Source organism: Notamacropus eugenii, chromosome 2 (assembly GCF_028372415.1).
Source record: "Notamacropus eugenii isolate mMacEug1 chromosome 2, mMacEug1.pri_v2, whole genome shotgun sequence".
Lineage (NCBI taxonomy): Eukaryota > Metazoa > Chordata > Mammalia > Diprotodontia > Macropodidae > Notamacropus > Notamacropus eugenii.
In genome coordinates this window covers 472,906,628-472,978,716 of record NC_092873.1, presented here as the reverse complement: position 1 = coordinate 472,978,716, position 72,089 = coordinate 472,906,628, and the positions used below count along the sequence as shown (strand labels likewise).

The following is a 72,089-nucleotide window of genomic DNA, read 5'->3' as shown; positions in this document are numbered from 1 at the left end:
TTTAGATCCTATAAGGTTGCTTGCAGATTTGCTAAGGGTAGAAGATTAATCTAATAGGAAAAAGATTGAAAATACTTGCAACTAGGCAAATCATATGAAAAACAACTTCAAGTGTTTTCAGTTTCAAGTGGAAATGAGAATTGTCAATGTCTGAAGATGTTTGTGACTAATTAATTGAGAAACCAAAAATTTTCTATAAGTTTCCAACATAATTGATGAGTTTTTAATGCAAATGACATGATATAATAGGACTATATTGAATTCTGCATAAAAAAAAATCAACCAATTTCAAAACAAAGCATAGTTCTATAAGCAATAACTTAAAAATGTAGTCTTTCATACAATTTTAGCATACCATATACTTGACAAGATAGTGGACTAGACATTTTCTCCAGTCCTCATAAACTCTCAAAACTCCTCAAAATAAAATTTATGAAAAAGAAGTAAAGCAATTGCAACTGTCCCCACAGGTCAAGGCATAAAGAATTCAAACAAGGTAATAACCTGATGAATTAGCAAGAAAGAAGACTAATCCCTACTCTCTGATGTCCCCACTCAGCATACCCTCCCCTACCAATCCCCAAGCATAGGGCAGTACAATTTGACCAATTGGTACTTTAGGATCCACTCAGCAATTTCCACCATGCTGAGGTAACCGACTGCATCTCCTTGGAGAAAAGGGGAAGGCGTAAGAAAGCAAAAATATTCTATCCCTAGAGTAGTAACCTACTCCAGCAACAGCACTTATCTAAAGAACTAAAGAAAAGAGGTTACAGGAGTAAGGTACCAGCATAATGGGACTATACCAGACCTAAAGGAAAGAGACTGATATATACCTGGAGCCAGTTCTGTTCCCCAAGCAGTCATTTGAGAAAGGGACTGAGACCTTGGAAGAGTGAATTCCTCTATGTGGACAGCTTTGCAGTCTAGCCCTCAGGCAACCTCCATGAAAAGGGAAGGAACCAAAAAGTAAACAATAGGAGGATTTGGGAGGGAGAAGAAATACCAAAGAAATAAGGAGGAAGAAAAGCCCATTAATAACTATGAGCACAAGCAGATAGATCAAAAGGGATAATATTAGAACAACAGAGAATGGGGCCTTTAGGACATCTAACACACTACCCCGCCTCCAGCGGAATCATTGGGGGTTTTGTGTGAAACTAAAATACAGAATAAGAGAATGCATAAAAGGCAAGAGGGGAGGTAAAAGTTAGAGGGAAATGTATGATGTACCCCAATCAATGATTAAAAATGAAAGGAAAATATTTAGTTTCTCAAGAAGAAGAGGGGCTATGGGGGAATTGGTGAGGTGGCACAGGAGGGGATGGAAACAGAGGTAAAAAAAAAAAAAACAGATAAAATTTCAATTCATTGGCCAGAAGGCATTTCCCCCCACCATGGGGGGAAATGTTGTATAGGGGAGCAGGAATTTTATAATACATATAATTTTCAGGAATTTGGTGTTCAAAAGACCTCTACCTCTGTGAGAGAGTTGTACCTCCCTGGACAGCTAACTGCCTCAGAAGAAGAAGCAGAATGTAAGCTCCTGGGGGCAAGCAGCATCTGGAAGTACAGGAGGTCAGGGAACTAAAGAAGTGTCATAACAAATGGAAAAGACTATTATTGTAGAATGATCATGATAAAGGAGTTAGAAATAGAATGCATAATCAGAGACATAGTGAAATTCCTACCATGGAACAGTATTTCTCTCCTTTCTGTCTCCTGCAGGAATTCATACTTCTAAGAGCGAGGCACAATTAAAAAAAAAAAAAAGAGGAGGAAAAAGGACATGAGATTTACAAGACAATAACATAGAAGTTCTTTAGAAAACAAAATTCAAAATAGGAAGTTTAGAAGTCTTAATTCCATAAGGAACATAAGGCCTGGAGAAGAAACAAATGAGCATAAGGACCATGAATCCAAGAATAAAAGTTTAGGATGTGTGTGGGTCAGAGATCACCTACTCAAATGAAAATCAAAGACTTTTCAAGGTAGAAGCAAAGCAGCAAGATTTTATTACAATCTCTCGAGAAAGGGCATCTCCTCTCTGTTAAGTAATCAGGAGAGTGAGATGCTTGCAGAAGGCAAGAACAAAGATGATATAGTCCTAATGGAAATCCCCTCACCCTCCCTGATGGCCATTACTCCCATTGGCTGGGACACAGGCTCACAATCTAAATGCGGCAATTTATCTTAGAAATAAGGAGCAAGGAAGTAGTAAAACAACCAATGTAAAGCTACCACCATGCTCATAACCTTATTTGGCATGTAGTATGCTGAAGTGGCACTCCAAGGGAGGGGTTAAGTTTCAAGTGCCTTCAAGGTCACATAATTTCTGGGAGAAAGAAATTTAGGCCTAACTACCTACTAGAAGCCTATTGTCCAGTACTGAGAAGTCTTCACTGACTCTTTTTCATTCAATCCCTCCTCTTATTTTATCCTTCTGAAGACTTCTCACACCACTGTTGGTACATATCCGCTGCAATTTTATCTTCTTCATCTAGTCCATCAGGACTGGGTCTTTCTTGATCTGTTGGCACCCAGCCCTGCTTCTTAAGTACCATCAGTCACACTGATCCCTCAACTTTCTCTTCTAATCTGATCATTTTGGACAGGGCATCCCGAGCAACTCTAGTCATTAACCATATCATACCGAGGAGGCAGACAGGGAGTAGGATGACTCCACTGATTGCTATTAGCAGGAATCAAAGTATTTGCTTCCACCAACTCCCTTTTTTTTCTGTTTCCACACCTAAATCTAGTCAATAAATGCCTCCTTACATTCTTTCCCCTATGAATTCTTCCCTTCATCTATTCCCCCTTTATATAAATATTGGAAGGAAGCAAAGTTGACCGATGCATTGACAAATTACAAGGGGGCAGTCCCCTTTTTATAATTACAGAGGTAGATCAATGAATTATCCATTCAGAGGTCCCATCCCATATAGCAGTCTGGGGAAGAACATCATCTGATGCAGTTTTCTGGTCTGGATGCTCCTTCAGGTTGTCTTCAGCACAGCATCTCTGCACCTTCTTCCCTTTATCTTCTCGTAGAAATCCATATGTCTACTATCCTACAAAATTGACCTTAATATCATTTTAGATGACCATTCCTAAGCTTTATACATTTATCACTCTTACAAAATCAAAATTGGAACTTTGACCAATTGTCATGTTTAAGAAATTCACATTAGAATCCTGTATTTACATTTTACATTAGTTCACCATTCATTTCCCCCATCAGGAAGATGAGACTTTACTAAGGAGTCAATAACAGGCTCCAGTACTTACATAAATACAATAAATAATCATTTTTAACACAGTACATATCACATCATAAAACAATTCCAACTTCTGGTCATGTGATGCTTCTTTTAAAGCATTTACAATACAAACCACAAACCATTTTTCTTTTAATATTAACCAACTAAGACAAAATAATAACTATGTATGCTAACCTCACAAGCCTTACTAACCTGATGGTCTCCATACTATTACTAAGAATTAGAGGACCCTAACTTATTGTTGTTAGTCTAAAGTCCTAAGCCTAATAGCTTAATTTTAGACTTAACCTCAGATGTTCCCCTACCAACAATCTATTATTTAATAGATCTGGTATTAAGCTTACAAAACTTTTGATTATATAGGAAATTACCATAAAGAGTAGGGACATTTCAGGGAAACACCATCTCCCTAACTTCATGTCAATTCTAGGTAGGGGTAGGTTGTCAACTGGCATTCAGCCAGGCTTAAAGTCTGCCAGGTATCAGTGGGGAAATTGAGTCAGGAGAGTCCCACCTCAGTCCAGGCTGAACAGCCACTCTCCCTACCTTCCCATGAGATCACCTTTTTGCAGATCATACCAGCATCTCACAGGCTTACTGGCATCATGGATCAGTGGCTCAGACCACCTTTCTTGCTATCCATACCTGAAGTTAGACTCAGAAGAATAGTCAGTTAATAGTCCCATAAAATCTTACAATAGCAAGCTTGAAGAATTAGTTTCAGATATGACTATAATATCACGTTGGCCAAGGAACATCTTTTGAAGCAAGGCTTATGTGGCTTACATGCCTTTCTATACATGTTCTAGTTCCTGATTAAATAACAATCATGTTACTGCTCCAATAGATTTACCTCTGTTTCCCAAACTACTCTGTCCCTTTCTAACCCTGCTCAATCTAAAAGAATGAGCTACACATATGATAAGTTCAAACACTAATTTCAACTCATGTTTATGAAATAAATTCAAATCAAAACAAACATTTAACTTTTCCATCAATGCCAAATATTAACAAACTCTACCTGCCTCTAAGAAACTTGGAGTGAAATTCTTTTCCCCAAACTGAAGATGTCTCTGATTTAGTCTCAGTAATTAATTCAGTCAATTGTTTTAATACTAATTGCCTTTACATCATTTTGTAACATGTAAAGACCACATTCCAAATTGAGACCTTTGTCCATTATCCCAAAAGAGTTTTAGTCCCATTTGTCTAAAGGCCTTGGAAAACCTCATCTTGAACTCTGTGGTTTTCCCATGTGAACTGGCTCTCTTAAGGCCCACTCTATCACTATGCACAAATCTCTGTTCTACTTCCCACTCTTAATCCTATCAATCCAAATCTCCAGGTTACTGGCCACTCCCATCAAGACCATGCCTGGAACCCCTAGACCACCTGGGGCCACTCTGGACTCATTCCTCAGTCCCTCTGTAGGTAAGATACAATTACAGTTAACTTTAAACATCACATTTATACTTTGGTTTCATCTCCACCGTATAGCCAGACTCAGGAATAGTCAAGTGGGAAACTTTAAAAGAAGTGTTCCTTTTCAAAGGAACACAATGGGAGGGAGACTGAGCCAGAAGGACCCCATCCCAGGCTGAGGACACAATTGTCTCCTGAGGCTTGTACTTTAGATAGTAGGTCTCACTAATCAAAAATTTTACCAGGACTCACATCTTAAATTTTCAATTTGTCCTAAAAACCAATCACTAGAGATTATTTATCACCTAAACAAATTTCTGGTTTAGGAACTCCATATACAGCTTACACTTTACATAGAGATTATAACTTTAACAAAGTGAAGGACCACATCACTTGGGTGATTGTTTTAGACTCTTCAGATCTTAGGGGCCCCTGGGTAGGACTGGGGCCACTCCTTTCCTTCACAAATAGGAAATAGTTAACATCTCTCCTCTGAGTGTCTCCAGTTCAGATTAGATCTTAAGAAGTCTTTCTGTAACGACTGGACTTCCAAAGAAAAGGGGGATGGGGCCAGGATGCTTTTTTAAAATTTACCACAGAGCTACCTGGACCTATAAAATTCTTGGTCTCCCTTATCTTGTCCCTTATCTTCCAACCCCCCATAAAACCTGAAGTTGTTATAACAAATTAGCTTACAAATAGAAACTTGGTAGGTAGGCCTTTCAAAAATCATACAAAAGATTTTATAAATCATTTCTTAATGCAACAAATATTTTCCTCTCTTAAGAATGGTTTACAATTTATCACAACCCTCTTGACCCTAATTGACAAAAATTACAAGATCTAAAACCAAAGCCTTTTCACATCTGGCCATAAGGTTCCTTTTACATACTTTTGTAAGTACACTTGATTCATAGCAAAAACAAATTTTAGTTAAAACTTTCTTCTTAACAGCAGAAATAAACTTTTACCATACCTAATACATCCTTACATGGAACAGGCTTGAAAATCATACTCATATATAAAAAAATATATATGTATTTCTTTTTCCCTAAAGATTCTCATTTTCTCAACAGGAATTCTACAACACAAACTCTTACACAGAATTCATAACAGATTTTTTTTTAAGCAATACATCATTAATTTAACAATGCAATTTCTAATATAACAACATTTAGACTTACTTAAAAATTTAAAACTATTTACGTCTACTTAAAAACTTTAAATAAGCCATTGCCCATTCAGCTGAATGTATCTCCACATCTCTTGCCACCACGTGGGCACACTATCACCTGATTAGATAGATTCAGCTCAAATTTGATTGAGCTATTAATTATATTAAATCAAGTAAGTGATTTTTCTTTCTCTCTTCTTGAAATGCTTCCTCACACCCTCACTACTTACCAAAACCATCTGAAACTGCCCCATCCAGAACTATTCAGACCTTCATATCTGCTTTTCCTATTTGCAATCAAAACCCTTTTTCATCTTTCCAAGTCTCTCAATCCCATTACTCAGATTATCCAGTTCCTCCCCATCTTAACTATAACTGTCTGTACTGGATTCTCATTCTAGTTTAAACAAAGCAAAAGTTAACTCTACCATTATACAGCAAACATCAGCATTTTCACTGCTTATTTATAACCAAATATAAGTTTCAAATTATCAAATTTCTATCACATCCTTTTTAAAACCCATATATATACATATATATATATATAAAACAAACTCCAAATTTCATGTAATAATTACATTAGATTAATGTTGCATCTAACATATACCCATCCTTATACCCTTTACAATCATAAATGCCAAATAACAATATCTTTTTTCTGCTTAATCCTGATAGGAAGAGCATTCTCAGATGCTGCTTGTTATTCCTTCAAGACAGATTTTAACTTGAAATCATGTCAAACCTGAGTTTGTAATAATGATAAACATTTTAGCCCTCCTCTTTTTTTTTTTTTCACTCTACTTCCTTAAAGACCTGAAAAGTCATCTTCCAGCTCCCCTCTGCTGAGCGCATGGTCTAGGCATGCACATGGATGCTGCTGACTCATCTATATCCTTCTGCCTTGGGAATTTCAGGCTCTAGAAAGAGTTGAAATTCCACCTGCTCTCCTTAGGTTAGCACAAAATCCAGACAGGTACCTGAGGAACCTCCATTCTCACCCTCCTTATCTTCAACCTTCAGAATCTGCAGAGAGTTAATGCTTCCAAAAGAAATCACTGAAATTCCAAAGTAAACTTGCGATTTTAAACATACTGTCTAGTATCAGATACGTTGACTCAATTCAAACCTAAAGAACAGATTTTAGCTTTGAGATCTCATCAAATCAAAACTCAGCTTTTTCCTGCAGACTGTCTGAGGTTCATTTTTGCTTATCTTTCTTTTTTTACATTCAAAAACAAAAACCATGGTCAGGTGTTAAGCAGGATCCCTGCCCAAACCAAACAACAACACTTAATCATTTATCTTTCCCTTTATATTTTGGTAATTCATCCCAATTCTCAAGTTTGTTTTCCAAAGGACTATCCTTTGGAGTGTCACATAATTTCCTGGTACCAGTAGTCCAGGATTGATCCTTTCCTATAATGGCTATAATTTCAAAACTACTTTAACCCAGGGGCATCACCCTCCCCTCTCAATCAGAGACTGAACTAATTAACCTAATCTGTCCATCAAGAGAGGTCGCCCTACCTTTATCAGTCACCCAGGTGCTCACCAACCTCTAAGGTTCCCTGGTTTTACCTTCCTGGGTCTTACATGCATAACTTATGTGACTGAATTAGGTTGATTTTCTGTCCTTACTAATATGCCCCAGGGCTTCACCACTTCCTCTTGTTTTGCTTCTCCAAGTTTCTCTCTTCAGGGATCTTACCTGCTAGCGGAGCAGTCCTACCTTTTCGAGTCCCAAGGACTGTCAGAAAAAACTCTGGTGGGCACCTGCTCATGGACTCAGAAAAGGAGGGTCTTCCAACAAGTGGGTGGGTCCCAGAAAGCCCCCAAAACTATGTGGGTCAAAGACCACCAACCCAAATGAAAATCAGAGACTTTTCAAGGTAGAAGCAAAGCAGCAAGATTTTATTATGATCTCCCGAGAAAGGACATCTCCTCTCTGATAAGTAATCAGGAGAGTGAAGCACTTGCAGAAGGCAAGAACAAAGATTATATAGTCCTAAAATATTATATCACCCTCCCTGATGGCCATTACTCCTATTGGCTGGGACACAGGGTCACAATCCAAATGCAACAATTTTCCTTAGAAATAAGGAGCAAGGAAGTAGTAAAACAACCAATGTAAAGCTACCACCATGCTCATAACCTTATTCGGCATGTAGTATGCTAAAGTGGCACTCTAAGTGGGGGGAGTTAAGTTTCAAGTTTCTTCAACGTCACATAATTTCCTCTTCAAAATCACCTACTAGAAGCCTATTGTCAAGTACTGAGAAATCTTCACTGACTCTTTTTCACTCAGATGTAAAGAAAGGGAAGAAAATTAATAAAGATAATAAGATAAAGGAATTTTGGGGGGGAGGGGGGAAGCACAAAAGAGAAAAAACTAGACTAAAAACACTAAATAACTAAAAAATAAGCTCTAGGGAAAGACAAGTTAGATCTCAAGTAACTACTCAAGTGAGAGAAAAATGGGAATAATCACATACTAGATAAAAAGGAAGAAAAAGAAAAAGAAAAAAATCATGTGTTAAATAAAATTCCAAAACTACAGGAAAGGGGACATAAAGCCATAGAGAAGTCTATAAAATAATATCTTTAGCGTACTTCTTGATTTAAAAAATACCTGCCCTCCAAGTGAAATAAAAGAGAGACTTGTTAATCACTTGAATGGTCTAAAGAAGCAATTCTCATTTTCTATTGGATATTTTGAAATATGAGTGGTAACTCATTTGTCACATATAAATTTCAGATCAAAGTATCATAGATTTAGAACTGGAAGGAACTTTAGTGATCCCTCCTATCCTCTGTTACCTAGTTTCTTTATAACTCAGCCCAAATATATCTCAATTTCTTCAACTTTTTATTGATGGAATTGTCAGGGATTGGACAATCCCCTCAATATAAGTATGAAGAAACTGAGATACATTTGAGCTTACTTCATTTGGCAGTCCATCACTCAGTAAACATTTATTAAGCTTCCACTGTGCCTGAAGCAATGTGTAACCGCTACAAAGAATAACAAAAACTCTTGAATTCTGTAGATTTGTTTTTCTACAATAAGTTGAAATAAATATTTGAACCTGAAAAAAATGTATTATGTTTTGACTACTAGTGAATAAAAAGAGTTCCTTAACTTGACAAAGTGATACAAATTTTACAGCTTCTTGCATCAACTTTATTTTTGGGAAATAAGGTTTTTTCTCTAATCAATCTTTTCAAGGCAAACTACCAGTGCAAATTAATAGTTGAAAAAGAACTATGAGAAGTAATTTGACCAATAACGCCACTTTTTAAGAAACTGCAATGAAAAATAAACCAACTCATCACATTCATATCAATGTTTTTACTGTTTCATTTCATAAATACAAAACTATAAATTAGCTGTAGCTTGTTATTTTGTGGCATGTTAAAATTTTGTTTGCATATTGTTATTAAAAGATGTAATAAATTTTGTCTACAAGTGTTGAACACAGCATACATATTCAGACCTTTTGGATGTATTGGTCAGTTATACTGATTTGTTCTTTTTCTTTTTTGTCCTTAAAAAATAATATTTGATATATGGGATAGCTCTCTAGAAAGGGGGAAGGACACTGGGGAAAAAACTATAGTGATATTAAATATATACATATATACAACAATAAATATTATTTTTAAATTTTGTAATAATTGTTTTTACTAAAATGTGAATTAAGGGAATTATTTTATTAAAAGCAATGGGCAAGCTTTTTTTATTTTTAAGGGAGGTAAGGTATCACTACATAAAGTTTGGGAGCCTCTTTTTAGAGAGATTCACCCAGTGATTAAGAGAATGGTTGAGACACATCTAGATTACATCAAATGCTTGCACACATACAAAAAAGTTCTCACTACCTTTGGGGTAGAGTGCTCTATCTGGACCAGATATATCAAGGTACAAGGTGCATTATCATTTCTTACAAGAGATAGGGCAGGATGCTTCAAGGCACACAAACAGGGCATGCACCATGGGAGAAGGGTACATTCAGTCATGAAAAAGAATGTCACAAACAAATCACAGAGACCTTCCTGGCCCCTGCTGACTGCTCTCTAAGCTGCTATGATAATAGCACTTGACACCAGGCATTCTGGGACCAAGAGCATGCCATTTTTGAGGTCCACGTGGTGGTGCTAAAGAGCTACATTATATTTTCCCAAAGAAAACAATGGAAAGACAAAATGATACATGGTGCACCCAGATGGGTGTACTTTATCATGTGAGGACATTAGTTGAATCCCAGTAAAATAAAATTTGATGGAGATAATTGTTAATCTTACACTTAGTTTCAACAGAGACATTTTTCACATACAAAATGGTTTGAGAGGTATGGCCAGACAGCAGAAAATGATTAGCAGATTTTTACCAGTGGAATATTTGAAATACAGAGATGGCCTCAGTGTCAGAAAAAAAAAAAGAAAAAAAAACTAGGATTCAACCCCTTGCTTTGAAATATAATGGCAAATTATATAATCCCTCAGGTTCAGGCCAAAATTTTTAAAAGGTCTATATGAATAAATGGTAGGATTAGGCAGCCAAAAGTCTTATGGAAGTTAACAGCAACAACAACTAGATTTCTATAGAACTTTAAGGTTTGCAAAACATTTTACAATTTAATTTCATTTAATACGCATGACAAGCCCTGAAGGTATTACATTCCTCCATTTTACAGGCAGAAGTTAAGTGACTTGCCCAAGGTCACACAGCTAGTGAGCATCTAAGGCTTCATTTGTATTCAGATCTTCCAGGATCCATGGCCAGTGCTCTATTTACTCTGCTACTAATATAGTATCCAAAATAAAGGAAATTATGATAGTGCAGGTATAATCCATTGTAGTCCCATCAGCCCCTCCATCATGCATGTTTTCCATGTGGAAGACACTGAGGAGATAGATGGCTTCCAAGAGTCTTGATAATATGAAATGGAAGTGCTTTAGAAAGACTATGGAATTTGAGTGGACATTCTGTAATGAGTTCCCATCAGCTAACTATGTGGTGAATGCTATGCTCTTGGAATGGTTTCACCTTGGTAGCTTGGATTTTTCCTAAAGTCATGGGGCAGAAGATTGATTGTCACATTCTTGACAGAAACAATGCAGCTATGTTGGTTTGTTTCTCACTTGAATAAGAAGGGGAAGACAAAGACTGATGAAAGAATTGTACTTGCCACCGACAGGACAAGTGATCAATCCCTGCTCCAGTCTTGTGGCCAAGATAGAAGCTGATAGAATCCCGTGGTCTAGCTGGTTATACGGATGAGAGATGTTTCAGGTACTCATCCTCCAATCAACAACCAGGTCATTTATGATCAGTGGTGTGCTGGAGCCAGCTCAAACCAGGTCCTAACAAGTAGCTGTCAAATTTTCAGTGTGAGCATTTATGCCTCATAAATTGGTAAATGCTACAAAGCCAAGTTTTGTTTATTGTTTTGTTGATTGATAGAGAAACTGTTGATATTGCATATTAAACTTGAGTGTGTTGTGCATATACATACATACATATACGCATATGTGTGTACATATGCACATATGTGTATGTACATATATATGCCTGTGTGTATACATGTGTGTACATGCATGTATGTATAGGAGAGACAGTTGTTAAGCACTTACCAGAATTCCCCTCACTAGGACTCACAATTCACTCCAACATTGAGCAGATTATTTTACCCAGGTTGATGATCGCAGGAGGATCTTCGGTCCTGGTGACCAGTATGAAATAGCCAAGGATGACAGGGCAAATAACCTATCCATTGGACCTTCCTGGTAGAATTTTGGGCCAGGCTCATAGAGGCTATGACCAAGATGGTGAAGGTCCTCATTATCATGTCCCAGGAGAATCAGCTGAAGAAAATAGCAGTGTTTATTCTTGAAAAGAAAAACAGTTGAGAAATATAATATCTATCTTCAAGTATTTGAAAAGTTATCATGAAGAAGCAGATTAAGGAAGTGTATCACTGTTCAATCATTTTTCAATTGCATGCAGCCCTTGGTGACCCTGCTTGGGGTTTTCTTGGCAAAGATACTGGAGTGGTTTGCATTTCCTTCTCCAGCTCATTTTACAGATGAGGAAACTGAGGCAAACAGGGTTAAGTGATTTGTCCAGGATCACACAGTTAGTGTTTGAGGCCAGATTTGAACTCAGGAAGATGTGTCTTACTGATTCCAGGTCTAGGGCTCTGTCCACTGTAGCCCCTAACAGCTCCATAAGCATATAATTACCAGATCTCAAACTGTATTATAAAGCCTTAATCATCAAAACAATTTAATACTAAATAACCAAAAAAAAAAAAGAACTGTTGATTAGTAAAACAAACTAAATAAGCAAGAACCAAGAATTGAAAACAACAGCCTGGTGTCTGATTAATCCAAGAACATATAAACTACATGGGAAAAGACTGGTTATTTCAGAACTACTTAGAAAACCAGAAAGTAGTTTGAAATTTTATTTAGATCAATTTCTTATGCCCCATTCCACAATAAGTTCAAAATGCATAAATAACATTTTAAAAAAGAAAGAACAAAAGGACATAATATTCATACTTTGGCTAAGTGGGGTAATTCTTAAGCAAATGAAGGATAGAGGTGAACGTAAAAGGCAAAGTAGAAAATCTCAATATGCTTCATATGTCTCTCCACATACCTCAAGATCAAAGACAAGTAGGAAGAACTAATATATGATAAAATGTTCCTAACAGCACTTTCTTTGTAGTAGTAAAAGACTATAAACAATATAAGTGAACATTAACTAAGGAAAGATGAGTAAATGGTGGTATATGAATGTCATAAACTGCTTTACAGTAAGAAATCATAAACATGAGTAACTTGTAGAAACATGAGAAAGCAATCCTATGACATATGAACTAAAACAAGAGGAAGTAAGTAGAAATTAACGTGAAATTTTCCAGCATGAAGAACATTGGTCTGATTCTCACCAAGGTAGAAACTGGTTGATGGCTTGAAAATGATGGGAATCTCAGAATTGGAGATGTGAGATTGGAGGTCAACTGAGAAGTTAGCAGTAGATAAATAGATATGAGAATCACCAGCATGGAGATGATAATTAGATGGATGAGATCTGATGAGATGTACAAGTGAAGTAATATAGAAGGAGAAGAGATGAGGTCCTAGGACAGAGCCCTCTGGACCATTCATATAGTAGGTATGATCTGGATGAAGATCCCACAAAAGAGACTAAGAAAAAGCTGTCAGGTCTGAAGAGAACCACAAGAGAAAAGTGTCCCAAAAGAGAGAGACAAGCATATCAAAGAGAAGATGGTGGTCAACAGTGTCAAAGGCTGCAGAGAGATCAAGAAGGATGAGAATTAAGAAAAAGTTATTCGATTTGTCCATTAAGAAATAATTGGTTGGTTTGGAGAAAGCAATTTTGGTTGAATGATGAGGTTGGAAATCAGATTATATAAAGAACAGAAAGACTGGAGAGGAAGTGGAGGCATCTATTGTAGGTAGCCTTCTCCTACAAAAGACAGAGGAGATATAGGGTGATATAGTGGGGGTGGAAGGATCAAGTCAGGGTTTTTTGAGGATGGGGGAGACATAATCACGTTTGTAGGTGTAGAGAAGCATCCAGTAAACAGGGAGAGATTGAACATAAGTGAGAGGATAGGGGTCATAGAAAGGGTAATCTTCCAGAGGAAAATGAGATAGAAGGGTTCACTTGTGCAAGGGTTTGCTTTGGCAAGGATTAGGGCACTTTTTTGTGTTATTAGGCTTGCCTCTGCCTTACATGAAGCATTCCAATAGGAATTTTGCCCAGAAAAAAAATTACTCCAATAGCTTCTTATAGCAAGAAGAACATTCCAAATTGAGGTCCAAACTGGTCCCTTCCTAGGATAAGCAAGTTATACTAAAAAGAAATTAAACAAGATCAGAAAAGCCCCAAAGCACTGTGAGGCTCAAAAAAAGAAAGTAAGTAAGCACTTGCACTGATTATTCTGAGTTTCTAGGACATCAAGAAAACCTGATCCTATAAGGATCCTTAAGAATATCCATAAAGATCTCAGACAGCAGGTTGTCCAGGCTCATGCCACAATAAGTTATATCAACTCAAGTAAAATAAGAAAAAAATAATAAGTGTTCACAGATAAGCCCCCACTGCGTACTCTAGGTGAGTAGTTCTAGGCACACGGTTTTTTTAGAGATGCAACATCCATGCTGTTCATACTTGCTTCCATATTTAAAATGGACATAGTGATATAACACATTAATACTTGAACCCTCAGTCATATAAAGTTATTTCAAAGCAACAGTGTGACATATAAAGAAGACATACCAGAAAATTGATTATCTAATTATAGTCTAAAAGAAAACAAAAACACTATTTTATCCAGCGGGTCCATGCAAAAATGCTTATGGTACCCCATATTGAGATATGTCCTCAATAAGCCCCCTTGATGGCTACCTCCTCTTGGGCTAGCTGTCCCCTAATTTACACTCATAGAGTGGTTCCCCCTGGGGGTGGTTCTGAAGTTTCAAAATATTCTGTGCATCTCTGTTCCTAAAACTGAAGTCATGAGAATTCCCCAATATATTAGCCTTTGATAGTCAACCAGTCAACACAATTACCTCAAAGGAAAAGCATTTAATGAAATGGTATAAAATGAACAATAATAGTAAAACATTTCTCCCCTCCCTGCCCTATGTACCTGGGACAAATTCTCCCACAAATACACATACACATTGGTGGGAAAGGTGGAGGAAAATATTTCTTAGTATATAGTTTTCCAGACAGAAGCCTCTCTGACCAAGGTAGAGACATTGTCAATAATACAAAAGGATACATGAAGGTAGCTCAGTGGATTAAGTACCAGGCCTGAAATCAGGAAAACTCATCTTCATGAGTTCAAATCTGGCCTCAACCACTTACTAGCTGTGTGACTCTAGGCAAGCTGTTTAACTTTGCCTCAGTTTCCTCATCTGCCAAATAAGCTGGAGAAGGACATGGCAAATCCCTCCAGTATCTTTGTCAAGAGAACCTTACAATGGGGTCACTAAGAATCAGACACAGCTCAAACAACTCAACAATAAAAAAGATACATTCATCTGGTAAGGTTTGAAAAAGTCAAATACCATACATTAACACTCTCAGGCAGACCCACAGCTTGACTGTTTTAACAATCGAGAATATGCTGGGAAGATCAAAATAGAAATCTCAACGGTGTCAACATGTGGTATTTCTATTTCATGATTATAATATCACCAAGAATGATTCCATAGGCTTTACTCCTACGTTTTCTTTTTTCTCACTGTTCTTCATTTCTACTTGTCTTGCACCGTCCTGTATTTATCACAGTTTCTGTTGAACAGTTTTTTGTTGTTGTTTTTAAGTATATGGGAGGAGTTTGGGCTAGCATATCCCCTCCTACTCCTCAGAACTCCCCAGTCCCAGAAGAGATCATTCTGCGTTCTGTGACTTTAGGAGAGAGAAAGGGGGACTTTTGTTCTGTTTTTTTTTTTTTCTCCTTATCCATGGGACCTGATATTTTCAACTTTGGAAGAACTAAAAAAGGAATAAAATGTGGAGGGGGGGGGGGGGGGGTGTTGTAAATTCTCTTCTTGTGACAGTTTTTTTGAACAGTTCCCAAAGTAGCCTGAAAGAGATCATGAGTAAGTCTCGAGTCTGCTTTTACACCTAATGAAGTTCTAAGACCAGCTTTGAACAGATAGTAAAAACCATTCTAAAATTGGTACCCAAAGGTAACAATGAGTGTAGGTTTTCTCCATGATAGTGAGGGAGATACTACATGTCACTACTTAAGTGTATAGGGATATAAATCTGTGGAATAGCAAAATATTTTGTAAGCAGATTTCTACAGTGTTCCCCTCAAAATGATATATTTAGTTCTGGGTAAGAACTATGTTTGCCTATATACTTTGAAGTTAAAAGGGGAGATGACAAAATAGAGAAATTGATAACCAGTGTGTGTCCTGGTTGAGACATAAGCTGAAGAAAGTTTATCCTCTAGGACTGGCCCCAGCTCAGAAAAACTCCAATAGAAATAAATGGAAGGACTATAGCCAAGGCCAAAGTCAAGATCTACATAAGAGAAATAATGGTGTGCCTTATATTCAACTATGGTATATTTTGTTATGCGTTTCACTACACCATGCAGAAGGATGTTTCCTTACTGTGAATGTACTGCCGATGTGTATACTGGTGTGTAATACATGTAATGCCGTATATATCTCTAATATATATCTCTAATATATATCACTGCTATATGTTGTTACATGTGACGTGCATTTGGTTGCTAGCTGAAATTGTTATATGTTCTATGTGTCATGTAATTGTATACCATAAACGTCATGTGTAAGGTATATGGTATCTTATACTGAACTATTAACAGCACCATCTGTGCTAACTATGCTAACTAGATCAGTATGGTTTGCATGCCCACAGACATCTTGGTATTCCTCAAGTGATTCATAGGGAAACAAAATTTTTCATTGAGAAGAGAATATAAGGAAATGAATAATTCACCCAGATTTTGAGAAGAATATATTTTGTACCTTGTAAAGGTTATGAGAATTTGGGAAGTTCATTTGCATATTAAAGGAAAGTGACTGAGAAGCCAGCAGAGACTGTATAAATTTTTGGTACACACTTTTAAATCATTATTTTGCTGCAAACAAACTATATATATCTTCTACTTCTTCAAAAAATGTATAGTTTTCCTTTTGTTTTATCGAAGTGGGCTTATGCAATTATGCAAAGTGAAGCTTGTAATTTACTTCTTCAAAATCATCTCTTGATTCCTGCTATAAACTGAAACTGTGATACAACAAACGTTTCTTACTACTATTTGTCATTTAATGAATACAGCAAAATATTTTTGGCAAGTTTAGTGTATCATTTGCTATTTAGTTGAAATACTTTGCTACTTCTTCCAAACAACTTTACATAGAAGTATGTAAACAAAAGGAATTATGAACATCAGAGTTATTGGATGATTATTTCTGGATACTATTTGTCATTTTAGTGATAAAACATAAAATTTATTTTGCATGTTTAATGCATCATTTGCTATTTAGTTGAAGTATTTTATGTCTTTTTTCCAAATAACTTTATACAAGACTATTTATATTATTGCACAAGGAATTTACCTCAAAGCTATTTGGTGACTACGATATTGGGAAAATATCCATAACTCAGTCATCTGCAGAGATGAACATTTAGGATATGTACTGAATTGTCACCACAAGTTAGAGTGAGGTCTCTCATCAAAGGGACTCATTCTTTTACCAGGAAGAGCTGTCAAAAGGAAAATCCTTGCCTGAGAGTCCATAACTTTACAAGATAGCTTTAATGCCTAATCACCTACCTAGTAAATAATAGATCTCAAAGCTGAGACTTTGAGAAAACAGAATGGAGGGAATTTCTGCCAATGACACTTAAGAATTGTAACTGATTGCACAGTTGATTATAATTGAGTCATAAATTGGAGACAGTGCAGACTACGACAGCCCAGCAAAGACCCAGTCCAGGAAGATAATCAGGGTGACCTGTGTGGCAGCAACACCAAGCTCTGAAAAGAACAAGTCCAAGAACATCATGAGAGGTAGGAAGACTCTTATGTAGACGTGTGTTACCAGAGAATATGCCTCTCTACTATTGTCTTCTGTGTATGTGACCACTCTTCCAAATGACATTGTGTACGATTGTATAATGGTATGTCCCAGATTTATGGGAGAGATATTTGGTAGTTCCTGTTATTGCTTTGCCATTTGGTAAATGCTTTGCTGTAAAATAATACTGTCATGTGGCTATTAAACATAAATGTACTGCTAGAGGTTCATGAGCCGTAGTTTTAGAAGTATATTGAACTTCCAGTAGTTTCCCCTTTGGGAACTCAACATACTAGTGTCATTTGGAGGGAATCCTTGCAAGTTACATTACAAAGTTTGCATTACAAAGAAGTTCCTTAGGGTCATGCATTCCCAAATTAGAATATGACTCAGCAAGTAAAATAGCGTTTACTGTACTGTGTTCAGCAATTCAATTCAACAAAAGTTTATTAAGTACTAACTAGTGTAAGACACTGTGTTATGCCCTGTGTATTTAAAGGTAGACACAACATAAACGCTACTACTCTTAATAAGAGTAAATGACACATATACAAATAACTGAGTTACATGAACCACTTGATATGTGCAAAGGGAAGTATTAAGGAAAAGGTGGAACATTATGATAAAATAATAAAAAATGTGAGAGAATAAAACAAGTCTGCAGAAATATAGTCAGGAGACCTAAATAAGCTAGATCAACAGAAAAGCTTTCATGAATGCTGGAAGGAGAATGAGAAACAGAACTAAAAATGAGAGAGATCTTTTCAGCATTTCCATGACAAATTATTTTCATCATTGATAGCTTAAACACACAGAATAAAAATGTACTTTCATCTAGAGGGAACAAAGAACAACATGTTCCAGCCTTGCAGAGAAACCTTCAAACATTATGAGGCTTTAGAAACATGAGCTATTAATCAATTATTTTTTATAACTTGTGACCCATGCCTTCCCAATCCCAGGTATTATTGATTTATTATAAAGTTTAGGGACTAGACTTGCGATTTCGTCATAGAAAATGATAGGAGAGAGAGAGAGATGATAGATGGGTAGATGATAGATAGACAGATAGACAATTAAGCTTTCATTATGTGCTAGGCACTGTGCTAAGTTCTGGGGATACAAAAACAAGAAAACAGGACAATTCTTCTTCTCAATTAAATTAAATTAAATTAAAAGGAAGCTAGAACACAGAAGAATAGAGGAGAAATGCTTTCTACCAACCCAAGCTGGCACCTTTTCTGAAACTTAGACACTCATGGCATTGCCTTAGAGCACTGAGAGACTTGTCAGGAGCGCTAACAAGTTGTCAGCTTGCCAGTAGTTCTCAGAAAGAAGGTTCAGATCTATTTCTCCATGTTGTATAATGCTAACAGTAAATTCTAATAAAGTACTCTCATTTGATCTTCACAATTCTGTTAGTAAACAAAAGTAATTGTCCCCATTGCATAGTAGAAGAAACTGAGACTTAGAGAAGTTACATGATGCACTTAGGGTCACATACCTTTAAGTGTCAAAGCTAGGACTTCATTACAGGTCTACCAATTACAAATCTGATTTCTAAAAATATGTGGGTGCAGCACTATTTCATAACAGCTCAGTAGGTTTTCTTTAAGACAAAAGGTTTTGGTGGGCTCTGGATTTAGGGGAAAATATGATAAACTAAATGGTCAAGCAAATGACCAGTTCACTCCTAACACAGTTCCACCATTTGCTAGCTATAATTCTTTGGGCAAGTCACAACCTGCCCAGGAATTAGAATAGATCATGTGTTCCATCTCTTAAGATTTCAGGTTCACTTTAGTCCTTCTTAAGATGAAGTTTATAAAAGAATAACGCAAGATTTTAGTGCCCTGGGCTCTTGGCTCCTTTCCCTCCCAGGCTTCCAGCCAAGAAAGAGGACAAACATTACCTAATTCTGTCCTCAGCCCTCATTATGTAACTGCCCTTAGGAAAAGCTGGAGGGATAACCAACTCCATAAAAAAAAAAGGAGCAAAGTGTCCGGGGGGATATTTTCTATCGCAAAGAGTCTTATCATATCAGCTACCAGTTCAGGAGGAAAAAAAAAAAGGCAACCCTCAATTGACTTAGCTCTTTGGTCTCAGGTTATGCCAGGCTGGCAAGTCATGAAGAGCCATGAAGACCAATATCATAAGATTTTTGAACTGGCCAAGCTTCTCATTCCAACACCTGTGGAAACCAAGTCTCAGAAGCCTTACAGGGTCACACAGCTAGTTAGTAACAGAGGTTGGGACCACAACCTATCTTTCCTGGCTAGAGTTCTTTCAACTACAAATGGGGAAGGGGGCAGGTTAGAAAAGGGGAGAGGGCAGAGATCTTCCTAAGGTGGGGAGAAATCAAACTGTAGAGTTTTTTAAAAGAGCATGCAAAGTTAAGTTATGGACTTCTCTGGAAGATGGAAGGGAGGAAGGGCAGCTATGGGATGCCATACAAAAGAGCTGCAGATTTATAATCAGAAAATCTGGCTTCAAGCACTTTCTCACTGTCTATGAGCAAGTTGCTTAATCTTTTTAAAATATATGTATTTTATTTATTTCATTAAATATTTCCTAATATAAAAAATTTTAACATTTTTTTAAAATTTTGAGCTCCAAATTCTCTCCCTCTCTTCTGCCCCTTCTTCCCCCTTGAGAAGGCAAGCAATTTGATGTCAATTACACATCTGAAGTCAGGCAAACATATGTCCAATTAGTCACGTTAAATTATTTAATCTCTTTTGGCTCCCTACTTCATCAATCAGTAAAACTGGGATAATCATATTGGTAATTTCCATCTCACAAGGTGACAATTAGACAACAATAACTATTTTACACAGTTTTGGTTTTTTTCTATAAGATGTCGTTTCTGGTCCTTCCTTGTCAAAGAGGACCAATGATATCACAGGTGATGTCTTGACTTGTGCATGAATTGGATTTATGTGAGACAAAGTTGCACCAAGTCATCAGCCTCACTCTCTCTTCCAGAGTCATCAAAGTCTAGTGGTCTGCTTCAGCTGCTTGCTTATGGCCTTTGGAACAAATTATTCTAATCTGCCCATTTTGCCAGGGGAAGTCTTCACATGCTCAGGGTAGACATCCCCCAACTCACCAACAGGTTTGATACCTATTGGTTACCCTCATCCTGGTTTAGCCCATCTGCCCAGGCAGTTACCAGGGTGTGACTGCTGCACATACTATAGCTTTTTGGAGTCACAGATGAGAGTTAGGAGAAGAACTGAAGGTGGACACCAAAGATGAATGAGCAGCTTTGAAAAGAGCCTGATAAGCACTCACACCAAAGGTGCTAGTGCTCCTGGAACACTACATATAACCCATATAAAATATACCCCTATATAAAAGACTCAATTGGGTTGTCTTTCTATCCCATCCTTACCTAGCCATGCCTTTTTTCTTGTTATCTAGACCTGTGATTTCATTGGTTTTTGAAAACAGAAGTTCCTTCTACCAGAACAAATGATCATTTGCTCACCAAATGCAATAGAGAATTACCTAGAGCACCTAGTCACCTAGTAATTTGCCCAGGGTTATACAGCCAACATATGTCAGAGGCAGGCTATCTACTGTGCCACAGTTTGCTAACTCTAACCTTGTACTTTGATTATTTTTCTGGTAGTGCTAATGGATTTGTGCTGTACTCTTTTAGGCAGTGACCAACAGCAAAAACCTAAGAGACTTTTGGTTAGTATTAGAAGCATGATATGAGCTTCTGAAACAGAATATGTGTGGAGAATCCCTGCAGAAAAGCTACCAGAGACTGCTTTGCTATGTGATGGCCCAAGGAAAGTACATGGAGATAAGCCAGAAAGCTTAGTCATTGCCAACACCTCCCCATAAAGGAAGCAAAAAGAAGCACATGATCACTACAAGATCACCACAAGGAAAATGAGTAAAATCATGAAAAGGAGTAAGCTATTATCTACTTCCACCTCCCCACAAACACTCAAAAAAGCTACATATCCCATGTACACTGTTCAGCAATTTTACTAAGAGGACAACTTGACAGAAATGCAAGCTTGGGCAGACCCATCATAAATCCTGGGTATGGTAAACCAAAGCAAGAATGATTTGAGGGAACCCAAAATACCTAGGAGCCATCCTAGAGATCTACTAGAGAATCTAGCATTCCTAGAGAACTACTGGAGTCAGGCAACATTCTGGGTGTAGACAACCTTTAATCACAGAAAGCTGGATATGAACAGTACATAATTTGAACAGTATAATAATTTCCCAAACAATACAATAAATCTTTTTTCCTAAAGATACATAGATTAATACAGATATGCATTACTCAACACATCAATTAGGTTTGTATACAGCATGGGAAGCACCTAGGCCATAAGCAAATCCTTGGTACCTCAAACAAAAGAGCAAAGTTTCATATCATAAACTAAAAACGCGAATCATATGCAAGCATATTCTACAAAGTCTTCCATACTGAGGCTATAAACAAAGTACACATTCTGCTAATGGGCACTTTCTGACTCCATGCGTAAATTCTTCATCCATTACTCTGGAAGCATCCAATGTTAGCCTGGTCACAGGCCAGATTGTTCTATTGGTCCACAGCTTCAGTATCTTCACACTCATCAACATACTGTCCTAATCCAGAGACTGCAGATGGCTCAGGCCAAATGCCACTGCCTCTGGTAGCCTCTATTCACTTTGAGCCCCCACAAATGTGATAGGAGTCATGAAAGGGGGAGCCTCTGCATTCAGTCCCTGCACATCCTAATCACCATCCAAGAGATCTTCTTCATTACCTCAGCGATGCCCTGGTTGTATCTCCACATCTATCCTCCATTTTCCAAGATCCCAAAGCACAGATCGATATTAGAGGAAAGGAAAGCTAGGACAATATGTATCCTATATTGTGGGTAAGCATATTTTAAAAGATTCAAAAAAAGTATGCTTAGAGTCCATAGACTAAAATCTTACAGAGACTTCAAGACAGATGGGAGACTCTCAAATATGAAATTCCAAAGACACAAAGAGAAGCATTACATCTTCTGATGAACATGAAAAAGGGAGTTTTCTAGAGTAATCAATGTGGAGGCACAAGGAACTTGTCAACCACATCATATTCTTTTTTAAAGATACATACAGAAGATGAAAATAAGGGCAGGTATTGATGGACAAACATGAATATTAATAGTGTAAATAAAATATTATTCCTGAGGAGTCTTCATTTTGGGATCTCTTTCAGGAGGTGATCAGTAGATTCTTTCAATTTCTATTTGACCCTCTAGCTCTAGGATGTCAGAGATATTTCCCTGAGAATGTCTTGACTAAATGTAAAAATGCATACGGCCTGGTAATAAAAGGTAAAGACAATAAAAAGATTTTTTAAAAATCATTCTAAGGGAAAATAAGAAGCTGGAAGGGACTTTTGGGGACATCTAGTCATGGCCCTCCCTCACTCAAATCAAAGTCAACTGCAACTCATGTCATCATTTCCCTGATGTCATGGTCCTCTTCAAAAACAAAAAACAAACACAAGTCACAGAATCTAGAATTTGTGAGGAAAGGGACCTCAGCAGATGTGTAGCCCAAACCATACAAAAAAAGAATCCCAACTATAAAACCCTCAACAAGTTGCTGTCAATACTCTGCCTGAAGACCTCAAAGGTGGAAGAACCCATCTCTTCTTAAAGCCCATTCCACTTTTGGACAGCAATGATTGTTAGAAAGTTTTTCCTGCTATGTAGGTACACTGTCTTCTTTGTCATTTCTATCTATTGGTCCTGCCTTCTGAAGTCAAACAAAATAAGCCTGATCACTGAGTGCTCCCACTGCATCCAGGGCCATCTCCAAGTCATCTTGATCTATATCTTGCCACTGGACTCAAATGGCTCCAGAGGAGAAAGTGAAGCTGGTGATTTTACACAGCCCTCCTTCACTTAAATCCAACTCACTTGTATGTTGTGGTATCACTTCCTTGATATCATGGTCCTCTTCAAGAATGAAGGACAAACAGAGTCCCTCTTTCATATGACAACCTTTCAAATACTTGAAGAGAGCTGTCACATAACTTTCCGAGGGGCCCACAGGGAGTAAGTGACAGAGTCAGGATTTGAACTTTGGTCTTCTGCCCTTCAATTCAGCTCGCGTTCCACTGGACAACTAATCTGTAAGCAAAGACCAATGAGCTTGACTTCTATTCCTGACACAATTATGGAAATCAATGGGATGGTAAGAGGATATCTAGAAAAGAAAAAAAAAGTTGATCTGAAGAAATCAGAATTGCTTCAAAAACAGGTCATGTAAAACTAACTTAATATCCTTTTTTTCAAAGGGTTATTAGAAGTATAGGTAAGAGAAATGTTATATATTGTTTCCTAGATTTTGCTAGAACATTTGATGTTTTCTTATGCTACCCTTGCGGAAAAGGTAGCAAGAGCTGGGCTAGATAGTATTAGAGATAGGTGGATTCAGCTCTGGTTTAGAGATTCATTGTTGACTTAGAAAAGTGGAAGACCACAGAGATATGTATTTATCCCTGTGCTGTATAATATTTTGATCAAGGCTTGGATAAATGTGTTCATGTCATAGTTAGCACATTTAGAAATGACACAAAGTTAGGAGGGATGAAAGGGTCAGGACCCCAAAAAACCTCAACACTTACCAAATTTATTGAGTGGAATTTTAATATGGATAAATGTCAGGTCCTACACTTGGTGACAGGGAAGATCAAGACATAAACTCAGAAAAAGACAATGATTTTCAAACCAACTACAAGCAAAGTCTCAAAGATAAATGTGAATTGGATACTGGTTCAACAAGAATTCCTAGAAGAACTCAAAAAAGATTTTAAAAATCAAATAAGAGAGGTAGAGGGGAAAAATGGGAAAATAAATTAGAGTAATGCAGGAAAATTAACAAAAGAGGAGCCATTTGTTGTTGTTCATTCATTTTAGTCATGCCCAATTCTTTGTGATTCAATTTGGAGTTTTCTTGGAAAAAAAATAATGGAGTGGTTTGGCATTTTCTTCTTCAGTTCATTTTACAGATGAGAAAATTGTGGCAAACAGTACTAAGTGACCTGTCCAGGATAACATAGGTAGTAACAATCTGAGGCTGGATTTGAACTCAGGTTTTCCTGACTCCAGGTTCAGCACTCTTTCCACTCCACCAGCTGGCTGAGAATGAATAGCATGGTAAAAGAGGTAAAAAAAATACTAGAGAAAATAACATTTTAAAAAGCAGACTTGGCCAAATGGCAAAAGAGGCACAAAGATCCACTGAAGAGATGAACTCCTTAAAAAATAGAATTGGCCAAATGAAAAAGGAAGTGCAAAATCTCACTAAAGAAAACAAATTTTTAAAAATTAGAATTGGCCAAGTGGAAGCTAATGACTCCATGAGATATCAGGAAACAATAAAATAAGTCAAAAGAATGAAAAAATAGAACAAATGTGAAATATCTCCAGGAAAGATAATTTAAGAGATATTGGATGATGTAGACATCATCTTTCAAGATATTCTCAGGGAAGTATCCTTGACATCCTAGAACTAGAGGGTCAAATAGAAATTGAAAGAATCTACCAATCACCTGCTGAAAGATATCCCAAAATGAAGACTCCTCAGGAATAATATTATAACCAAATTCCAGAACTCTCAGGTCAAAGAGAAAATATTGCAAGCAGCCAAAAAAGAAATAATTCAAATATCATGGAGCCACAGGCTGGATCACACAAGATTTAGCAGCTTCCACTTTAAATAAATGGAGAGTTTGGTATATGATATTCCAGATGGCAAAGAAGTTAGGATTACAAACAAGAATAACTTACTCAGCACAACTAAGCATAGTCCTTCAGGAGCAAATTAATATTCAGTGAAATAGAGGATTTTCAAGCATTCCTGAGATAATTTGACTTTCAAATACAAGACTAAAAAGGAACATGAAAAGGTAAACATGAAAGAGAATTCATAAGGAAGGTTAAACTGTTCATATTCCTATATAGGAAGATGACACTTGTATCTCCTAAGAAAGTTATCATTACTAGGGCAGTTAGAAGGAGTATACGTATACACAGGACATAGGTATGAGTTAAATATGATGGAATGATCTCAAAAAATAAAATTAAAGGGTGAGAAAAAGGGATCCACTGGGAGAAGGGGAAAGAGACAGGAATCAGGGGGAAATTATCTCACATAAAAGAAGCACAAAAGGAATAATTTAATACAATAAAATTTACATAATTCAATAAAAATTACACTCAATAAAGGGCTGTGGAAACTTAGATTAAAAATTAATTGGAAACTAAATAATCTAATCCTAAAGAATAAGTAGATCAAAGAACAAATTATAGAAACAATCTACAACTTCATTAAAGAGAATGACAACAATGAGACAACATACCAAAATTCATGGGATGCAGCCAAACCATTAGTTAGAGGAAAATTCATGTATCTAAATGCTTACATCAATAAAATAAAGGGCAGGTTAATTAACTGGGCATCCAATGAAAAAAAACTAGAAAAAACAAATTTAAATCCCCAATTAAACACCAAACTAGAAATCATGAGATTCAAAAGAGAGATCAATAAAATTAAAAGAAGAAAAACATTGAACCAATAAATAAAAATCTAACCTGATTTTATTTTTAAAAAATTGATAAACTATTGGATAATTTGATTTTTAAAAAGAAAGAAGAAAACCAAATTGCCAGTATAAAAATTAAAATTTGGTGGTGAATTCACCACCAATGAAGAAGAAATTAGAGCTATTATTAGGAGCTATTTTGTTCATTTACATGCCAATAAATCTGACAACCTAAGTGAAATGGATGAATATTTCTAAAGGTATAAATTGTTCAAATTAACAAAAGAGGAAATAGAATTCTTAAATAACCGTATCTTAGAAAAAAAATTGAACAAGCCATAAATGAGCTCCCTAAGAAAAATTCTCTAGGACTAGAGAGATTCATAAATGAACTATGCCAAACATTTAAATAATAATGAATTTCAGTATTCTATAAACTATTTGGAAAAACAGGCAAAGAAGGAATCCTACCAAATTCCTTTTATCTCACAAAAATGGTGCTGATTGTATTTGTCCTTCATTCTCAAAGAGGACCACGACATCAAGAAGATGACGACTTGCAGATGACTTTGATTTGAGTGAGGGAGGGCTGTGCAAGGTCACCAACCTCACTTTCTTCTCCTGAGCCATCTGGGTCCAGTGGCCTGATATTCATCAGGATAACTAGAGATGGCCAAGGATATAATGTGAGACTCTGGCCCCTTCAGGCTAAGGCCTTATCACAATCTTACTTTGAGCAAGATACACCCATTCAATGAATAGGCTTCTTTAAGTTACTCAAGGAATGGCCCCTTTAATCAAAAAAAAATATATATATATATATATATATATATACATATATATATATATATATAAACCAAGCAGAACAAAAACCAAAAAAGAAAACTATGAAGCAATTTCCTTAATGAATACTGATGCAAAGTTTTTTAATAAACTATTAGCAAAGAGATCCTAGCAACATGTCATGAAGCATTAGTATTTCCACATATTATCGACAAAATCCAGCAGAAAGAAATAGAAAGAGATATTCCATTTAAAATAACTGTAGACAATATAAAGTACTTGCCAAGATAAACCCAGGAACTGTATGAACACAAATATAAAACATTTTTCATATAAATAAAATCAGATGTAAACAGTTGGAGATATATTAATTGTTCATGAATAGTCTGAACCAATGTAATAAAAATGTCACTTCTACCTAAACTAATTTACTTATTCAGTGCCATATCAAACAACCAAAAAGTTGCTTCATAGACCCTGAGGAAAGAAAAACAGAATTCATCTGAAAGAACAACAGGTCAAGAATATGAAGGGAATTAATGGGAAAAAATATGAAAATGGGGGGAGAAATGTGAAGGAAAGTGGCCTCAAAACAATCTGGTACTGGCTAAGAAATAGAGTAGTGGATCAGTGAAATAAATTAGGTATACAATACACAGGTGTACATAGACCATAGTAAGCTAATATTTGATAAACCCAAAGATCCAAGCTTTGGGGACAAGGACTTACTACTAGACAATAATTGTTGGGAAAACTGGGAAAGCAGTTTGGCAGAAACCAGGTATAAACCAACATTTCACACTGTACACAAAAATAAAGTAAAAATGGGTATGTGATATAGACATAAAGGGTGATATTATAAGCAAATTAGGGGACTATGGAAAATTTTGCCTGCCAGATTTATGGATAAGGGGAGAATTTTTGAGCAAACAAGAGATGGAGAACATTATGGAAGGTAAAATGAATAATTTTGACTACATTAAATTTAAAAGTTTTGCACAAACTAACCCAATGCAGCCAAGATTAGAAGGAAAGCAGGAAACTAAGGGAAAGTTTTACATCAAGTTTCTCTGAAAAAGATCTCACTTCTCAAATATACAGAGAAGTCAAACTTACAATGATAAGAATCATTCCCCTATTGATAAATAGTCAAAGGATATGAACAGACTATTTTCAGAAGAAGAAACCAGAGCTATCTAAAGTCATATGAAAAATGTTCTAAATCACTGTTGATGAAAGAAATGCAAATTAAAACAACTCTGAGGTACCACCTAATACCTAAGGAATTGGCTAATATGACAGAGAAGAAAAATGACAAATGTCAAGGGGATGTAGAAAAATTGGGACACCAGTGTATTGTTGTTAGAGTTTTTAACTGATCCAACCATTCTGGAGAGCAATTTAAACTATTCCCAAAGGGCTATAAAACTGTGCACACCCTTTGACCCAGCAATACCACCATTAAATCTATCTCCTGAAGTGATCAAAGGAAAAGGAAAAGTACCTATATGTAAAAAATACATATTTATGGCAGCTTTTAGCGATAACAAAGAATTGGAAATAGAGAGGATGCCCATCAACTAAGGAAGGGTTAAACAAGCTGTGATAGACAGTTGAGATGGAATACTTTAGTGCTTTAAGAAAGCATGATTTCAGAAAAACGTGGGAAGACATATGGACTGTTGCAAAGTAAAGTGAGCTGAACCAGGAGAACATTGCATGCAGTAACAGCAATATTGTACAATGATTAACTGTGAATGATGACTGTTCTGAGAAATACAATGATCCAAGACAATTTTGAAGAATTTAGGATGAAAAATGCTGTCCACCTCCAGAAAAAGAACTAACAAAGTCTGAATGCAGATTGAAGCATTCTTTTTTACTTTGTTTTTCTTAGGTTTTTTTTTATTAATCAATGTTTTCTTTTACAATATGGCTAATATGGAAATATGTTTTGCATGACTTCATATCTATAATCTACATAAAATTACTTACCTTCTCAGATTGGGATAGAGGAGGAAGGAAGGGAGAGAATTTTGAACTCAAAATTTTTAAAAACAAATGTCAAAAATATACATAGAATTAAAAAAAGTAAAATAACTTTAAAAATTAACAAAAAGAGATACCTGTTCAAAGATTTTTATAGCAGCATTACTTATAATCAAAAAAACAAAGTGGCATCATGTACAACTATGGTTAAATAAGTCTTGGCACACTAAAGAAATGGAATACAATATAATGCAATTAACTATAATGCCAATTAAGACTGACAAGATGTAAAGGATATACAAAAATCTGTGAAGACTTTTATAAACTAATGCAAGATAGAGAAAGCAGAACCAAAAGAACAGAGGACATAGTTTGACAATTTAAAAGTAAGAATAAAGTGTGGACTATTTACCAAAGGTTTGGTCCAAAGAAACAGACAGAATCATTTTCCCCCTAATGGAAGGTCTGTCCTAAGAATAAACAGAATGGAGTCCTCCTCTAACCAGAGGGTTTGCCCAAAAAACAAACAGAATGAAGTTTCCCTCACCAAGGGCTTATTCAAGAACAAAGAGAGGGTTTACATTACCAAAGTTTTGATCAAGGAACAAATAGAATCAGATAGTACATGTGCTATAACATGCTTATTTATTCTCATTAGGCCAGAGAATCATGAATGCATGGAGTCAGAAAATAATTCTGAACTCAGAGGTAAGCAAACTGAAGGAGAGCCTTTATACGCTTAGAGCAATCCCAGCTCAGGATGCCTGTGTCAACCAAAATTATAGTCTCCATATATATTTACCATTATATGAGAAAGAAATTTTCTTAATAGGATAGATGCATAAATACAATAAGATAGGAGAAATGTCACAGTGTTGATTGAAATTAAGGTCGTCTGTGTTTCTTCTATCAATAACATGACTTATCATAGCATAACATAATATAACATGTGTCCATAAAATACCAAGATAAAGTAAAATACGAAAAATACCACGAAAAGTCCCATTATTCAAAATAGTATCCAGTTCAAGGTACCTTTTGCTTGGCAGTCATAAACAGAAGGATGCTCCTGATCAGCTTCATCCAGCCTTATAATTGCTGACCCAGGAAGGGGCATTTGGGGTTCACATAGAGAAGAGCAAAGTATGACTGTTATGCCAGACCACACAAGGGATTATGGTAGATTAAGCTGAGAGTAGGGCAAAAATGCCTTCCTTTTAATTGTCCAATCCAGGTTTTAGGCCTTTCTCAGGTGATAGGGGGCTCAAAATGGTTCACAATAGAACTGAGTTGATAAAGAAAGAATGCCAATGGAGACATAAATGGAGTGATCAAAAAATTATGTCACTTATATGCATTGAAATCTAATTATCTAATTATAAATAATTTCAGGAAAGTTTAATTGGCCATATTGATATTTTGTATTATGTTTTATAAGCTTTTTTTATAGTTGCAGAATTTTTTCCTTGCTCTCACATATGATAATTTACATTAAATACAACTTGGTGTTAATATCTACCTTTTCAAAAACAACACCAAGTTAAGAGGAAGTAGTATACATCACAGTGGACAAAATATTGGATTTAGACTCCATGGGTCTGGTTTCAAATCCTAGCTTTACTACTTGATACCTGGTCTTAGGTAAATCACTTCACATCTCTGGACTCCAGTTTCTTCATCAGTAAAACAAGGGTATTATATGTCTTCTCAGGTCCCTTCTAGTTCTAAATCTATGAGACTTTTATTTAGTTTCTGGTACACTATGACCCTGAAATCCTTTTATTTTACCCTGTATTCTGATTTTATCTTTCCATTTGTTGCATCAAGGTACCTTATTTTTTAGTCACCATTAAACATGAGAAGCAACATGGTTTAGGAGATAGACTGCTTGAACTTAGATTCAGGAAGACCTGGATTCCAGTCTCAGCTCCCATACCTACCACTTGGTTGACCAGGTCACTTAATTTCTCTGAGTCTCAGATAACTTGACCATATTCAGTGTATATGGGTTAAAATCTGCTTTGACAGAGACAAATTCCATTTCATTGACATGTTTACACAATAAATGCCATGTTTTCTCAAGTACTCCTCCAACAATGCCTCACTCATTATATTGTGGAAGTGACCCTAGGTCCTTAAAGGCTGTGCCAGTAGAATGCAAGGTCTCAACTTGTAGTAAACCTGAAAAACAAAATATTACAGGAAATATATTTTCCAAAATCATAACACATAAACATAAGATCTAATAACCGGAGGAAAAATAAGGCTCTGAATCAGGATGCCCAAATCTAGTGGTATACTGGGGCCAGAAAGTTAGGGGAGGAGAGGGAGACCACTTCTGTCATTCCTCCCCCCAGTAACCAGCTCTAAATATATGATCCTATTACCCTGTGATCACCGCAGCTAGCCTCACCCACAGTCACCGTGGTACTCCTGTTCTGGGGCACTCATTCCAACATCTCAATTTCCATAAGACCAAGGACCTCCCTCCCTCTCAATGCAACTGCATTTTCTGTACAGATCTGTCTTCTACACCACTATTCCATAATATACACATGCACACACATATATACAGGCATACTTACATGTCACATAATTGAATTTGCCCTAGGTGAAGTTTCATATACTCACAAATCTGTACATAATAAAAGAAAAAACAAGTTAAAAGCTAAAAACCACTAAATCATCTCCGTAATTCCTTTAGAATACAATGTCCTCACTCATCAAACAGCCATCTTTTAATTACTGGACTTTATTAGAATTCCTGTGAAAACACCTGGAAGGCATACAGTTTCTCAGAACTTTCTACCTATTGCATTGGCATAGAAAACTGCCCCTAAGGAAGCAATGCTTTGGATTTTTCTGGTCTATTAAAACTGACCTTTGCATGTTTGATTTCTTTAGTTACTTTGGAGGATGAAATTACTTGGCACATATACACACAAACATACCCACACACACAATAACTTCAGAGGTATAAAAGTGTTCTTAACAGGAGATCAAGAATTTAGACAGTGAAATCTTAGCAAGATTAAAAGGATGAAATGGACAAGCCAAACCAGGTGTGGGGAACCTGCAGCCTCGGGGTCACATGTGGCCCTCCAGGTCCTCAAGTGTGGCTCTTTGACTGAATCCAAAGTTCAAATGTTCTATGAAATTTGGATTCAGTCCAAGGGCCACACTTGATGACCTAGAGGACCACATGTGACCTCAAGGCTGCAGATTCAGTTCCTGACCCCTGAGCCAAACACACTACTGTCTCTCTACTTTAGTTGATTACAAGTATTTCATTTGTCTGAATACTTTCCATCCCTCCACATACAAACTAAATGCTGCTTCTTAAAACCTGAGTTAACCATCCTAGCCCAAGTCATCCTTTTCTCCCATGAATCCATGAAGCACTTAATGTCTGAACCACTCACATGAATACTAAATCTATACTGCCTTGTATCCTGGATTATTTACACACATATACAAGTGTATAAATTTTGTGTTCTAAGGAATTTTTTATGGTATAGGAAATAAATAATTGTCTTATATCTGATAAATATTTAGTACTTTGAATTCTTTTTCTAGAAGATTAACATAGATTAATTGTTGAAGACCTTAGACATAAGCTTCACCCAAGCTCCAACGAGCTGGAGGTTAAAAGAAATCTGACTCCCCTCTCTGGTTCAGGCTAACCTCAGAATGAATCTAGGTTCCATGTAAGTCCCCCTTTGAGATGGACATTCACTGAACTATGGATACTTTGTTTCTACAACAGCCTTGAATCACAGAATTTGACCATTAGAAGGGACCTCATTTAGTTGAAGCCTTGTAAGAAAGGGATCCTCATCATAGCATACCAGGAAGCTGGTTGGCCAGTATCTACTTGAAGGCCTCTAAAGAGGGAGAAATTTAGGCACCAAAAACAAGCTAAAGGTTCTAAGACAAGAGGAAATTTTGACCTCATAAGTAACACTGGACCTGGTACGAAACCTAAGACTGGAGTATATATGAAACCCAAGACGAGCATACTTACTTTATTCAAAAGAAATAGGTCAAGTAAAAGTGGATTGGGGGAAACTATATTAAAATGATATGTGTGTGTTCATCCTTTGTTGCCGAAGAAGACCATGCCATCAGAAAAATGATGACATGACTTGCACTTAACTTTATTCTGAGTGAGGGAGGGCTATGTAGGTCACCAGCCTCACTTCTCCTCCAGAGTCATCTGAATCCAGTGACCAGATATTCATCAGGATGACTGGAGATGACCCAGAATGAGGCAATTGGGGTTAAGTGACTTGCCCAAGGTCATACAGCTAGTGAGTGTCAAGTGTCTGAGGTGAGATATGAACTCAGGTCCTCCTGACTCCTGCACTGGTGCTCTATCACCACCTAGCTGCCCCTGCCATTAAAATGATATGGCCATATGAGGAAATCCAAGAACCAAAATGGGAAAACATAACACAGAATATTTAGGTAAAAGTCAAAGGATGAAGAAAAAAAGGTGAATTTTTTTCTTTGATGTATACCAGAGGTGGGGAACCTGTGGCTTTGAGGCTACATGTGACCCTCTAGGTCCTCAAGTGAGGCCCTTTAGCAAAAGGATTTGTCCTGTAAAATTTGAACTGGAGTCAAAAGGCTGCACTCAAAGACTATTATCCACCTTGACATAAATAGTAAATAGATGAGAACTTTTGGAAACAAATCATTAGTCTACCACAGAGGTATGCCATAATAGTGGTGAGTGACCAATTATCAGACTATTGCAATTTCTCTCTCTCTCTCTCTCTCTCTCTCTCTCTCTCTCTCTCTCTCTCTCTCTCTCTCTCTCTCTCTCTCTTCCTCTTTATCTTTCCCTCTCTCTCTCTCTCTTACCCTCTCTCTCTCCCTTTCTCTGTGTGTGTGTTTCAGTTTCTGCCAAATGCAGAATATCTATTCTGGGTCTGATTCTCACTAATAGAGAAAAACTAGTTGTTGGGATGGATGTGATCAAGACCTTGGGCAGGGGGAGTAACCACTCCCTCTAAGAGTTTGTGATAGAGATATAGAGACACAGTCCAAATATGGATGCTAGATTGGGAGAATACAGATTTCAAAGGATTCATAGGAAAGTTAGGTAGGATCCCATGGACTAAAATGTTATAAAGAAAATCAGCCTAGGAGAAACGAAAGATGCTCAAGAATGAAATTCTGAAGTCATGAAGGGAAACAATTACAGAGAGGAGGGAAAGGGAAATTTGTCTAAAGAGAGAAGTGTGGATGTACAAGGAATTTTCCAATCAACTTAGAGGTTTACAAGATATGTATAGAAGATGGAAGAAGGCCAGATGACAGAAGATAAATATGAGTGTGGCCCAGCCCTATAAAAATAAAGTCAGGAATGTTCACAGTAAGTTCATGCTAGTATAACAGGCTACGGATAACAAAAAGGGCTTTCTAAAAGATATTAAGAGAAAAGAATCAAAAAATCACCTTTTCTTGGGGTGACTGGGATGATGATAACTGATAATAAAGAGGAGCCAGAGCTATTCAATTTTTATTTTGTTTCTATTTTCTCTGCAAAGAAGAATGGTCTTTACTCTGAAACTTAAAATAGAAATGACTAACAGGGAGTTGGCACCCAAGATAAGCCAGAAGATTAAGATAAGCTAGCCTTTAATAAATCAGTCATATGGTCCAATTAAACTGCGCCTTCAGACTGAAAGAACTGGAAAATACAACTACTGAGTCACTGTCAGTGCTATCTGAAAAATCTTGGTAAACAAGAGAAATGCCACAAAATTAAAAGAGGGCAAATGTTGCTCCAATATTCAAATAGCATGGAGGCAGCTGGGACAGTGGAGAAACCATCAGCACTATATCAAAGGTTGTCTGTTGAGTCATGTACAAGTCTTTGTGACCTCATTTGGGGTTTTCTTGGCAAAGATACTTAAGTGGTTTACCATTTCTTTCTTCAGCTCATTTTACAAATAAAGAAACTGAGGAAACTTACTTGGCCAGGGTCACATAGCCAGTAAGTGTCTGAGGCAAGATCTGAACTCAGGGAGATGAATCTTCTTGACTCCAGGTCTGACATTCTATCTGCTGCACCACCTAGCTGTCCTGGAGACAGAGGACCTGAGTTCAAATCCTAACTCAGTCACTTACTACCCAGGCAATCTTAGCCAAATGGCCTCTGCTACTTTATTATTCCCCACCTGGCTGCACTCTTCTGCAGTTCATCAATGCTGTCTGGAATCTCATCATCCTACAAGAGCACATCAGCTCCAAAACTCATACCTCACTATCCCCTGCCCCTAGGGTCCCTCCCTCCTTCTGACTGGAGAGGGTGAAGAGGAGACAATGGTGAACTCCTACCAGCTCATCCATTTAAAGATAAAAAGGGTGCCGAGGACAGTAATCTCCTCCTTTGCCACTTGGCAAACTAAGAAGTTGTATATTCTATATGAAGTCTTTTTTCCTACCTCCTTTTCCTCATATCCTACATACTTCTATCCAAATTCATCTTACTTCCCCTCAGACCTCACCTACTTCTTCTCAAGTCCATCTCAAGAGGTTAAGCAACTTTCTCCCTGTGTCTCTAGTCTGGCGAAAGGAATTAACAAGCTAGTCAATTATATCAATGTCAAATGTCAATTATATCACATAATTGACACTTTACACAAAGCTTTGCTAAAATACAGGAAAATTATATCCTATGGATCTTCCTCTTTTGCTAAGTTTAACAATCTTGTATCAAGTCAATAGAGATCATATTTGAGAGTTGAGCCCTTTAGAAGCTACCTTTCAGCTCTAAATCTATGAATCTATGACCTGTACAATATAAGCAGCAGTATGCTGGTTAATGTTTAAAAACAGATTTGGGGAAGGGGGTGAGGAATACTTGCATGATATACTTATCCATTTAATATGTTTTATTAACATTTTCTCCTATTCTTTCTTAAGTCTAGAAAATCAACAAAACAATCATTCAAGCCCTGACTTAACTGTTATAATTAATAATCAATTAATGATTAATTGATAACTAACAAGTTATCAATTTTTGAGATGTAAATACTTACACTGAAAATTTAACAACTGGCTCTCACAAGCTGTTAGAGTTGTTTTCAGTATGCCCGGAATAAGAATTGTGTCATCCTTCCCCCAAAATGAAACTTTACGTTTAGAAATAGAGCCAATAGTATTCCACTACATTCACATACCACAACTTGTTCAGCCATTTTGTGGTATATGAATGTAATGGAATACTATTGTGCTATAAGAAATGATGAACAGGAAGACTTCAGAGAGGACTGGAAAGACTTATATGAACTGATGCTGAGTGAAAGGAGCAGAACCAGGAGAACTTTGTACACAGCAACAACCACAGTGTGCAAGGAATTTTTCTGGTAGACTTAGTCTTTCATAGCAATGCAAGGACCTAAAAAATTTCCAATGAACTTTTGAGGCAAAAACACCTTCCACATCCACAGAGAAAGAGCTATGGAATTGGATTGCAGAATGAAGCAGACCATTTTCTTTTGTGTTATGTTTTGTTTTGTTTTATGGTTTCTCCCATTCATTTTAATTCTTCTATTCAGCATGACTATGGAGAAATTGTATTTAATAGGAATGTATGTGTAGAACCTATAAAAGATGCAAGTTGTCTCAGGGAGGCAATGAGGAGGGAGGGGGGAAAAAGGGAGAGGGAGGGAAAAAAATCTAAGATATATGGAAGTGATTATAGAACACTGAAAACAAATAAAATAATTATTAAAAAAAAAAAAAAGAAATAGAGCCAAATCTCAATGAAATCATCATAGATTTAGAGCTGGACAAGAACTTAGAGGCTCATCTAGTTCCTCATTTCACAGATAAGAAAACTGAGGCCGAAAAAAAGCTAAGTTGCTTTGCCCAAGGTCACATAGGTAGGAAGTTACAGAGGAAGGATTTGAAATTGAGTCTGAAATCCATTCTGTATCCATTGTAAGGTACTACCTTGTCTGCTATATTGTGTGCTAGGTGCTGAGGGTACAAAGACAAAGGAAGCAGTCCCTCAAGGGGCTTACATTCAAATGGAAGAAAACAAAATGGAAACAGGCAGAAAGTTTTTAAAATTTATATAAAAAGTAAATACAAAGTAATATGGTGTGGGGTGGGAGAAGAGTCCTACCAACAGTGGAAATAAAGGAGCAAGGGATTGTAAGAGTCACAAGGCAGGAAGGAGCATGCTCTGGGCATAGAGAGACAAAGACATGGAGACAAGAGACAAGACAATATTATCTACTGGGAGCAGCAAGTTGGCCAGTTTAACTGGAATGTAGGGTGAAACCACACAGAATGTCATAATGACAGAGGAAACAGAATTAGAAATCTGCCCTCCCTCCAAAGGGCAATTGAAAGGCATGTGGCAGAACAAAGTGAGATGGAAGGGAATAAGAATTTATATATTGCCTACTACATACCAGGCACTATCTTAAATACTTTTTACAACATTATCTGACACTATTAAATATTGGTTTTTTAATAATATTATTTTGTGCTTTAAGAAAGTATGATTTCAGAAAAACCTGGGAAGACATATGGTCTGTTGCAAAGCAAAGTGAGCTGAACCAGCAGAAAATGATTGACTGTGAATGATGGCACTACGTTTATTCCTCAAAAGCACCTACAATCTAGGTGCTACCATTATCCCTATTTTGTAGTTGAGGAAACTGAGGCAAATAGAGGTTAAATAACTTCTCTAGGGCAGTAGCTAGTGAATATCTGAGGCTGGATTTCAGCACAGGTCTTCTTGACTTCAAGGACCAGTGCGCTGTCCATTTACAATCACTTGTTTCTAAGTAAGCCATAACAACTTGACCATTATGAGTTGTGTTGGTTCAGTCGTTTTTTTAGTCATGTCTGTCCGCGACCCCATTTGTGAACTCATTTAGGGTTTTCTTGGCAAAGATACTCGAGTGCTTGGCCATTTCCATCTCCAACTCGTTTTACAGATGAGGAGTCTGTAATAAGGATTAAATGACTTGCTCAGAGTTACATAGTTAGTGTGTGTCTGAAACCAAATTTAATCTCACAAAGATAAATCTTTCTGACTTCAGGGCCAGTAAGCTCTCCACCTAGCTGTCCCACGAGTCGCATGGGAAGTGGTTTAAAATATATCATTAAGGATGCGTAGAATGTAAGTTCCTTGAGATCAAGAATATAGCTTTTAATTAAGCTTTTATGTCCTCATGGTTGATAGAACACTATTGTGTCATAAGAAATAACAAGCAGGATGATTTCAGAAAAATCTGGGAAGTCTTACATGAACTGACACAAAGTGAAATGAGCAGAATCAAGAGAACACTGTATACAGTAACAGAAATACTGCAATGAAATCTACTATCCATGACTTAGCTACTCTGACCAAGACAACGATCCAAGATAATTCCAAAGGACCCATGATGACAAATGTTATCTATATCCAGAGGGAGAACTGATGACCTCTGAGTGTAGATTGAAGCATACTTTTTCACTTTCTTTAATTTTCTTATTTGTTAATGTGTTTTCTTTTGCAATGTGACCAAAATGGAAATGTTATGCTGGACATCATATTTATAATTAGTATCATATTCCTTGCCTTCTCAAAGGTTCAGAGAAGAGTGGGAGGGAGGGAGAGAATTTGGAACTCAAAGTTTTTAAAAATGAATGTCATTTTTAATATAATTGGAAAATATTTAACGAGGTAAAAATACATTTTTTTAAAAAAGATTTTGAATCCACATTGCCTAACATAATAATTTACACATTCTAAGTGCTTAGCAAATGCTTATCAAATTGGACCACATATATAACTGGAAAAGGAAGTGGCCAATTCAAGTAAGAAAAAAATGTGACAACAAATAGATAGCAGAGGTGGTTTATTGGTACCCCCAAGATGTTAAAAGAATAAGAGTAAGGTCTTCAGCATGGTAGGTAGGTTTTCTATGGAGAATGTATAGGAAAATCTGAACAAGAATTATATAGAAGGGAAGAATGTACAGTGGCTACAATTCAATTTAAGCAGTCTTAGTCTTTCCTGAAGCATGGGGAGGTATGGGACTGATTGTAAGTATTAGAGTCCTAGCTCTTTTCTAGCACTAGAGTACAGGTACCCTTCATCACCTCTGAGGCACTTCTTATGATAGCCACTCCAGATCTCTGACTACTGAAGTGGTATGAGAAAAGCATGGGACTCAGGGCAATCACCCAAACTTACATCACCCTGCCCTTTTTACAGTTGTTCAGAGCCAGTCCTAAGATAGTAATGAGAGGGCTGAGCTAGGAATAAGGTAACGACTGAATAGAAAGACATATAAGTAGACATCTCTCTTGTACGTCAATAAGTGTATGTATGTGTGTGTGTGTGTGTGTGTGTGTGTGTGTGTGTGTTCCAAAGTCACACAGAAATAGTTTGAGCCTACTATATCAATAGAAAGAGTGCTGGATTAGAAATCCCAAGACCTGGGTACAAATTCTGACTCTGCCACTTACTACCTATGTAATCTTGGACAAGTCACAACCTCTCTGCTAAGCCACTTACACCAGACCTTTCCACGTGATTTGCAGCTGAAATCTCTTTATATTTTGTCTATCCCATAAGAATGTGAGTTCCTTACCACCAGGGACTATTCTGCTTTTCTATTTGTATCCCCAGCACTTTGCCAAATGCTTTTCCATTCATTCATTCGTTGATTTTCTGAGCCTAAGCTTCCTTAAGTGAAAAATTATAAAGTTATACTAAATGACCTTGAAGGTAATCTATAACTCTGTGATTAGAGTAATCATACATTACCTGCATTACCTGCCCACTCCGCACCTTCACAAGTGGAAATAGTTAAAGGCTACCTGATGTGGGCTCCACAAACCCCTTCATAATACTCTTATTGTTACCTTTTCCTTTGGATATTAAGAGAAGCAGGGAGTACAGTGGAAAGAGCACTGGACTGAGAGTCAGGAAATGCTTATTCTAGCCAGACTCTGCTATCTCTGGGATCTTGGACAGTTACTTTACCTCTCTAGGTTTTTAGATCAAAAAGTTTTCCCAAACTTAAAATGAATAGTAATAATAGCAGTAATAATAGATAATATTTACATTGCACCTAGTACGTGCCAAGTACCATGGTAAGCACTTTACAATGATTTTGTTTGATCCTCACCAAAATAGGTAGATGCTATTACCATCCCTTTTTACAGTTGAGGAAACTGAGGCAAAGACAGGTTAAGCAACTTGCTCAAGATCACACTGAGACCAAATTTGAACTTGTCTTCCTGATTCCAGACTCAGCACTCTATCCACTGCACCAGCTACCTGCCCCTAAGAGTGTTGTTCAGTCGTGACTGACTCTTTCTGACCCCATTTGCGGTTAACTTGGTAAAGATGGTTTGCCTTTTCCTTTTCCAGCTCATTTTTACAGATAAGGAAACTGAGGCAAATAGGGTTAAGTGACTTTCTCAGAGATTTGACTCACACAGCTAGTAAGAGTCAGAGACTGGATTTTAACCCAGAAAGATCTTTCTGCCTCCAAGCTCAGAATTCTATCCATTGCACCACTTAGCTGCTCCCAGGAGTAGCTGATCTCTAAGGTCCCTTCAGTTTTAGGGTGCAATGAATGTTTTAGTACCACCTATACATATATATTTCTAAATGTGTTAACTATAAATCTAGCATGATAAAATGTCCATTTAAATAGCTCTAATTTGCATTAGAAGCATCACTTGCTTACAACTACTAGAAAAGTGCCTAGATTGTATTCACAAATAGATGCTGAAGCCTTGCCAACATAGTCTTTCCCCAGGTAATAATTCACATCACATCATCATATCTTGGCTCAGTCCTTCACCTCTCCTGAGACACATCTGGCAAAAATTCCAGCTCACAAAGGCCTAGAGTGACTTTAGCAATTGCCAGTGAAAGCTTCCTATAAGACTTGAAAAGTGTACCCCAGGGAAGAGTAAGTTATAGCCTTTTCAACACAAGTAATTAACTGTATCTCTAGAGATATTAAGTCTGAAACTCAACATATTCAGATCAGATTATGTCATCTTTCTCCTCCAAACCCTCTTCTTTTACTAATTCCCTTATTAGCACCAAACTTCTGGGTTCACCACCTTAGTGTCATCCTCAACTCCTCCCTCTCACCCCACATAATTGAATTCCTTTGCCAAATATCATTTTTTTCTGTCTTTATAGTTTTCATATTTCTTCTTCTATAGAGTTACCAACCCAAGTACAGGCTCTCATGATCTCTCACCTGGATTATGTACAAAAATTTCCTAACCTTCCCTTTGCCTCAAATCTCAGCTCACTCTAACACACCCTTCTCCACCCAACTGCCAAAGTGATTTTCCAAAAGTGAGGGTTTTACTATGTCTCACACACATGCATGTGTGCACACACACACACACACACACACACACACACACACACACACACACACACTACTCAGTCAATTCTAGTGTCTCCCAATTGCCTCCTGGATCAAGTACAAATTCCTCTGACATTTAAAATTCTTCGTAAACTGGTCCATTCCTACATTTTCAGTCTTCTTACTTGTTAGTACACTCCACTACTATCCAGCTATTTTCTGTTCTCTGAATTCTCATAGCTCTAAATTTCTCTGATAAAATAAACAGGTTAGCACTTGCTTGATAGTTGTTTCATCTAGTTAATCTCATTTAATCAACCGAAAAAATAAGATCCTTTAAGTCAGGGACCGTGGTTTATGCATCTTTTGTAATCCCATTATAAATGTTCAGAAAATATATCTAACTTAGGAATAAGAATGCTCCAAAAATTTATTTAAGTCAGTTGTTAAAACTTAGAATTTTTTATAGGAGTATTGTTAAACGGTATATAGGGGTTAGCTTCTCTAGCCAGGCTATAAAAATTCCTATTTTACTCCCTTATTGTGATGAGAGGCAGCGTGATAGAATAGATAAAGAACAAGTTTTTCAGGCAGATCGGAGTCTAAGTCCTGTGTAACCCTTGGCAAGTCACTTAAATTCTTAGCACCCCAAGCAACTGTCATAGTTTAAAGAATGATTGCTGATCTTTGCCAATAGAGGAAGTTCCCTTATAGGTAGAGTTCCTTATACTAAAGAAAGTACGTGTTCTACCCAAAAAAAGAAATCATCATTCACGTTATCAAACGTTTTAAAATTCAGAAAGTACTTTCCCAGCATACTATACAGTTATAATATTAATAACTAAAGAAAATAAATAGTGCCTGATATGGATCGAGGATCCTAGATACACATTTCCCTTCATTTCTTTTTCATGTACAGGCTGCAGGTTTGAGTGGTTTGGAAAGTACCTCTCACTATTCCCCCAAAGAACTGGGATGACACTCAGCAGCAGATTCGGGGAGACAACTAGAGGCAAATTTCTGGTTAAAATGGTGATATGAATGAGCTCAACTTTTCCAACAAATACCCCAGCATAGATTTAAATGGCAATTAGATAGTGCCCAAGTGATCAAGAAGACCAAAGAGATATCTCAATTCAGTCCAAGACAAACAGGAAGACATTCAGAAGCCTAAGGCACTGGAGAATAGATACACCTAGTGAGGTAGAAGCCGAATGAGCCTGGTAAATAAGATCTTAAGTGAGCAGGATTTCTTCCCTGGCCTGTTGTGGTAGCTGTAGAGGACAGGACTATCCCCCACTAGGTCACTGCACAGGGAGACAGAGTTAGGCAATGCATGCATGCTTTAGGTCTCTCCAAAAAACCCAAAGGTAGTGTTCCCATGGGAGCCACAAGAAGGCAGGGCCAGATTAAGCATCATATCTAAAATGCTCTCCAGGAACCCTCCAGAAGACCTGAGACTAGTAAGAGCTTTGACACCCAGTTGGGATCTACCAAGGCCAGAGTTAGAGATGGAGTCAATTCCCAGTTTGGTACTGTTCAGGAAGACAGAAATCAGGTCATGGTCAGTACCTGTGTTGAGCCATCAGGAGGAGAGAAAGAAGTCAGGAACTGGGCCTGAGATCATTGCCTACTCCCAGATATTCCATCTAGGACTATAGTAGCAGCATTACCCAGACTACAGAGGGGATGGGATGAACCAGGGACTATTTACCACATCTAAGAGGTTAGGAGAGAAGCAAATCCCAGCCCTGGCACAAAGTCTCAGTTTAGAAACTGAGAATAAGGATATAAGCAAACAAAAGAAAATGCCAAATACAAAGAAGGAATAATTTGGGTTAGGGGATGTCCAAGAGATAAATCTAGAAAAGAATAAGTACTCTAAGTACAAATAGAATCTCAGAAGAAAAGAAAAAAAGAATGGTTTGGCCACAAGGAAACAAAACAAGAGGTTTTTAAAAATTAAATTAGAGCTCATGAGGGAAAAAATTAGGAGAATAAATAACTTAGAATAGAAGACAGAAAACTTTACGCAAGTAGTAGGCTCCCTGAAAAAAAATAGAATGGAGCAAACAGAATTCCATGAAGCAACAAGAACTACTAAAACAGTCAAAATACTGAAAATTTAGAAGATACAAGGTATCTACTATTACAAATAATTCACCTCTAATGCATTTGAAAGTTCCACTTCTCTGCCCAGCAGCTAAAAACAATTTTAAAAACCATAAAAACCCTCTTTGAGGGGCCTTTTGAGGAACTTACAATTTCAAGTCTGTGAATATCCAAGAAGTCCAACCCTACTAAGTTCAGCCCTGCTTATTCCTCGTATTTGAAAGTCTCTGCAAAGATTAGTTTAAAGCTTTTTCTAATTTAAATATTTTCTCTAAGAATGTATCTCACATGTCCAATCAGTTGCTGAATTCTATTAATTCTATCTCTACTAAATTTTTCATCTGTTCTCTCCTTTCTAATTCCATGGCCACCACCTAGTTCAAACCATATCTCATGCCTCAACTGTTTCAAGAACCTTTGAAGAGGTGTCTTACACCTCTCCTCTCTTCACTCCATCCTCCAGATAATTGCCAAAGTGGTTTTCCTAAAGCACAGTTCCCTAGTCAATAAACTCCATTGCCTCCCTCCAAATTATCTCATATTTATTTACATATGTTCTACATATGTTTATATATGTGCTCATCTTCCCAAATAAAATATGAGGTTTTTTTTAAGGACAAGGACTGCTTCATTTCTGTTTTTCTAACCCTAGTGCCTAGGATAGTGCTCTTACCAACTAAATGTATGTGGATTGATTAACCTAGAAAGCAGGTTAAAGAGATATCATTACAGACTCACTGAAAAGAGACCAAACAAAAAACCTGGATACTATATTTCAGGAAATCATAAAAGAAAACTTTCTGGTGTCTTTCATATCCAAAGGGCAAAGTGAAAATAGAAAGAATTCACCTGTCACCTTCTGAAAGAACCCCCAAATTGAAACAACCAGGAAGCTCGTAACCAAAATTCAGAGCTTCTAGGTCAAAGAAAAGTAAATATCACAAGAAGCCAGGGAGTTCAAGTACAAGAAACCATAAATATAAAAAAGAGGGAATCTTGGAATAAGACATCCCAAAAGTCATGAGAAAAAAAGGTTAATAACTAAGAATAATTTGCCTTACAAAAATAAGTGTAATCCAATAGAGGAATGGAGCATTTCACTTTGAAGTATTCCTAATGAAAAACTAGAGCTGGGTAGAATCTTTGCAATGCCAACACAGTTGACAATGGTTGTTTGCTCCTTGAAGTGGACCAGCGACATCACACATAATGTCTCACCTTGCCTGTAAATTGGATTAGTGTCTTTGATGTCTGTCCCAGCTCTAAGCACTCCACAGAGCCTGCTTCAGCCACCTTCATGGCTGTTGGAACAAACTGTTCTCATCTGCCATTTTGCCGGAGAACATCATCACATGCTTGGGATAGACATTGCCCTAATTCATGGGTCTCAAGCCTGTTGATTGTGTTCAAACTGCTTTAAGCTTATCTGCCAAGAGGAGTTTACCAGGGTAAGGTCATTACATATGTTACAGCTTCCTGGAACCACAGATAAAGTTGAATGAATCAGGTGGACACCAAAAGTGGATGAGCAGCTCTGGAAAGGGCTTGGCAAGCCCTCAAACCGGAGGTATCAGTCCTCCTGAAGACTCCCCCACATCCCACACAGTTGACAATAGAAACCTAGTAAAGTAAATAAATTTGAGCAATTGGAAGGTACTACATGGTGATAAAGTGTTTATGTGCTAATAGGAAAAGAAGAGACAAGTATTCCTTCAGAATTTCACCATCCTGGTATCCCAAGTGTCACAGAGGAAATAAAGAAAAACCAATATGACCCTAGGGGTGGATTTGTTCTGCTTTGTTCTGCTGCATTAAAGAGTGGGAGGTTAAAAAGACAGGGGAGGTGAGACAGACATAAACCATGGATGAAAGGATAGAGTAGAAATTTATTATTTCTCATAACTGAGAATGTACATATATAGAAGAATGTACAAATATAGAAGGAATATTAAGGGAGTGAGTATATGCTGAGTTTCACTGTTATCTGAAACTAGCAAAGAAGTATTTAACATGCACACACAAAGACTTTGGCATAAGCATACATTACATTCAACAGGGAAACAGGAAGGTCAGGAAAAGGGGTGAGACAAATGAAAAATCCAAGAGACAGAATGTCTGAGTAATTAATAATCTTTTTATTAATTAGGCTAGTAAATAATGGATACATTGAGGTCAGTGGTCTCTTCCTTAACCAAAGACCAGAATGGAGGTGGTTGAATGCTTAAATACTTTGGGAAAAGGGGGTATTGCTGAGGGTGAAAATCAACTCCGATTGGTTAACAGTTAGTGAGAGGTAGACAAATAAATGAAGAGGTAGGCAAAAAGGTTTCAGCTCCTCCTGCTGAGTAAGTACATGGCTTGATGAGATTCAGCTACTTCCAGTTATCTAGACAAAGGAATCCATATCCTGATGGACTGGGGAATCTGTGGCCTTGAGGCCACAGGTGGCCCTCTATATCTTTAAGTGGAGCCCTTTGATTGAGTCCTTTTATTCTGTGAAGTTTAGATTCAGTCAAAGGACCCCACTTGAGGACCTAGAGGGCCACATGTGGCCTTGAGGTCACAGGTTCCCCAACCCAGAAAGTTGCTGAACAATTGGCCCCTGTTCACCTAGATTAGATTCTCTTTATCCTCTAATCAGAGATAAGCTATCGTAGTTGGGTGGGGTCCAGTGGATTCCCACCCAAGATTAAGGAGAATGTCTCATGGTGTGCCATGCCCTTACTAGGACTGGACTTTGAATGAGGAAGCAAAAAATGAAAAAAACCCTCTAATAACTAACCTACTAATAATTGGTTATTAATAATCAAAAAGCAGGTCTTTGAGTCTCATATATAAAATTGGTTATTAATATAATAAGAAAATAATCATTAGAGTTTAAGAAAGAAGTTGGCATTGAAGAGGGAAGTCATAAGCAAAATAATCTTCAACTTCAAAACACAAAAGGAAGAAAAAACATGGAATGGAAATGGATGGCTTCTTGTAGAAGTGTTTAATGTTTTCCTTCCATTTTCACTATGTTTACTAATGAGCTTCTTGAGAGCGAGGATTGTCTTTTTCCTTTCTTTATATTCCTGGCACTTAGCACAGTGTCGGGCACGTAACAGCCATTTACTTAATAAAGGCTTGTTATTGTTGGTCTGTTGTTTTCAGTGGTGCCAACTCTTCACAACCTCATTTTTTTCTTGCCAAAGATACTGGAGTGAGTTGCCTTTTCCTTCTCCACATCATTTTACAGATAAGGAAACTGAGGCAAACAGGTTAAGCGACTTGCCCAGGGTCACACAGCTAGTAAGCTTCTAAGACCAGATTTGAACTTAGATCTGAGTTCAAAGGCTTGTTAACTGACTAAACTATATCACCCACAGTAAACTGAATAACTGAGATCGATTGAAGTCACAACTACAGAAAGAAAATTCCAGATGCAGAGTGGGGACCCTAGAGATTTTATTTTTTAATATTTTGAGCAACATTCTGTACTTTTCTTCTAACTAAGTTCCCAACCTGGCAGGTATGGGTTTAAACTGTTCAGTAGTAAACTATTCAGTCACACCGCCTGCCATATGAATTGTAAATTTAAAGAAGACAGCACACAAACTGTCTTTTTGGAGTACTAACACTATTGCAGTGCCCCAGTGAACACATGAAAGACACATGGATGTCACAATAATTCTTCCCTCTATGCTGGCACAACTAATCAAGTTGTACTCAATTTTATTCAAGAGGCAATAGACTTAGAAAACTTTCCAACAGACTTGGAAACAGGAGACAGGCTCAAATCCCACCCCTGATAATCTATACAACCCTGGGCAAATCACTTAAACTCTGAGATTGTTTCCTCATATGTGGCATGAAGATGATACTATTTTACCACCATCCTTACTGGGCTTTTGTGAGAGAAGTGCTTCGTAAACCTTAAAAGGCTACATAAATGAAAGTTATTATTTATTCAGAAAGGATTTAAAGAGCCTAAATCACAGTTTAGGGAAAAGTATGTTGGGTTTGGATTCAAAAGATTTGAATTCAGAGTCCTCTTCTGTCACTACCTATGTGACCTTGGGTAGACTCTTAAATTCTCTGGGTTCCTCATAGGTAAAATGAGAAGGTTTGACTAGATCAAGCTCAGGCCACTTTCCAGCTTTAAGTCTGTGATCCCATGATCCTATGAATAGCAATGCTCTTTCTCAATATCCTAGTCTTGGGCTGGTCTCAGTCCAAATGCAGCAGCTGAGCTTCCTGCCCATGTTTACCAGCCCCTTAAGAACTACAGTTTTATCCTGTATTTGTTTCTCAAGAACTTGGGCTTGCTTCTTGCCCATGTGATTTTGGTCCTGGGTGTTTAGACTTCCCATTGCCCAATTCCTGATACCTGCCACTGAATTTCCTAGATGCCATATTCACCTGCCCCTTTTAACTTCTGCCAGTTTAGGGTGAGACCCTCACAATCCAGCTAGCCAAAAAGAACACTATTCTCCACAGATTCCCTCTGTTTTACCTTTGTCCTCACTTCACACCTGTTCCATCACTACCTCTATTGAACTCTTAGTTTCCAAACCTTACCTACATGACTCCCTAATCCCAGCCTCCCTCAGTCAGTCTCAGCCTAAGATAGACTAGTATGAGCTTCAAAACGAAAGAATGTGTTTTGTGATACCACTTAAATCTCTAAATTTGGTCCCCACTTGCAGATGAGGAGAATGTCACCATTTCTTGAAGAAATAAGGAGAGGGAGAGAAGTCAAGAGGAGAAGAAGGTTATACATAGTAGGGAGCCACAGAGGGCTTACCAATACTTGACAGTCAATGATACCAATACCAGCTCATATCCCAACCTAGATAAATCAGACCAGAAAACTTGTTGAATGATTATTTGGAAAACTTATGCAGTCATCAACAAAGAGCAATTAATGCTTATTATACATATATGTATGCATGTGTGTATGTATTATATACATAGTATGTGTGTATATATTATATACGTGTACATATATACATATATATAACATACATTGTACCATTGTTGTTTTAAGTCATTTCAGTCAAGTCGTACTCTTAGTGACCCTTTGGGGCTTTTCCTGGCAGACATTTGAACTCAGGTCTTCCTGACTGGATCTAGCATTCTATCCATTGCACCTTCTAGCTGCCTAGTTATACATTTTATAAATATGCACATGCACTCACACACACACACAAGCTACATAAATTTAACTACAACAGAGATTGTCATGACCTTCTTGGACAGGGGTGGGGGAAGACTGTTACTTAGTTTCAAGTTACCTATGGATAGTAATATATGAGAAAATAATACCCTCATTTAGAGGTTCTTAACCTGGGGTTTGTGAACTTTTTTAAAAATATATTTTGATAACTATATTTCAATGTAATTTGTTTCCTTTTAATCCTATGCATTTTATTTTATGTATTTAAAAATATTATTCTGAGAAGACCTTGCCAGAATGTCAAAATGATCCAAGACACAAAAAAAGCTTCAGAACTTCTGCCCTAAGCAATAGAGGCTCTGGGTTAGGATATAAATTCACACACACACACACACACACACACACAAGTTACTTGATCTCTCTCATTCAAATTAAAAACTCAAGAGGTTTGGTAATAGCAAATGCAGAACTGCAAAGTGTCTAGCTTACTTAATATTGTGGAAATTTCTTATCTTGCATTTTCTTCATATTATATCTTTATAATTAAGGCTTATTTTGACACACACACTTCCCAAAAGAGTTTTTCATTGAAAATTAAATGATCAGAACAGGGTAATTAATACATGCTATTTGTAAAGCAGCTTAATATGTGTCAAAAAAAAATTATGTAATCTGAGAAATCTGGGTTGTTAAAGGGAGCTTCAGGCAGAGCAGACAGACCCCTCTAACAGGTTAGGATCACAGATTTAGAGCTCATAGTGACCTTTAAGATCAGCAAGTCAAACATCTTCATTTGACAAGTGATAAAACTGAGGCCCAGAGAGTTTAAACCACCTGCCCAAGCTCACACAGCTAGGAAGTGGCACAGATAGGGTTCAAAGGTCCTCTTACTGTAAATCCAGTTCCCTATTGCCCTTCCCTTCACCTGAACAAAAGAAGGAAGAATTCATGTGCAGGCACACACTCACGCACACACACACACACACACACACACACATACACCCTCACACATATGCATGTGCACACATTATTGGGTACAGATATATATTTCACTTAACAGAAATAAGGAAAAAAGAGATCTTATATCTTATTACAGTAAGAGATCTTACATCTTATTAAATTCGCAGTGGTCCCTCATTGATTGATTTGAAAGACTTTTAACACCTAGACTAATTTCCAATATAATTTCATCAATCTAATAAAGTAGCCATCTCCTGAGACATCAACAGACTTTGAATGAAAGATTTGGTTTTTAAAAATGTGCACACACATATGAATATAGATATTATACAACTTATATGTGTGTATATACACATATGCATTATATGTGTATACATGTAATTATTCATATATACAGGGTGTCCCTAAAGTCTTAGTGCTGTTATGAAAGCTTAAAATGACATTAAGATTTTTGGGACATCCAGTATAATGTTAGAGGTGTCTCTGATAACTTTAGAAAAGAAGACTAATCCTAAAGGGAAAATGAAATCTATCCCCCAAATCTTACTCTAGTAGAAAGGCTCTGAGACACTACAAACCCCCTTCTGCCACGCCCCCCTCGCCCCACCAGCCCCATGTAATCAGCAAAATGTGTCAGTCATGGAAAATTTAAAAAAACTAAATTAAAGCCCTAGGGTCTGTCCTCAAGCCTGTTAACCACATTGTGTGTGGGTGTGTTTGTCCTTCATTGCCTGAAGAAGATCACCCATCAGAGAAATGACATGACTTGCATTTGACTTTCTTTTGAGTGAGGGTTGTGCAAGTCACCAGCCTCACTTCTCCTCCAGAGCCATCTGAATCCAGTGACCAGATATTCATCAAGATGACTGGAGATGACCCAGGATGAGGCAATTGGGGTTAAGTGACTTGCCCAAGGTCACACAGCCAGTGAGTGTCAAGTATCTGAGGTGACATAAGAACTCAGGTCCTCCTGACTCCTGCACTGGTGTTCTCTATTCACTGCACCACCTGGCTGCCCCTCAACCATATTGCACATTTTACTAAAAGATACTCTCCCCATCACAAAGAGAAAAAAGCTCCATATACTGTATGATTGAAATAAAAATTAGCTTCATTTCTTCAGCTTTTTGCTTTAAATTTTTTTGACAGTTTCTTCCTTTCTCTGACTTGCTTCAAAATGCAAGAATTCCTAGAAGAGATCACACTTTAAGCTTTTATCAGCTAACATATTAATGAAAAATAAGCTATGTATCAGGGACTAGTAGGAATGGGGTGATAGAAACCTAAATTTTCTCTGGACAAAAAGGCTGCAAAAAGCCTTCCTTAGGTCACCAAATAAGCAAAAAGAGCCGTATGTTATACTATGTGGTATTGGACTTGGAGCCAGAATTCTGAATGATATGATGACTCCTGGCAGAAAAGGTCACCACCACCCCACCCCAATACAATTGTACCTTAGGACAAAGTTCTCATGGTTCCTACTGGGCTGATTAAAAAAAAAACTGTCAAATATCTTGAAGAGCAGGTGTAGGGTTGACAAATTCTTACTGATTCTGATCTATGCCCCTAGTTCCATTTAACCAAAGAATGCTTTGTGAGGCAGGATTTTGAATTGAGAAAACTTTGTACGGAAACAAAAGAAATAAATACACTAGGTGCCTCCAAAACGTGAATGGAGATGGGAGTGGCAGATCTGTGAGATGCTAAATCTGGGTCTCTCCTACCTAAGGGGTAAAACTACGGATGAAGATCTGAACGTTTTCAGTCATTCCTTTAATAAATATTTGTTAAATCATCATGTGCTCCAGGAACTATCTCAGTGTATGTAACACGGTATAGTGGGTATGATGCTAGACCTGAAGTCAGGAAGACACGTTTAAATCCAACCTCAGATGCCAGAGTCTATGGTACCCTGAGGGGTCCACTTAACCTTTTTTAGCCTCAGTTTCCTTATCTGTAAAATGGAAATAGTATCTGTAAAACTTAAAGGTTGTTGTGAGTCAATAGTGTAGATACAGTCCTACACGTACGTCAGTTACCATCTGTATCTATAAAATGGATACAGTAACACACCACCAACCCCACAGGATTACGAGCTCTCAACTACAATAAATGTGTATACATTGTACACTGCACGTTCTAGGCACCTGCAGAAAGGATCATCAATGTCTTCGTGGAATCATGTAAATTAGAAGGGAAAAAGAAGATCCAGATGGGCGAAGAAACCCTTTTCGGAACAGTTTTTAAAGGCATAAAAATCTCCACTCCGGTTTCAGCTCCGCTGAACGAGAAGCCCCCCTCCCGACTCCTTCTGGGCGCTTTCTCCGCCCTCCCCAGGTTAGATGGTGAGCTCCTAGAGGTCAGGACCGTCTTTTTATTATTATTATTAATTGTATCCCTAGGGCTTAGTAGTGCCTGGCACATAAAAGGCGCTTAATAAATGTTTATTGGATTGGAAAATAAAATACATGGAATTACCAGGGAAACCGATTATACAGACATCGAACTATCTAAGTGTACATAACCCAGGTCCTCCATCTCCAAATCCAGCCCCCGTCCATCTAATCTAGGAGGTGAACGATTAAGGATAACACAAAGCGGCTTGCTGCCCAGGAGGTACAAAGTGCCCGGGGAATTCGGCGGAATGAGTGGGCATCTCTTTTCGGATGCCCGCCTGGGTCAGGTCCACATTTCTGCAAACTTCACCCCACGCCTCCTCCTCCGGGGAGCTCGGAGGAGATGGGTTCGAATTCTTTCCACATCTAACGAGTCCGTCAGCAGCCCTCTTCCAAATCACCGGAAGCTTTCAGAGAAACCACGGCCGGCCTGGGGCGCCAGCGCAGGCGACGAAGCCGCAGAGGCCGGGAGGCCAAAGAGAACGTGAGATCCCCTGCTGGGCTCTCCGGGGGGGGGGGGGGGGGGGGGGGGGGGGGGGGGGGGGGGCTCCGGCACTCCGACCCCGCCCTCCGGAGCGGCTGGCGCCACGAATCCAGATCATTATCTTACAAAAAGGGAGAATAACAACAAAAGCTGCTCCAGAGGAACCGGGTAATTTATCCAATTGTCGGTTTCCCGCGGATCAAGTCTAAATAGAGCGTGGTGGGGGAGGGGAGAGGCTTCAGAGCCAAGTGTCTCACGGGGAGCCGGAGAGATAACCCCGCCCCCAGCACTAACGCCTTACTCCACTCCCCCTCCTCCAAAGCTACGGACAAGACCTCCAGGCCCCGCCCATCCCCGCCCATTTCCGCAGGCCCCGCCCCTTGTCCCCGCGCCCCGGCCCGCTCACCCCGGTTCCGCCCCTTGGTCTGCGTCGTTCTCTCCCTCCGGCTCCGCCCCCTCTTACGTCACGTCCCACCCCCTTTCCCCCAGCTCCTACAGCCTGGCGTCCGCGCGGTCACGCCCCGCCCCGCTTTAAGCCCCGCCCCCGTCAGGTCCCCTCTTTTCTGCAGCCTCGAGAGCGGCTTCCCGGCACGAACGAGCGCCCACGTTGGCTGCGGCTCCTTCTTCCTCTCCTGCCCCTCGCCGCTGTCGCCATGCCCGGAGGTCTGCTGCTCGGAGACGAGGCCCCCAACTTCGAGGTGGACACCACGGTCGGCCGCATCCGTTTCCACGACTTCCTCGGAGACTCGTGAGTGAAGCCCGGGCCCGGCAGGAGGACTACCCGAGGACCGGGGCGGGAGGGCCACCCGAGGACCGGGGCGGGAGGGCCACCCGAGGGCCCGGCGGGAGGGCCGGCGAGCTGCTGCCTGCTCCACGGCTCCCCTAGTCCCCAGGAGTTGCCCACGAGGGGCGGAGAGAGCGTCGCCTGGTGCCCCTGCCCCAGTTCCCCGCACTACTGTCCTGCCCCCGCCTCCAGCCCTGACCCCCGCACACCCCTATCCTGCCCCGCACTTATGACCACCCCCCCTTTCCTCCTGCCCAGGTCCTCTGACCACCCCCTCATCGCCTGCCCTGACCACCCTCCCTCTTACTTCCTGCCCCAGCTCCCCTGACCACTAACTCCACCCTTCTTGCCCCTGCCCCAGATTCCCTGGCCAACTACCCCCTTATTTCCTGCCCCAGCCCTCCTAACCATCCACCCCGTTATCTCCTGCCCCAAGTCCCCTAAGCCCCTACCTCTCCTAACTACCCACCTCCCTCCGGCTCCTGCCCCATCCTCATCCCCTTATCACCTGCCCTTAACCACCCACCCAACCCATCTCCTGCCCCCTTACCTACCTACCTCCCGCTCCTTCGACAGTTTGCTCCCCTTCGCAGCCTTACCCCCGCCCCAGCTCCCTGTCTCCCCAAACCTCAGTCCGGTAGAGTACTCTCCCTTTCCCCTCCCCCAGTCTGACCTGCGCACTTGGGAGTGCCTGAAGTTTGTGGGGAGCTCCTGGGAGTGGTCCTCTTAGGCCTACTTATGCCAGGGCCTGAGGCCTTTCTGGAGTTCAGGGTTTGTTCTTTAAATACTACTTTTGAAATTCTGGTTGTTGAGTGGGGAGGGGTGTGTGCAGCTGGGGTGGGGGTTGTGCGTTTTGATTCACGCTCCCTGCTCTCTGCCCTGGAATTTGCTCCCAGTGGTGTGGAGTGGAGCTCGTTACAGCTGACCTTCAGGTACCTGATAGTCCTAGGATCCCTTAGGGCTTAGTTCTTGTGTTTAGGTCTTTTTTCACCCGTATTGGGAAGGTTAGTAAAAGTCACCACAGTCGAGTCTTTGCTTGCAAAATCTGGTCTCCTAATAAATTTAAAAATCGTTAACTACCAAGAAGCTGACCTAGGTCCTCTTTATCTAGCCACTGCCCCCTCCCCCCTCCCGAACTGATTAAAAAATGCCTTTGTCCAGGATGTGGCTTATTAGCAACTTCCAGCAAGTTAAAGAATACTATATCTTTTTCCCATAACTATGAAAACATTTCAAAGATGTTCTCTACCTATGTCACTCCCCTCCCCCCAGAATAGGTGAGTTATATGGCTCTTAAGGACTCTTACCTTTCTCATCTTACTCTTATAGAGGCAGCCAGTTGGTGCCATGGATAGAGTGCTGGGCTCGGAATCAGGAAGACCTGAATCTTCCTTTGTTGCTTTCCTCCATCTTACATTCTCTAAGACCTAACTCTCTCCTAATGGCACAGTTTCTCAGACCACCCTTTCCAGTGCTGGTTGTACTTTGACTCATTCCCCCAACTTGAAGTAAAGGAATTAGCTACTTCTTGCTCCCTGTTGCCACTTTCAGGATCTTCTTCTACCACCATCCCTCAGTAACCTCTTTTTGAGGTTCATTCAGTCCTTATCTGCCACCAGATCTAGAGTCTTTATTGTCTAGGAACCTCCAGGATACATATGAACTGTATCTTCTCAACTTTGATCCTCTTTGATGGAACTTCAGCCTATCTATTAACACTTCGTCAAATACCCTAACCTCCCAAGTCCTCCCTGTACTCAGCTCCCAAGACCTACTTCTCTACTCCAGCACAGCTACACACCTTTGATCTTGCCACATCCTCAGATATTCCACATATCTATGGTCATGATCTATGAAATTGATTTATCTGATCAATCTGTTATTCTGCCTCTTCTAACCTTGATCTTATTACCATTACCTACAATTCTTCTACCCCTTCAGTTCTTTCCCAAGCCACCTGTATTTGTACCCTAGCTACAATCTCTTCCCTTCCCCATCTTGGATCCCCTTGATGAGCCAGTTCAGCCCTACACTGTCATCCTCTTGAGTTCTTTGTCCTGATATCACTGATTTTGGCTTAGCTTTGAAATGCCTTGAAATACTCACACCATTCACTGCCTTTACTCTTGCAGTCCACCTGTTTTTTATACCTTTTACACCTCTCTAATTAATTATCTCATCATAGCACCTTCTCCAAGCCTTTATATCCATTTCTCCTCACACCTCCACAACTCACCCTCCCCAGAACCTTTCACAGAGCTTGATCTTCTCCCCAGAGTCTACCAGCTTTCTCCATATCTCCCTTTTTATGGCTAAACTCCTTGAGAAGGCCATGTACATTAGGTGCTTTCTCTTAACTTTTTACAATCTGACTTCCAACATTATTCAACTAAAATGTTCTCTACAAATTTACTTCTGATTTTCTTGATTGCCAGGTCTAATGTCCTTTTCTCAGCCTCATCTCTCTTGATCTGTACAGCTCTTCACCTGTCGGTCACCCTCTTGTCTTTGGTACCCTCTTTTCTCTAGATTTTTTGTAACTTTTCTCTGCTGGTTCTCATTCTACCTTTCTGACTTTTTTCTCAGCCTCCTTTCCTGGAGTGGGCTCCATGGATCTGCCTGGGCCCCTTTTTTTCTATACTATTTGACTTGATCTCCTCAGTTTCCATAATTTCAATTATTTCTCCATAGAGGATCCTCAGATCAACTTGTCTAACCCTAATCTTTCTGCTAACCTCTACTCAACTATCTCCAACTGCCTATTGGATATCACCAACACATTTTAAATTCAGCATATCCAAAACTGAACTCATTGTCTATCCCTTCAAACTTTTCTCTCTTCCCAACTTTCCTATCAATTGTCCAGGGTACCACTATCATCTTCCCAGTCACCCAGGCTCACAACCTAGGTGTCATCCTTGACTCCTCACTTTATCTCACTCCCCATATCCATATCCATTCAGTGGTCAAATCCTATCATTTTCACTTGCATACAGCCCCCTTTCAGATGACACCATTGCCTCCATGATGCCAGCCCAAAATATTGATTCTGGATCCTTTGTCTGGTTTTTAAATTCCTTCATGACCTGGCCCCTTCCTACCTTTCCAGTCTTAAACCTTACACCCCACCCAACTTAGAGTGCAGTCCAGTAGTGCTTGGTATTCCTCAAACAATACACTATCTCCTGACTCCAGGAATGTTTACTGGCTGTCCTCCTGTGCCTAGAATACTTCCTACTTCATCTCCACCTTCTGGTTTCCTTTCAAGTACGCCATTCTACAAAAATTCTTTTTTTGTTCATAATCTTAGTGCCTTCCTTCCAAGAGTACTCCCCATTTTATCCTGTTTATATATCTTAGACACTTAGCTGATCCTGGGCAAGATTCTTTCAGCCCCATTTTCTTCATCCGTAAAGTGAAGATACTGATAGCATCTACTTTACAAAGTTGTTGGGAGGATCAAATGAGTTAACATAGGTAAAGTGCTTTGTAAACCCCGAAGAGCTATATAAATGACAGCAATCTTTGAAGAGGCAATGTGGTACTGTGGCAGGTAGGCCGGGACCCCCAGCAGACTCATTTCCAATGAGGCTACCCCTGGCTCAGCCCCTCAACAACCTTTGTGACTAGGCAAGCCACTTTTTCCCCCTCATTCTTCTTAAAAATTTGAAGTTCCAAATTTCCTCCTTTCCTCCAGTTTTTCTTCTTTCCCTCTTCTTTGGTGCCCTTCTCCCCCACCCAGAAGGCAGGCAATATGATGCTTGTAACCCATGTGAAGTCATGCAAAATATATTTCTACATTATGGGCCAGTCACCGCTGTGGGTCTCAGTTGCTCATCTGTAACATGAGAGGGTTGAATCAGGTGACTTCTTATGTCTCTTCCAGCTCTTAAGTCTTAAGATCCTTGAGAAAGATTCTCTTCCTTTCTTCCTCCTGGGTGTTCTATTTCTCCCCCCACCCCATCACCTCTCATCTGCTACAGTTAAGGAAGTGGCCTGGAATCTAAACTATTCCAAACTGATGGTGCCATAATCCCACTTTATACCCTTAGAATGAAATGTCTAGGGAGCTGGTGTGGTTTATTCCTCTGCCACCACCCTAGTTGAGCTCCTCTGTACTGGACCTGGTCTATTGGTATGTATTTGTGATTTGGCCCCTGACTTCCAGTCTTACCTATCTCCAAAATCTTCATAGGATGCAAGTCTGCCCATGTCACCCTGCTGCTAAACAGAAAGTCTTCAGTGGTTGTCCATCCATTGTCTTTAGGATAAAATACAAACTCTAAACCTGGCATTTTAAAGCATTGTAAACTTGCCCCACTCCACCTTCCTAGACCTCTTCCTCCCACATTAGTCTCCTTTACATTCTACTGATTTGTTTGTTCTGCCTGTCCCCTCTTTATGTGCCTTGCATTTAATGTTTTAATTGCATTTTAGTTCATCTGGCATTCTGCTCTGATTCATGTTCTCCTGAATTTCTTCAGTCCAATCTCTATAGATAAGATGTTATTGATCTTAATGATTAACTTCAGTGTGTATTCATTTTTATAGTGGGCATAAATGTGAGCTGCCCGGGGATGGTACTTATCAGGACAGTACATATCATGCACATGATGCGGTGTGATAGAAAAAGCACTTGATATGGAATTGGAAGGCTTGGGTTTGAATGATGACTTTGTTACTTATTATTTTTATAACCTTTAGGCAAGTCATTTCCCTCTTCTGGGCCTTACTTGCGAAAGGAAAGGGGTATTGAACTAGATGATCCCCTTAAAGTCCTTTCCACCTATAAGACTATAAAATCACCTACACATGCAGGTGTGTCTTAAGTACACAGGTGAGTATGTAGATAGGGTTTCCCTCTAGGCAAATAGCAAGAAGATTTGTGGTGGAGAACTCCCAAGACTTATGAGGATGGGAGAGTTGTTTATTCTTTCCCATCCTCCCTTTCCTCATCTGTTTTCTCTCTCCATGCCACAGGCTAGGGCCACGGATTGAGTTTGACACTAGTGCCAAACTAAAGAGTGAGAATGGAGTGAATTTGGGTCCCACAATTACCTTGTCTAGAATTTACTAGATTTATATGGCTAATATTCAGGGCTCATTGACATAGAAAACCACAGACAAACATTATCTATGTTGTATTTATTGCATTTTTAAAATTTTGCTAAACAATTTCCAATTACATTTTAGTCTGGTTTGGGCTGCTGAGAGTCTGACACCTTTGATGTAGACCAGCCTCTAGTTAAAGAAACAGGACCAAGGGGATGGTGACTTTTTTTTCTTTTTCTTTTTTCTTTTTTTTTTTTTTTTTACTACAATCAAGATCTCTTGGTAGCTGGGTGATACAGTGGATGGAACACTGGATTTGGAGTCAGCAAAAACCTAACTTTGAGTCCTACCTTAACAACTTTACATATGATACATGGTTCTGGGCAAATCACTTAGCCTTTCTCAGTCTCAATTTTCCTCATTCCAAAATAGAGGTAATAGCCACTTCATAGGGTCGTTGTGAAGATCAGATAAGATAATATATAAGTGCTGTGTCTATGTAGGTAGGTTGTGCGGCGAATAGAGTGCTGGGCTTGGACACATGTTCCTGAGTTCCAATCTAGCCTCAGACAGTAGCTACATTTAACACTGTTTTTACCCTAATTTCCTCATCCGGAAAATGAGCTGTAGAAGAAAATAGTAAACCATTTTAGTATCTCTGCTGAGAAAATCCCCAATGGGGTCTTGAAGAGATGGATATGACTGAAATGATTCAACAACAGAACATATGATATATAAATGAGATAATGTGAAGAGTTTTGCAAATTTAAAGCATGCAGTTTGCATGTGTGTTTCTATTACCACCTTTCAGCAGCCGATAGTGTTAGGAGTAAGTGACTGAGGGCCACGTTTGAGCCAGTTTGAGTAAAGTTTTAAATGTAAATAAGGCCTTACTGTGCACAGGAGAGAGTAAGCAAGTGTTTAGGGTTGAAATAGTTTAATCCTCATAATAGACTAGACCTCACAACCTTCTCCCTTTGAAAGTTTGTCTCCACTGTGTCCCATTCGCTGGGTTGATGTTTCAAGACAGCTGATTTAGTAAACCTTTTATTATTGGGTTAATATGTTAACTAACCAAGTAAGGTACTTGTATGTGAAGAAGACTTGGTAGTCTCCAGAGAGTAACTAATGGGAGAAGTTTCAGGCATTATAACTGGTGGAATGGATATCTCAGGTGGGTCGTTAGCCATGCCAGCACACTTCTGAACACATCAGGTGTATACAGCCTCTGGCACTCAGGACTGAAGGAATTCCTTAAAGCTTACTGGGTATTGGAATTTTGTACTTAATCCTTTGGGCAAACTGCAAAGTGGATTTGATTTAAATAAATCACTAGTTAGTATGATGAACAAAAAAAACGAAGAGACAGAGTTTCTGTTAGGCTAGTTAATGATCAATAAGTTGATGGTTAGTGGTTCACCTAAAGACAAAAACATGGAGAACCTGAATGTTTTAAATATCTTTGTAAAGGAGGATCCCCCTGACAGGAGAAATCAGCCTTGACCAGTCAGGCATCCTCATTCAGATTGGCCTGATCTACAGGGCCTAGGCCATAAATAAGGAAAGTAAAAGACCTGAATTCTAATTAATAATTGGTTATTAATATAATAGAAAAAGATTGTCCATAATTAAGACACCAATGCTCTCTTCTACAAGGTACATTCTTGTTCTGTAATGTAACTTTAATATATGTTTGCTGAGTTGGATCTATTAAAGCAGGAATTCATTTTTATGAGTTTTTTAACAACCAAAATTAGCTTTTGTTTTTAGCGTGGATCCAAATCTTTTTCATGCATGTTTTTTAATAAAAGGTACACTTCCATCTGTAGAGTTTAAGTTTCTGCAATGTAGCCAATGATTGTCCCATTAAAATGCTTATGTGAAATCTGCGGGTGTTTTTAAAAGGAATTTAAATGACTACTTTAGCTAGATCAGTGTAAGAAACTTAAAATGGTTACTGATTGTGAAATCAACTCATCTTCCTGCTTCTTTGATTCCCAAATAATTTCTCGAGTAGTATGACTTAGTATAAACATTCTTGTAATACTCATAAAATAATACTTCTGCTAGTCAGAAGTTACTGCTGTCCAGAACTAAAAACCTGTGGGAATTCCATGACATTGGGCCTTATGACTGGACCATGAAACTTTGTTTTTCCCTCCTGTTAGTTACAGGAGTAGTGTGTACTATTCTAAATGTCCTAGTCCACATAATGCTGTATGTCCTTTGTCCTGTCCCCATCCTCTAGGATGCAGTGACACTGGCTGGTCCCCTAGACAACTGTGTCTCCTGATATTCCCCAGCTTCCTTCTACAAGCAGCCTTTCTCCACCTTCCTTATTGCTAGTACTTTCTCCCTGACATTCGCTCCAATGACAATTTCAACTCTATAAGTGGTACTGTATAAATATCATATCACAAGTGTGAGCAAGTATAACTGTTTACATGCTGTTTTCGCCATTGGACTGGGAGCTCCGGGAGAGCAGGACTGCCTTTTTTCTTGTGTCCTCAGTTCTTAGTTAGCTCCATGCCTGACACAGCAACATAGTAGGCTCTCTTAGGAGATTCCTGTTGACTGACTGAAAAGCCACTCCTCCTTTCTCTAATCCTTGAAGTTGGTGATGGAGAGGGTGCGGGCTACAGTGGAAAGATGGTGGAGCTTGCTTTTTCTTCCCTTGCATGTTCTGTCCAGTCATTTTAGTATATTTTGAAGTTACCTTTGGGCAGATGGCTTGTGTTTGTTTAAAAAGCTTTTTTGTAAAATAACAAGAGTTCGATTGTATGTGGTATTGTTTACATAACTTTTAAAAATCTGTCCTATCAACCAAATCACTGATATGGGAGATGTATTTGCAGCACATCTCATTTTCTATGATGCTGATCATTGGTTGTGGTGGTGGCAACAGCGGGTTTTCTATTTATTGCAGCACACTGAAAATGGTCTGGGTAGAAGGACTCTTTTCAGTTCCTTATTTGGAAAGGAAGAATGCCAAGGTTGTTGAAGAAAATAGCCTCATTGTAAAAAGTTGTATATGGTTAAAATGGCTTGAAGGAAGAGCCTGGTCACTGGGATGGAAAACAGCCAGCCAACTGGGTGAAGTTGTGACAGCTTACCAACAGTTCCTTAATGTGACTCAGCAAAATATTTCCCATCCTGCCACCCAGTGTTAAGAGCAGTCCATCAATTCAGGACAGATTTAACTTCTGCAAAGTAGCTTCCTGCTCCATTGTGAGCTCTATAGCAGGAGGCTTTACCTCTGAAGACTGCAGCCTGCTTCTAAATTCCTTGTCCTTAGAATGCCCCATCCTGGCCCTACTGGAGGACTTTTCCCCCTTGCTTCCCTTAATGAGTTACTGTGTTTGAGATTTTTTTTTTTTTTTTGCATTTTAAAAGATATTAGCTTGATAATATTTTTCCATCCTCATCCTTGATGGCTTTGCAACATTCGATACAGTCACTCCTCCAAGATCTCCCCAATTCTTTTTTCCTGATTTTCATCCTCTGTGTCTGGCTACTGCTTTTTCATTTTCTTTGCTGGCTCCTCATTTATGTCCTGTCCACCATCTGCATGTGGGCCCCCAAGGTTCTGGCTTGGGCTCTCTTCTCTTTGATCTCATCATCTCTCTTGGGTTCAATGATCATGACTCCTCCATTATCTGTATCCTAGCTTCTTTCTTGAGCTCCAATCCAACAATATCACTAACTGCCTATTGGACATTTTCAAAGGGATGCCCCTTTGAAATTTCAGTAGATATCCAAAACAAAAATATTCCCCATGTCCATCCTTCTCATCTTCCCAATTTCAGAAGGGTACCACCAAACTTTTGGTCACCTGGGTTTCTAATCTCAAGAGTCACAGGAACATAGGTTTAGAGCTGGAAGGGACATTATAAGCCAGGTGGTCCAAACCCCTCATTTTACAGATGAGAAAAGCAGGACCCAGAGAAGTGCAGTGACTGGGTCAAGGTATGTAGGTAGGAACAGGAAGAAATTGAAACCAGATTCCATGAGACTAACTCCCATGTTCCTTTCACTCACTCCTCATTCCTTCACTGCCAAGTCTTCCTTAGTTTTACCTCTGTGGTATCTGTCACTTGCATTCCTTTCTCTGAACTCAGTGCTAACACCCACCTACCTCAGACCCTTCTCACCTTTGTTTACGAGGTGGTTTCCTTGACTTCTGTTTATTCCCTCTTTATAGCATCATGGATAGAGCTTCTAAAAGTGAAGCCTGACCATCAACAGATCTTTTCTTAATAATGTCTTTACAGAGGGCAAAAAAGGAAAACCATTCTATTGAAATAATTGTAAAAATGTTCTTAAACGAATTCACTAACCCTGCTGTAGAATAAGATACCAGAGCCTTTGTTGAGCATTTTAAGCCTTTGACAGCCTGACTCCAAACTCCTTACACATTACACCTCTCTCCATGCCAGCTTAACCAGGTCTGTTGGGTATTACTCTATCATCTATCCCACTGCATAGGTTGGAATTCTCTGCCTGAAATACACTCACTCCTTAAATCAAGGAAGTAGCCACTTCATTAAGCCTTGCCCCATTTCTTTGCCTAGCCCAGTCCTACCCTCCCATATGCGTGCACACACGCACACACACACAAATGACCTTGTATATGTGTTGAATTTACATGTGTCTTCCTCTGCATGGTACCAGGTATGCAGACAGTAGGTACATAATTGTTTATTGATTGATGCTTGGATTCAGCTCCTTACTCTGCCATTTGTTACATGTATGACCTTGAACAAGTTGCTTACCCTCTCTGGGCATGCTTATTCCCCTTTCAAATGAGAGTGCTTGGGCTAAGTGATACCTGAAGTCCCTTCGGTTTCTAAATTTTGATCTTATGAAAAGAAGTTCCCCCAAAAGGGGCCCAGTATTTGTTAGGGAAGTATGAAGTGGTGGGCATAGGAAGACAAACATGCAGTTAAATGTAAGCTGCCTGAGGATGGAGACTGACCATGTGTAGATCTGCCATCCCATCACTTCCTCTGTCCCTTGTCTTCAGTCTCTCCCTGTCCACTGGCCTACAAACACACCCATGTCTTTCTCCATCTCTTGAAGAACTCTCATTTAATCTAACTCTGCAATAGCTATAATCCCAACATCTTTACTCTTCAGATATCTATGAAGTGTTCCAGATGCCTTAGTGCAGTTCTAAAATATTAAAGCTTAATGCTGTTTTTAAAAACTTATGAAAAGCTATTTAAGCTATTAAAACTTAATACCGCACTCAGACTTTTGGAATACTCTTCTAAAGTCTGGTTTGTCATTCCTACCTTTCTAGTCACCTCCACACACACAATACATTTTTGCTGCTCTTGTCAGGTGACATCTATCTTATTTCAGAATATTCCCCTCCCTCACCTCTGCCTCTTAGCTTCCTTTATTTCAGCATGTGCTGTGCTGAAGGCCTTTCTTCTCCCTCTCGCAAGTGCCTTCTACAGATTCTATATGTAGGTTGCATTTTAAAAGTTATTTACAAATTATCTCCATTTGCATATTAATGTCTTAAAGGCAGGGAATGTGTTTTTTTTTCTTTCTTTTTCTTTTTAATCCCAAGCCTTCAGCTCCTGTGCCTGGCTAGCTGTAAGCATTTTAAGAAATGATTGTTGACTGACTTCAGTGTGCACAAAATAAATAGAAAATAAATGGGGAACCTAGGGTGGCTGGAGAGAGGATCTTAGCCACCTGAGGGCATGAGGAAAGGCTTCAAGTAAAAGGTGGCCTGGAAGCTGAGATTGAAAGAAAACAAAACTTCAGAGAGGTGCAGGTGAATTGGAAGTGCCTTCCTGTCATGTGGGACAGCCTATGCAAAAGTCCAGAGGTGGGAGATTAGAGTATCCTAGATGAGTGGTGTTAAGAAGAATATTTTATCTGGAAATAGAATATGTGAAGGAGAATAATATATAATGTTGGAAAGGTGGATTGGGGCCAGGTTGGGAGAGGCTGTAAAATCTAAACAGCAGCTTATATTTAAACCTAGAGGCAAAGATAGATGGTAATTCAAACTAGGAGTGCTAATAAAGTCACTGAATGAGAGAGTGTAGAGTGAGTGATATGGAAGAGGACCCTCAAAGGGAGGAGGTATGGGCTTAGGATATAAGGCTTAGACTTGGACTAGTTGGCCCCCTTCCTGTTTTATCTTTCAAGGTTATGTAATTTTTTTTTCCTTATGTGCCACAGAACATTGTGCATCACTAACTAGGGCATTAAGAATTGGATCTTACAGTTTGCTTTTTAATTGGGTTTGTTTACTGCATTCCCAAGGAGGGAGAGTAGCTAGACAAATATTTATGTTCTCCTTAACCTGCACTTTACTACTCAGGCAAGATTGACCTAGTCATGGAAACCCAGGTTCTAAGCATTATGGAAGCAGAAAGATATTGGAGGCTTGATTTTTCTCCTGTTTAGTCTTTATCTAATGAGAAGGAAAAGAAAGGACATAGAAAGGGAAAATCCTGGTTGTCATGCCTTGTATGCCAACAGGTAATGTTGCTACTATTGGCTCTCTTTGGTTTCTTTGCAAGATAAAATGTGAGACTTATTAGAAATTTGATAATATTTCATATGGACCATATTGCTACATATATGAATAAACTTGTCAAATGGGATTACATGCTTGTGACTAGCCATGTAGAAATCTCAGTTAAGACAAATTGGGGCATCACACTCCTAGCTGACTCACCTTTTTATATGTGGTTTTGTGGTCTAAAAAGGTAGAAGATAATAAGAAAGAAGGAATTGGGCTGCATGTTCATATTCAGCAGTGAATATTCTATGCTAATTTGGCCTCTTCCTTTTAAATTCCCCAGAATTCAGCTAGCCACTCAGAAGGAGAGGTTACTCACTAAAGGTGAAACTTGCTTAAGCGAAGATCCTTGCGAACATTACTCAGCACCATTGATATAATTAAAGGACCCTTGAAGGTTACTTAATCATAGGATGTAGAGACAGACTGGGAGACAAATGTGCTGCCTCCTGGATTTCCCATATTGATCAAGACAAATAGAAAAGTTTAAGCCTAACGTAACGGAAGAAACCATCCACACCAGAATAGTTAGCCTTACGTCGTTAACCTTATATTTTGGATTAAGAAATAAACATGCAAACACTGAAGGTTGGGCTTTTCATATCACCTCTGATTCAGTAACCTCAGACACTGTGTTCTGTTCCTTCCAGATGGGGCATTCTCTTCTCTCATCCTCGAGATTTTACTCCAGTGTGTACAACAGAGCTGGGCCGTGCTGCGAAGCTGGCCCCAGAATTTGCAAAGCGGAATGTTAAGATGATTGCCCTTTCTATTGACTCTGTCCAAGACCATCTTTCCTGGAGTAAGGTATAACACCATGAGTTTGGATCTGAATATCATATTAATTGCATATGATGTATGGTTTCCTGGTTTGGGAGCTGACAAGCCCATGAGAAAACCTCAAAAATTCAGCTCCTTTGTATTATCCTTACAGGGTTTACTAGGGCTAACATAGGACTTCAGAGAGCTACTTTTAAATGCAAATTGGTATGACATCTAACAACTTTGGAACATGGGAGACACTGACAAAGGACCACCCAGGATGGTGTGCCTTCATGGGAGAAGGTGCTGTGCTCTATAAACAAAGCAGAATTGAGGTAGCTCAAAAGAAATTCAAGATGCACAAATTTAGAGAATCCACCTCAAATGTTCACATGAACTATTTGTGCCCGACGTGGTAGAACAGTCTGTCTGATGAGCCACAGTTGGACACACTGTAACTCGACTCTAGCATAGTGATGCCATTTTGGACCTCTTTTAGAAAGGACAACCACAAATTAAAGGGAAAGCTCAATTTCTGAGCTCTACTGAAGGTGGCTTTAGGCAGATACAGATTCAAATAAAATTAATACAACATAAAATCAGTTGCATTATAGAATCAATAATTTTTATATTTTCACTTAGCAATTAGTTGATCAGTTTTTCTTTTTTGTCCCTATATCCCTAGCAACCAGGGCACTTAGCCATGGCTGGCACCTAATAAATGGTTTGAACTGAATTGAATTCAGGCTAATTATATTCAAAATCCCTACTAGCTGTTCATGTAGATCTGGTGGTTTTATTGTAGTCTTAAGTTAGACTGGCTATGCTAGGCAAGCAGTTTGAGTTGAAATGATCAGACAAGCCTTCCTCCCCCCAGTCACAACAAGAGGATTGTCAGTAACCACTTTTCTGATGTTTGCTATGTGGTAGGCACTGATTGAGAATTGAGAAATGGATAAGTAAGCCATGACCTTGCTCTTTAGGAGCTTACAGCCTATTAGGACAGTCAGTCATCACATATTTATTATGCACCTACTCTGCTGTGCTAAGTTCTGGGGGTACAAAGAAAGTCCAAATACATAGCCTCTGCCCTTAAGAGCTCATAGGCTAATGCAGGAGACAACATGTTAACAACATACATACATATATGTTATATACACACATTAATTATATCCATGATGTACTTACAAGATGATTTGGGAATAATTTTACAGGGAAGGCACTGAGATTTAAAAGTGGGATTGTTGCTGAGAATTGAAAGGAGCCACAGAAGCCAGGAATAGGAGATAAACAAGGAAAGCATTGTACAAATGGGGGGCAATTAATGAAAACCCTCAAAATTGAGAACGTGGAGCATTTTGTGTGAGCAGCAGCAAGGAGGTCAGTGTCACTGGCAGAATGTTAGGGGAGGGGAGGGGAGGGCAGTAAGGTAAGAGACCCCAAGTCTAGAAGGTCCCGTTATGAAGGGCTTTAAAATCCAGGTAGAATTTGGTCGTGGAAGTAGTAGGAGCCCCTAGAGTTTTGGGGGGTTTTGAAAGTGGGGTAGGATAGGGAGAAGAGTGATGGTTAGACCCTTGTTTTAGGAAGATCAGTTTAACAGCTGAGTGAAGAGCAAACACTTGAAACAAAAAACTTTTCTAACAACTTGCTGTTGTGGTCCTTGAGGTCTGCTTTCTTTGCAACCATTCTTGAAAGGGGGCAGTACAAGTCGTACTGTCCTCATCAGAGATGACACAATAAGTAGCTTGCCCATCCACGGTTACAGTTTCTGAAGCCAGTGTATCCCACAATTCTCCTGACTCCAAGCACAGAAATGGTTTTTACTGTGCCATGGTGTCTTGTGCAAAGTAAATGTGACTAGTATGCAAGTAAGGTATAAAGTTGTTAGAGAATTCAGGGAAACGGAAAGATCAGTGAGGTGGCTATAGGATCTCAAGAAAGTGGAGGTGAGGAAGGGGCTGGAAATCAACCCCATCATAAGGAATAAGTGGAGTAGCAGGAGTCATGTTCCTAATGCTCTGGTAGTGCTAAAGCATAGGCTGTTAAGTGTGCTGGCCTTGGAATCAAGAAAGTGATTTGGGTTCAGAGAACAACCTCTCTTATAGCCTACTGGTTAATACCTACCCTACCCTCCAGGGCTATGATGATGACCAAGGGGATGTGGATAAAGTCTTTTATACATATTGACCATCACTATTGTTACTGTGAAGTAGTGCAGTTTGTCCGACACATGACTACTGCATGGAGAAGATCATTGTGATTACATTATTAACAGCCAAATGAAAAGTGGCTGTAAATCACTAAATGAACTAAACACATTAAAACAATTCAGATTTTATCTGACACTTAGCAGATCAGAAAGGTGAGAAAAGATGAAAATAATGGTGAAGGAGCTACAGGAAAAAGACTCACTAAATAAACCATGCTAAATTGCAAATCAGTCCAACAGTTATGGTATGGTCCACCTACTATGTACTAGTCCCTGGGCATTACAGAGACAAAATGAAGCTTCCCTTTCCCTTGTGGACCTTATTCATTTATCAATAGGGAAGTTAACCTCTATGGGTACATACAAAGTAGTTACAGGGTAATTTTAAAGAAGGAGGGAAGGCATTAATATCTCAAGGAATTAGCCATGCTAAAAAAAAGAGATTGTCTTTGACCTTTTGACCCATTGCTAGGCATGTTCCCCAAGAAGGTCAGAGACAGAAAGATTCCATAGAAAACAACATTTCCTTAGCACATTTTGTGGTAGTAGTCAACAAGCACTTAATGAAGTGCCAGCAAAGGACTGGAAACAAGTAGATGCCCATCAATTAGGAAGTGACTAAATAAATTACATATTAAAAATAAAGAGGAATATTCACCATAAAAAATGAAGAATTCAGAGAAACATGGACTAGTGCAGTGTGAAATAAAGAGAACCAGAAAAATCATCTGTGTGTTAGCTACAACAGTAGAAATGGAACCGCAAAATTAAACTGAACTAAGGCATGACCTTGGTAAATCACTGAAGAAATTATGTCCCCTCAGATGAGGCCCTCGACATACGCAATCAGAAGCAATTTGTGCCACAATTGGTTTTGCTTCCCTGATTAAGTTTATTCTTTGTTGCAAGAGAAGGCTCACTGGTATTTAGAAATTAGTGGTCTTACTGGGTGTAATTTAGAATCGAGGGTTAGATTGAGAGAATCAAGAGATGTACAAAGTATCAGTAAATCAAAAATAAAGATTGTTAGAAATTTGATCTGGTTTGTTGTAGACCATGGTTAGAATTGTTCTTGTTACCCACCCTTTAGGAGTTTTGGTTCATAGTTCAAGATAAGAAATCACTTTGTCCTCTCCTTACTCTAGGGTTTTGCTGTTAAGATAATCCAGAGAACATAGGTGGTTTTTATATTCACGTTTTGCCCTCTTCAGGATATCAATGCATACAATGGAGATGAACCCACAGAGAAGCTGCCTTTCCCCATCATTGATGATCACAAACGGGATCTTGCCGTCAAGTTGGGCATGTTAGACCCAGATGAACGAGATGGGCAGGGCATGCCTCTGACAGCTCGTGTGGTGAGTTCCATAGCCCCACCTCATGCTTTACAAGCATCCCTATACAGATTTCTTCTCTTGGGACTTGCTTGTCTTGTTTCACTCTGATTTAAGGGTAGTGTTATTCAAGCAGCATCAAATAAAAGCTTCCGAGGTCAGTTAGTTGTTCCATCCTCTTTTCCACCTTCTGTGTTCCTGTCAGTGTGAACACTTGGGTGCCAGTTGGGTTGGAGAGGGTAGTGTGAGGGCCTGTTTGAGGTTAGGAATTCTCATTCAACAAGCTTTCATTATTTCAGAAATACAAAGACAAAAATGAAGAACGTAATCAAACATGTAAATTGTTCAGGCAATGTGCATTTATTAAGAGTGAACAGATGAAGAAGGAACTGGGTCGTGCAGGAAATACTATGCCTGAGTCAGAAAGACCCAAGTTTGAATCCTGGCCTCAGTTTCAGAATCTATAAAATGGGAGGTTAGACTCAGTGGCCTCTGAGATCCCTTTGGCTTCTCACTGTGTCCCTTAGCTATTTACATGATTTTGAGGAAGAACGGAGGGCATCAGAAAGGACATCCCAGTGGAGCTTAGTCCACCTACTTAAATAAAAATGAGATTGGGAGGAGGGGGAAATCTGTACAGATCAACACCAATATCTCTGCTGCCTGGAACCAGGTATCAATTATACTTCCTAAATAACAGAAGTGCACACCTTGCATTTTTCTGTATTTTGCAGGTATTTATCTTTGGCCCTGATAAGAAGTTGAAGCTGTCTATCCTCTACCCAGCAACTACTGGCAGGAACTTTGATGAGATCCTCAGAGTGGTTGATTCCCTTCAGTTGACAGCTTACAAGAAGGTTGCTACTCCTGTTGACTGGAAAGTAAGGCATATGAAAGGAGTCAGTACCTACCTGGCCAACTGTAGTGAGACCAGAGGACAGCTGGATGTAGTAAATAGAGAGCAGACTTTGGAGACAGGGTGTCCTGGGTTCAAGCCCCAGCTCTGTTCCCTACTGACTGTAGACAGGCCCCTTGAGAACTCTAGAGTCCTTGAGAAAATAGTTGGTGGGGGGAAGTTTTCTGCTTGGGAGTTCTCTGTTCTGGTGATTGGCTGACAGATAGATATGTGTGTGTGCGTGCGTGCGTTATAGAGCTGGAAGGGACTTCAAGCATCACATAATCCAGCCCATCACTTTACAGATATAGGAAATAGCATGTACATGCCAGGGAGATCAAGCAGCTTGTCCAAGGCTCTGTGGGGTCTAGTCATTAGAGGCAGGATTGGAACCCACTTAATCTTGATCTGTGTGTCTAGTGAGTCTAAAAATTGGGAGATCTGGTTCTTTGCTCTGAGGTCAAGAAAACTTACTTCTCAACATTTGTATCCTCTTCTTGATAAGATTAATATTTTAAAGATCTTAACAGATATTGAAACACTGTTTAGAAGTTCAAGTAGTGGTATCATCCTTATAACAAAAGTTTCCTTTTTCCTTTTAAGAAAATCATAATTTACATCAACAAAGTAAGGATAATGGAGCAGAACTTTTGCCTTTGATCCCTCTTAAAGTCCCTAGGAAATGTAGGAGGGGGTATTCAAGTCAACAAACCCTTGTTAATTGCCTGCTATGTGCTGTGCTCTCTGCTATTGGCTAGCAATACAACAGCCCTGTCCTCAAGGAAATCTCTTTATTCATGCTTTATTTAGGGAACTTACATTTTTCTGTATTCTTTCACAATAAAATTTAATAAATTAATGACAACCTTTTTAGAATTTCAACAGCTCCACCCCAGAGATCACAACATTAACATTTTTCTTATTACTCTTTCTCTAGTGTGGGGATAGTGTTATGGTTGTTCCAACTATCTCTGAAGAGGAAGCTAAAAAACTGTTTCCAAAAGGCGTTTTCACCAAAGAGCTCCCTTCAGGCAAGAAATACCTACGGTACACCCCTCAGCCGTAGGTTACTCCAGCAAGACCATGCTGGGATCGGGCTGGGCCTCCCTTGAAGATCTCTGAAAAAGGATACCAGCCTGCCAATCATGTCTTCCTACAGTAATTGATTTAAACATCTTGGGGTGATAGAAGTCAGGAGTCTTTGGGTTACTCTACTAATGGCTTGTTAAATGAAAATGGCACTAAAAGTCACCCATGATTCCTCTCCTTGTGCCTTTACCACCTTTTCACTTGGGTCATTGAACTCCTTTGTTGCTCTGCTGTCTATCTTTGGGGTGGCACTTGTTTGGGACTTTAAATCTTTGTGAGATCTGTTGCAGTCTCTGTCATCAGCCAACTAATAGGAAAGGGAGCATTTCAGGAATAGGACTTCAACTGTCCTAATAGGTCAATCATCTCTTTTTCTAATTATCCATTTGAGGGAGGAGACAGTTTAAGATGTCTAGTTTTGAGCTTCATCTCCCTAAGTTTATGACCAACAACTTGTAATAATTTGGATGTTTCAGATAGTGTTGGATTTTTTCCTCAAATGTTGAGTGTTCTGACCACAGTTACAAAAGATTTGGAGATTCTTCTCTTTCTAGCAGATAAAAGGAAGCAGAAGACAACCTTAAAATATTTTGTTAGATTGGGCAAAAGAGCTTTCTAGTTAAGTTACGAGTATGTGGTTGAGACTACAGAGAAGCAGCACAATGCCTGCTAGACTTGTACAGAATGGTGGAGGGCTATAATTATGGGTGCCTTTTTAAACAAGTCACGTATCTAGACTTGGAAGATTGCTCTTAAATGTTCATAATAAGATGAAAGCTTGTATACTTGAGGGAAAGGAAGAGATAAAGATACTATTTCTTTACTATAAAACATTATCTCTGCAGTGGATTGTTTTCGGATATTTTGCCTTTAGGGAAGCCACAAATAAAAGCTTTTTGAAACTAAGTCACAAGTCTCTTCATTTGGGTGTATGTGTCTACACACACCTTCTGGGTTGTGATCTTATAGTCATTTCTTGACTCCCACCCCACCCAACTGTGACTTCCCTCATAGTACATAAGAAACTGTTGAGCCTTTTTTTACCCAAAAAAAAAAAAATGTTTTATTGATTCCTTTTGTCTATATATCCCCTTCATTTCAGAACATGCTCCTACTACCAGTGAGC

The 72,089-nt window shown here is 38.8% G+C and overlaps 1 protein-coding gene across 1 annotated transcript; it reads left to right on the top strand.

Annotated features, from left to right (window-relative positions):
• Positions 1-52,635: 52,635 nt before the first annotated feature.
• On the top strand, positions 52,636-71,869 carry PRDX6 (peroxiredoxin 6). The gene is made up of 5 exons (XM_072648597.1): positions 52,636-53,039; positions 65,325-65,481; positions 68,857-69,003; positions 69,714-69,860; positions 70,812-71,869. Exons 1-5 carry the CDS (start codon positions 52,945-52,947, stop codon positions 70,938-70,940), a joined length of 675 nt encoding a protein of 224 aa, XP_072504698.1. The 5' UTR covers positions 52,636-52,944; the 3' UTR covers positions 70,941-71,869.
• The last annotated feature ends 220 nt before the right edge of the window (positions 71,870-72,089 follow it).

What these genes read in the sequence shown, in the direction of transcription:
- PRDX6 (XM_072648597.1), top strand. Translation starts at nt 52,945, where the DNA reads ATGCCCGGAGGTCTGCTGCTCGGAGACGAGGCCCCCAACTTCGAGGTG. An exon ending in CACGACTTCCTCGGAGACTC is followed by an intron (nt 53,040 to 65,324) that starts GTGAGTGAAGCC and finishes TGTTCCTTCCAG; the next exon opens with ATGGGGCATTCTCTTCTCTC. An exon ending in ACCATCTTTCCTGGAGTAAG is followed by an intron (nt 65,482 to 68,856) that starts GTATAACACCAT and finishes TGCCCTCTTCAG; the next exon opens with GATATCAATGCATACAATGG.